Source organism: Clarias gariepinus, chromosome 11, assembly GCF_024256425.1.
Source record: "Clarias gariepinus isolate MV-2021 ecotype Netherlands chromosome 11, CGAR_prim_01v2, whole genome shotgun sequence".
NCBI lineage: Eukaryota > Metazoa > Chordata > Actinopteri > Siluriformes > Clariidae > Clarias > Clarias gariepinus.
The window spans coordinates 4,486,332-4,551,123 of NC_071110.1; the positions used below are offsets into that span (position 1 = coordinate 4,486,332).

Below are 64,792 nucleotides of genomic sequence, written 5' to 3' on the forward strand. Positions count from 1 at the left end.
GAGCAGCAAACTGAACATCTTCATAAAGTAATAGCAAAACTCACCCAACCCAACCTCTCTTTGAATATAAAGAGGTGCCACTTCTTCAAAAGACAGCTCAGGTTTCTGGGTCACTTCATCTCTGAGGAAGGGGTGCAGCTGGACCCGGCAAAGACGAAGGCAGTGGCAGAATATTCCCCACCACAAGACATCAAAGCACTACAGCGTTTCCTGGGTCTCGCGGGCTGGTACCACAAATTTATATATAACTGCTCCACTAAATAACTTAAAGAGAAAAGGGGTGAAAAGGGAATGGACAGAAAAATGTCAGAACAGCATGGATGCCATAAATCGCGCCCTTTAGAACCCACCGGTATTAGTCCAACCTGATTTAAACCAGCCATTCCAACTGCACACGGACACCAGCGAAGTGGGCCTAGGACCCATCCTCTCCCAAAACTCAGCCGAAGGAGAACGAGCAGTAGCCCACGTATTCCGAACATTAAGAGGAGCGAAGCTAAATTACTCCACTTACCCAGCGATCTCTGTGAGATTACCTAAGCCCAACAGAAAGACCCTACCATCATCACGCTGCTCTCTAAGGACCAACCAAGAAGTGCACAAGATCAAAGGATCTCCTTCGAACACCATCAAGGGGCGTTATATCGCCGGGTAGCAGTAAGACAAGGAGAAAAATTTCAGCTGGTAGTGCCCGTCAATATTACAAAGCTTTCACCATTACGTCCACTACAATTCCTTAGGTGGACACCTGGTGCAACTGAAAACCTTACTGAGGTTGCTAGATGTGGCGTGGTAGCCGACTGTGCGGAAGGACCTGTAGATCAGTCTGGTAGTACGTAAAGACCTGTAGCATTTGTTAAAGGTACAAGGCCGAAAACCTAGCAGGCTGTTGCAGAGTACCGAGGTCCCAGAGCCTGGACATACAGAGGGGACTGGACGTCATGGGTCCTTTTCCTCAGAGTAAAAGGCAAAATGCTTACCTACTGGTGGTGGTGGATTATTTTATAAAATGGGTGAGGATGTTTCCCCTAAGGGACATAAAGACACAGAAACTGGGTAAAATTCATGAGGATCAGCTGTTGGCTCAACTCTGCCAAACCTGGGGGAGCGTTCAGAAGCTGACCACAAGCTATCACTCACAAACTAACCTGACCGAACGCGTAAATAGGACCCAAAAAATGGTGATCTTATCCAATATTTGGAATCATCACCAGAACTGGGAATAGTGGCTACTAGAGCTCTGTTTCACCATCAACACAGCCCAACAGGAGACAACTGGAAATACACCAGCAGAGCTCACGCTGGGCAGGCAACTGAAAGGACCTCTAGAAAGCCTCATTAACAAACCACCTACACCTGACCACACAGCTTACTTACTACTGGAAAGACAAAGGACTATAGCGGAGGAGGTAAAACATCGAGTGATGAAACAAAAAGCCAAACAAGCCAGATGCTACAATACCCGGAGGAAAGATGCGCACTTTCAGCCGGGCGAACTGGTTTGTTATACTATAACTTGTTTATTTGTCACTTAATACACTGGAGATTTGTCTTGAAGTGTTGTTGTGCATCATTTCTTGTTCCACCAAGCCTATGCTACACCGGAGAGTAGCTTTTAGATCCCGTATTATTGTAACTAAGTTTTATAAAAAGCTGAAAGATCAAATAATGTTTATAATGAATGTGATGATGATAGCTTGCTTGTTGAAATCGCCCTAGAGATGCCTTAGGTGTGTTTAGGAAGATGACTTGAAGTTACAGGTATGTAATAAGCCAGCCATTTACCAGAGGAGGAATTTAGATAGGTTTAGGTTCGAATCTGTTTGATTTGATTTCATTTAATTTAACCTTATTGCTATTGTCCAAAATACATGGACAAAGCCAATTAAATGCAGTTAGCTTGTGGACACTGTATGTGGCCTATTTACACTGTAACGCTTGGATTTAATTAAACCACTAGTTACTGTGCTATGGGGTCGAGAATCAAAATACGTGTTTTTAAACAACACTTCCGGTATTGCGCAATCGAGGCAGGACAAGTAAAGTCACGACACAATAACTAGATTTAAACCAAACCAAAGTGTATTAAACAAAACAAACCAACAAACAAACAAACAAGGTGCACCAAACCCAATATATACAAAATGAAAAACGGAACTAGAGGTAAATTGTTAGTGTCCACGAGGAATATTCCGACCAGGGAAAAGTACTCCTTTTGAACCATCCAACAAACTCTCTCTCAAAAAAGCAGCGCACTTCCGGGTTCCCTCGCGTTGCAATCGCGCATGCTCGCGAGAGCTTACCCTGTGACCAACACTGGGGACCAGTAAAACCAGATAGAGCATATTTCCGTGCACAGGTAAGCAGCATTAGCTCCTTAATCATTTCCCTGTTATTTAAAATGCACTTTTATGTGGCCACGCTAAATAGACCACCCCCCCCCCCCCCCCCCCCCAAGCCTCCGGCATCTGAGGAGAATGTCCGTAAAAGCACTTCAGATTAACCACGTTCACTGTATCAGTCTTTTGTGGATTGCCCCAAGACACTGTGTAGTTAATTGGTCCTTTTTTGTTTTTTATTTCTGCTGGTCCCTCCCACTTGGACGCCAGCTTGGCTGAAAATCTTTTCGCTACAGAGGAGAGTGGGTGAGTTTTTATTCAAACTATATCTCCCGGTTGAAATTGCGCATCTTTTCTCCGGGCATTGTAGTATCTAGCTTGTTTGGATTGTTGTTGTTTTACTCTGCGTTTCACTTTCTCCGTGATACATTGTTGTCTTTCCAGTAGTGAATAGGCTGTGTGGTTGGGTGTTGGAGGATGATTAATGAGCCTTTCGAGTGGCCCTTTTAGTTGCCGACCCAGCGTGAGCTCTGCAGGCGTCTTTCCAGTAGTTTCCTGTTGGGCTGTATTGATAGCGATTCTTAGTTCTGGTAACCATTGGTCCCAGTTTTGGTGATGGTCCCTGACGTACGAAGCTATCATCATTTTTAAAGTTCTGTTCCTTCTTTCCGGCAGGTTTGTTTGTGGGTGGTAGCTCGTAGTTAGCTTTTGGACGCTCCCCCAGATTTGGCAGAGGTGTGCCAGCAGTTGAGACGTAAACTGGGGTCCTCGATCAGATACTAGATATTTGGGGACACCCCATCTAGTAAAGATTTCCTCTCTTAGCACTTTCACCAGTCTTGGCGTCTTTACATCCCTGAGGGGAAACATCTCCACCCATTTGGTGAAATAATCTACCACCACCAGAAGATATTCATTTTGCCTTTTACTTTGGAGAAAAGGACCCATGATGTCCAATCCCACGGTGTGTCCTGGCTCTGAAACCTCCGTGCTCTGTAGTAGCCCACTGGGTCTAGTGTTTTCCGTCACATAGTGCCAGACGTCTTTCCGCATCGTCGGCCACCATGCCACCTCTAGTAACCTCAGCAGAGTTTTTAGTTGCCCCAGGTGTCCTCCCAAGGGATTGTCATGATAGTAGTGTAGAAAGTTTTTTATTAATGACTGGGGGACAACTAGCTGAAATTTCTCTCTGTGTCTTACTGGTACCCGGCGATATAACGCCCCCTTGGTGATGTTCAAAAGAGACCCTCTGATCTCGTGTGCTTCGTGGCTGGTCTTTAGAGAGCAGCTTTGTGATGGTAGGGTCCTTATGTTGGGCTTGAGTTATCTCACACAGGTCGTTTGGTAAGTCAGGTGAACATTTAGTGGTTGTGATGGCAAGACATGGAGCGGTGCCCACTTTTAACGGCGGGGGCGCCCGGGATAGCGCATCCGGTCCCAGATTTAAACAGCCTTTTCTATGATGTACTGTAAAAACGAACTGCTGTAGACGTAACGTCCATCGGGTGAGACGAGAGCTGGTTTTCGGGTAGTTGAAGGCCCATGACAGGATGGCATGGTCGGTAAAGACCTCGAAAGCGCGACCTTCTAGATAGTACCTCCATTTTTCTACAGCCCAGACCACGGCCAAACACTCCTTTTCTGATGTGGAGTAATTTTGCTCGGCTCCTCTCAACATTCGTGAGGCGTAAGCTACTGCTCGTTCTCCTTCTGCTAAAGTTTGGGTGAGGATGGCTCCCAGGCCCACTTCGCTGGCGTCCGTGTGTAATTGGAATGGCAGATTTAGGTTCGTTGTACTAGTACTGGTGGGTTTTGAAGTGCGTGTTTGATGACATCCATGCTGTTCTGGCATTCTTCAGTCCACTCCCATTTTACTCCCTTCCTTTTTAAATTATTTAATGGAGCTGTTATGTCTGCAAAGTGGGGAATGAACTTGTGATACCAGCCAGTGACGCCCAGAAAATGTTGAAGAGATTGTAAGTTGAGGAGAAGGATATTCTTCCACCGCCTTTGTTTTCTCTGGGTCTAACTGCACACCTTCTTCAAAGATGACATGACCAAGGAACTTCAGCCGCTTTTTGAAGAAATTACACTTCTTTATGTTGAGGGAGATATTGGCTTGGGTGAGTCTGGAAAATACTGCGTTGAGATGCATTATATTTTGTTTCAGTAATTGTGAATAAATAATGATGTCATCTATGTAGACAAAGCAATATTTTCCCTTTAGATCCGCCAAGACTTTCTCCAACAGTCGTTGGAACGTTGCAGCTGCATTTATGAGTCCGTAGAGCATGGACCGGAATTGAAACAGACCTTTGGTAGTAATGAAGGCCGTCTTCTCACAACTATTTCTCTCCATCTCCACCTGCCAGTAACCCGATTGCAAATCCAATGTTGAGAACCTGGAGGCGCCATCCAGTGATCAATGATGTTGTGTATTAATGGCATCGGATATGCATCAGGTTTGGTCTTGCTGTTTAACTTTCTGAAATCTACACAGAAAAAGTAAGTCCCATCGGGTTTAGGTATTAAAACAACAGGTAATGACCATGACGAACATGAAGGTTCAATGATGATGTCCTTCAGCATCTGGTCGACTTGATCTTCTATTATTTTCTTCTTTAAGGGTGATACTCTGTATGCTCTGGATCTAAATGGGGTGTCATCAGATAAAGTAATTTTGTGTTTCTCTAATGCTGTTTTGCCTAAGATGTTGAAGGTGGTGCGGGGTCAAGCGGCCATTAGTTTCAGCACCTCCTCTTCATTGTCGGTGTCCCAGGATGTCAAGCTTTCTGTGTTTTCCTCCGCGCATAGTAGATTATCAGGAGTCACAGGTAAGGCGAGATACAGATTGGCTGTCGCCGGGAGATAAGTGTGTCTCCTTTGCGCTGATGTAGATTGCACAGAGTGGGGTTGGGACATTACGAAGGGATGATAAGAGACTCCCTCCTCTGTTTTCAGCCCGTACTCCCTGCGTGCGATGTCTAATGTGGCTCCCGTGGCTTTTAAGAAGTCCAGCCCCACGATCAGAAGGAAGGCCAGGTGAGAGTTGCTCATGATGTAAGTGTCCAGCCCACATTCGATAGTGTGCCAGATGTAATGAAGCCTTCTCTGGGTTTGCACCTGGTGTGTTTTTCAATCAGCCATAACAAGCTTCTGAGAAGAAGAAACATCACACTTGACCTCCTGTTCGCAGAGCTGCCTCCATAGATGTTCCCTCATCAGCATGTAGGAGCTTCCTGTATAAACCACAGCATTCACCTTCCTTCCTTGCACTGGTACTGGAACCAGGAGAAGAAAAGGAGTTGCCAGAGGTTGAGCAATGGAGAGTCCCGCTGCGTGCTTTGAAGGAACTCACTCACCTGCCTTCTTATGACTCTTTTCCTTGTTGTGCTGAGAGTCCACCTTCTTCCATTAGTCTTTGGAGCACTTGCAGTCTTTTTCCGCCCTAGAACCTATCTTCACAAGCTGTTCCACGGTGTTCACTGTTCCTCTTAGACATCCTGCCACTTTTGGGTTGATGTTATTCAGGATTCGCCCCACCAGTTCTTTCTCGGAGATATCAGGCTTCCACTTCATACAGAGGGCGCGGTAGTCATAGGCGAAGTCTCTAAGGCGTTGACTAGGCTGCTGTACCAGAGACCTTAAGTTTTCTTCAACTTCCGTGAGGTAGTCATCAGGTAAGAAAGCCACCATAAATGCCTGTTTAAAAGACTTCCAGTCCTTCACCTTGCCTTTCTTTGCCTTCCACCAGCTCAGAGCACGTCCTTGTAGAACCATGCTGAGGGTTCCTAGCAGTTCTGGGCTGGGCTGTGGTCTGATCTCCAGATAGTTTTCACACTGTTCGATGAAGTTAAGCACATCCGCCGTCTCTGAAGTGTCACCAAAGGCTGGAAACTCCAGGCAGATGGGTGGTCGACCATAAAAGGAAGAAGAAGAGGGTGAAACTGAGGAGGTAAACTGAGCAGAAGAGTGTGGTTGAACACAAGGAGAAATGTTGTATGTTCCATGACTGCTTATGTGCTTTACCTTTGCCGTAGATGCTGTGATCGCAGTGCTGGGAGAATGTAGAGCAGGAGATTGGGGAGATGCAGGGGTGTAGGCTTGTAACCTTTGGATGGTGGGCGTACTCGTGAGCCACAGTTTTTTCATCTAGTTTTCCTAGATTACGTCACGTCCCAGAAAACAGTCAGTGACAGCTCTTTCCAGTTTCTCTAGGGCCTCTTGGCAGGAGCGCTCCAGCCCTTCTAAGCTAGCGTCCACTGCGTCCATAAACTGGTTTCTCTGTTCAGACTGTTGTTTATGGATTGTCTAAAATCCTGCTCCAACGTGTTCACTTTGTCTGTAAGCGCCACCATATCCTCCTTGCCTTGATTCAGTTCAGTTTGCACTGTATGCACAACATTAATATCAGACACATCATCATCATCATCATCATCATGTCTGTCAGATATATATAGTGAACTAATCAATGATGTTATTTCAGCTGTAGGGTTACGGTGTGTAACAAATGCATCATCTTCATCCTTCAGCACATTATTAGCTACAGCAAGGTCGGCCTGCATGGCACCACTAGCATTAGCGTAAGCATTAGCGATGTTAGCGTCCATTTTGGTCTGCCACGACACACAAAACTGGAAAATACCAGAAAATACCGATTCCCCGTTCGTACGGGCCACCACTATGTAACGCTTGGATTTAATTAAACCACTAGTTACTTTGCTTCGGGGTCGAGAATCAAAATCGTATATCCAGCGGTGGAATTCCAGCACAGCCTGCGTGTTTAAAAAACCACAGGATCTGTGTTTTCAGCAGGTCGTAATCCTCTGTGTCCTCTGCCTGGAGGGCGAAGTATGCTCTCTGTGCTTCACCGGATAGGAGGGGGACAAGAATGGAGGTCCATTGCTGCTTCAGCCAGCCCTCCAGCTCTGTCGTCTGTTCAAAGATTTGGAGGTATGAGGTATATCGTCGTGTGGGGTTAATTTTGGAAACAGATGTTGGGCATCTTTTCTAGGGTCCGGGAGGGGTACATCTCGTCCTCCCCGACGTTGTATTCATGTAAGCTCTTGTGTGGGGGTTTAAAGCTCCTGCGCGAGCTGCTGTAATATAGTCTGCTGTTGTAGGGTGGTCTCTAGCAGGTGTCCCAGTATTGTTCCGTGGAGTTATTAAATTAGTGATGTCTTTGGTTTCAGCTGTGATGACTCTGATCATCTAGTCATCTCCGCACCAGTGGACGTGCCTATAATTTACTTTTTATACGAATTACATAATCTAAAATTAGTTTTTTAGTAGTTAATATAAAAGCAGACATTTCATGTTCTATAAGTATATATTTTTCACGTCTGTGAGGCAAGTATACACAGAGTTTCAGCTCATTTTCAGACGCGCTCAAGTTCACCAAAAACAATACAGAATAGAGTACCCTATTTACTTTCTTCATTTAACAAAATCATCTCATGAAAACACTATTGGGAACGCTTTTTTTTTTCGACCGGTTGTTACAGCATGTGTGTCAAACACGCAAAAGTTTGGCTTGTATAACCTTGTCAGGTGACGTCATTTGATTATGTGCACCCGGAGGTTATAAATAGGCATGAACCGGAAACATCTTCAGGTCTTTTTGTCTTCAAGGACCGCATTGTATGTGTGTGTGTGCAAAATCTGTGTGTGAATACTGCGCGGCAGTTAAAAAAAGAAAAGAAGCAGAAAGCAAAAGAAAAATGAAATATTACTTTCAGTGGCGTTAAAATGGAGTTAAAAAGAAGATGTCTCATAAAAGTGTCAGCTGTGCCCTTATAAAAGTGTCCTTTCAGGTTTTGATTTTACTTCGGACAATTAATGGTAGTCCCGAAAGGTACTCTCGTGAGAATTCGTAGACAGGTAGCGAAAGGTCAGTGGTAACGCAGGAGGTCACCTGGTCCGCCTTTAAAGCGATGCCGCGAAGAAGCTAGGAGGTGGAGAGATACACAGCGCTGTTATTAAGAGAGAGAGAGAGAGATTATTTGTCGCATCCAGTGGATTATTATACCCCTTATGGATTTATCCTTTCTGGAACCCATCAATACACATCTCATTCCATATTTGTGCTCCTGTACTGAACTTCATATACCAGTGAGACCGAACCATCTCCCTCAGCCCCATACAGTGGCGGACTGGGACAATAATTCAGGCCGGGAATTTGACTCCACTCCCAGGCCACCTCTGCTGCTGCAGTCACCACCACCCTATTCATGTAATCTACTGGACTGATAAACTTGTAGGCTAACCCTATTATTGTAACAGGTAGACTACCAGATGCAATATAAATGAATAAAAAATAGCCCTTAACAACTCGGAATACACCATTTATACTACCAAACCAATGACAAATAGAAAATTGGCTTTTTAAAAGAGATAATAAGAGACACATTCACATGTTGAAATATTTACATTTTATGTATTTTCAGTGCTCAACTCTAGTATATCAAATGCATCAGAAACACAAACACAAATAAACTTAACAAAACCTATGACAGCGTAAGTAACAGATAACAATGTTTACTCAATTATGGCATTATGTGGAACAGACCAGTAAGAGTAAACAGTAAGTAATTAGCACTACTAGTACACCAGTAGGCGTTTGAATTGGGTGATACTGTACTTAAAAAAAAAAATCTAAATCCTTAGACTGTGGACAGGCTAAATAATCAAAAGAGATATAAAGGCTTTCACTGTCTCCTTAATCTTTCCCTGAATCCTTCTCTCTCTCACTCTGCACATCTAGTTGCTCTGCAATATGAAATAAGCGTGTTCAATAATCTGTACTTATAATTGTGCAGCCATCAGTTGTATGTCCCCAAAATCACAGTCCTACTACTGATCTTATAAATCATAAAAAAGCACATGTTGTTTAAAAAGTATAGCCTGCTGCCTGCATGTTTAGTTTTGCTTATCTTTAACTTTACCTGAAGGTCCCTGCTCTGACTCAAACGCTGAACTGTCCACCACCTCTAGCTCAACAGCAGGAGCATTTACAGCACTAGTGCTACTGCTGCTTCCTTCGTCACCTTTTCAGACGAAACAAGACTTGACACAGCACAGCAGCACTTACATATCGTTGCTCGTTTGTTGGTTTAGTTTTATCGATTGTGATGATCTACGTAAGTGATTTGGATGAAAGTGTTTGTCTGCCAAATTATTATAAATATAATGTAGATGTAATCTTGACCGACCTGTTCCCTTACTGGCGAACATGGCTGGGATTGCTGCGTCTGTGGCCAGGGCTTTTTTCCTTTTTTTTTATACGCTGACTCTCTGCTCCTCCTTTGCATTTACGCTCCATTTTTTGAACGATATAGCCAGATATTAGGCAGTGCGTCGCTGACGTTGGGTCATGTGATGTGGGAGTGTAATATTCCCTCCTGATCTTCTAATCTTCCCCTCCCTTTCCATTGCCTGATTCGTAGATTGAGAGATCCGTCAATTAATTCGTAGTTATACACCAGCCTATCACATGCCAGGCTGATCGTCTGCACAGCGGCAGCCGGCAGGCCAGAACGACCGTCAGGCCACCGGGAAATGTCCCGGTGCTCCCGATGGCCAGTCCGCCCCTGGCCCCATACATACACTAACAATAACAACCTGGACTTGGACATTGCATTTCATACATACACACACATACATATTTTGTAAAATATGAATTTTTATAAAATGACAAAACATTAGTTTAATGGTGATTATTTAATATTATTCAGTGGTTTGAAGAACATGAAGATTTCTAAATTGCTGTTAGAAAAAGTATAACGTATAAAAGGTTTCCCTTATTATAAACTTTTCATTGCTATGTTCTATATAGAAAATAGACTGATTTTTATGCCAAACTTTGCGATATAAAAAAAACACGTCAACTCCGAAACATACACAAAAGGCAAAGCCTTACAATAGTTTCACACAAAACAAACTGCCATTTATGGTAAAAAAAAATGACTCTTCAAAAAAAGCTGAAGCCACCATGGCATTAGTTATCGCTGAACACTGTTCTATGCTGGCATGTGATCACATTGGAGAAGCATGTAAAGCTGCTTTTTCACACTGTGCAGCGTGCATTATGCAATATTACGTGATGACATCATCTAGCAACTTCTACGACAGCCAATAGCTACTTTCCTTACTGACGAGTTGGCAACACTGAGAGGAGGATCATGATGCCAGTTTAACATCCTGGAGCCCAAAACCCATTTTAATATATATATATATATATATATATATATATATATATATATATATATATATATATATTAAATTAACAAATGTTGTAAGTAAACAATAGCCCAAGTTTGGAAAAACATTCACATTTGGACTAAATATTATACTATAATTTGCAAGTGTTGCCACTCTTCGTAATCTGAGTGTGTGTGATTGAGGTGGGGCTGCTCACGTTGGCGCAATGTGTGTAGTTTTTTTTAGTGTGGTTAAGAATTGCATGTCAATGAATGTTTTAGAAACCATGCTTTGTTTGTTTCTCTACATCCACAGGAAACCTGCAGAAACCTGGTGTCACCTAAGCCAGGTGTCAATTTAATAAAATGTTGTGGATTATTCAGTAAAACAGAGGGTCTGCTGAAAAAAGTTAGACATATCAGTCACTTTACCCCAAATAAATGTTTTTTTTTCTGAATTTTATAATTTAGTTGTTTAGATTTGGGCACACACCCAAGACTTTCATGGTATATGGTATGGTATATTTCACTTTGGTAAAGATTTGCAATATACACAAATTTAAGAAGAATCTTGAAGCACTGCAGATCTTCAGAAAGGCCTCAGACCCCAGAAGGTTAATAGTATTTTTTGTCCCAGGAGCTAAGTTGTCTTGGGGAAGGGTGCATTATTTGCATTTGAATGTTGTCCGACATTGTAAAGCACACACACTAACACTAAAACAACTACAACCGAAAATGAAATTAAGCAGCTGATGATGTTGTTGTTGTTGTTATTGGTCTTTCGGGCTTTTCGGGGTCGCCACAGCGCAATTACCAGTCCGCACTACAGCTTGGCACAGGTTTTACGCCGGATGCCCTTCCTGACGCAACCCTTCCATTTTATCCGGGCTTGGGACCGGCAGTGCATCCAGTGGCTGGGGTAAGAGGCCCTGATAATACTGCATAAATATCATTAAGTACGATAAATACCTGAAAAAAAAAATCCTATGAAACATTTTCACAAATAGAAGACAATTTAATTTTGGATTTATTCTCTTTTTCTATTCTGAAAGTCTATGTAACATTTTTTTATAATAATAACAATAAACAGTTACAAACAGAGATAGGCCATATAACAGTTAATTCTTTGTACAAATAAAACTGTCAGATAATGAATTTGATCATCTGTCTAAACATCACTTTAACCAAGTTTTTTTTTTTTTATGTTTGTTGTACAAAGTACTTGATCTTTAAGAAGGAGCCTCTCTGACTAGCTTTTGCTTTATGTGCACACACATACACACACACACACACACGATCACAATGTCATAATAAACATTACACGCATGTATGGATGTTGACTCTACGAGTGGCACACCCGCACTGAAACTCAGCATGAAAGACGATTACCTATAATCCCGAAATGCGCACGAGAAAAAAAAAACAATGGCTCAGTTGTGATCATGTGATGCTTGGCAGACAAAACGTATATGTCCTACTCATATATCAATCCCTTGCTTATTTATTATTTTAAATTTTATTTTAAAATTTTGCTTGTTGTGCAAAACAGTTGCACACCAAATTACTCACAATCCAAGGTTCCACTGTAAAAAAAAAAAAAACGCGTTCAACATTTTCTAAAAGCTTGACGATTGACTTACCTATTATTGTTCAAATTGACACCACCATCCACTGTTGTCTCTATATTTATTTTTGGCATCATTACATATCATGTAATCTTGTTTGGTCAGTCCATACTAAGTACTTTCTATTGCTGCAAAAAGGAATCTGCATAAACCCATAAACATGTCAATAAATGCCCTTTCAGGAATGCCTTTTTTCAGCAGGAAATGTTTTTACCCTCAACTAGTTTGCAGTATACTTTTTGAAAGTAGAGGGATATCCTATTCTACCTGTGCAATACTATGCGTCCTAGTTCAATTCTATGGCGGTGGATCTGTCTTGTCGCACGGTGGTGTAGTGGTTTCCTCCGGGTACTCTAGTTTCCTCCCACAGTCCAAAGACCTGCAGGTTACGCTAATTGCCTGTAGTGTGCGAATGAGTGTGTGTATGTGTGTGCCCTGCAATGGATTTGCACCCTGTCCAGGGTGTACCCCGCCTCATGCCCTAAGCCTCCTGGGATAGTGTGAAAGATTTTTTCTGTTCCACTTGTTAATGTTACCTAAATAGAAAAAACATTAAACAAAGGCTTTATCTCTAGTCAAAAGAACCAAAGAATGACACAGGACTCTGTACAGATCTGGATGAAGTAAGCAGGATTTATTGCAGCAATAAAACCTAAGTAGGCCGAACTTGTAATGCTTAGGTCGTAAAACCAAGCATTATTAAGAGCAGACTGTCTAACAGTTACATGCAGGCTCATTATATACAGTTTTCAATGGGAGGAATGCACAGCTTATCTCCTCCCCTAGTTCTTTTTCCCCTCCTTACCAAATTATTATCCCATTATAGGCAAACTTTTACCAAGAAATTCTCCAATTATGTTTACGTTTTTCTATCATATTATGTTACGTCATATACCTCGTCATCTGACTCCCTATGTCATCTGTAGCAAGTGATTATATTTTTTCCAATTATAATTCATTTTTCTTGCAAATTATTTTCCATTATCTTTACACTTCTTTTGCTTAGTTTATTTTAAAAAAATAACAGGGTGGTGCATATTGTTACTATACATTCCTGGTTTTTCCTCATTTATTCTACAGTTCTCAAGAGACTGTCCATGGATAAGCATCTGTTTGTTTGGTATTATGTAGATGCACATACTAGTTTATTTTTGTGTCTACTCTTGTTAAACTCAGTATTCGTAAAACTGATCATGTGTCTTCTGGTTATTTGTTTATATTCTTACTTAGACATGTGTGCACAACTGCAAGTGCAAGTGTAGCACGTGTATCCAACACTATTCTTCATTAAGTGTGCTCGTGTATTTGCCAAGTCCGGCACCTGGTGCCTTATCTTATGCTCGTGTCTCTGTCGGGTCTGGCACCTGGCGGCATCTTGTCTATTTATCATACACATGACAGCTAATTATAAAATAAGTACAGTTCATGTCTGGGTCACTCTAGAGTTTTCCCATGTACTTTGGGTACACACTGTACACTGAGTATCACTACCCATACCCTTAATGTTTGTTTTATGCCCTGTCATGCTTTTCTTATCTCACCTCTAAGTAAACATATTATGCTTTATGACCCGTCATACTCTGTCCCCTTTTCTCACCTCTAAGTGAACCCAGTATATGTTATATTAAACTTCTAATTATCTGTCTCTATAAAAACAGACAGTATATAAGTAAGGGAACGCAAACTTGTGGGATGCATTTAGGTATTTCTGAGGAATTTTTGAGGTTAGGGCACCCTAACTACTGATTTCTTACAGGTTACAGTATTACCACCCTTAAGAAAGGCTGCAGCAGGATTGCACTACTGCTTCTTGGTGTCATTTTTATCTCTGAACTACACAGAGTAGAGCATCTTAAATTGGTAAATACTTAAAGTACTATATGAATCAAAGTTAAGGGATTGAAGAAAATATGCTTATTTTTACCAAACAATACGCATATACAGTAACATTTGCTCTGTCCATGCTTCCTAATGCACCTTCAAACACAGACTTGCATGTCTATTATTATTATTATTAGTAGTAGTAGTAGTAGTAGTAGATAATTTATTAGAAGGCCTATTAATAATAATAATAATAATATTAACAATTTATGTATTAATTTACTTTTTTATTTGACCACAAGCACTGCTGGCCACAAATCTTCAAAGATCTACAAACCCACAATTCCATGTACACTAGTGTCAACAATTGGGATTTAAAAAAATTTTGACCCGTGGGATAAAAACAACAAGATGACATCCAGATAGTGCAGATGCCCGAGTGGTATAAATGAGTACCTTCTACTATGTACAGACCAACTCTCTTCAGTTTGTGAGAATTGTGAGGCTTTGTGTTTTTTTTAAATAAATTATTTCTTAACATACTTCTTTTTATCTAATCTTGTTACTTGATACTTTTTTTTTCAGGTTTTGAAGGGAGACATGTCTATAAATGATTCAGCACGTTCTATGGTTATTTTAACCTTAGAATCATTGGACATACCACCAGCTGGTGACATTGTTGCAATATTTTTTGGCATAATTGCATACTGTTTAATCTTGTTCTTTCAGTCCATGCTACTTATAACAATTGTTGTAAAAAGGAATCTGCATAAGCCTATGTACATACTGCTCTTTAATTTGTTCATATGTGACCTAATAGGAGCTACAGCTTTTTACCCTCAACTCATTTGTAGTATATTGTTTCAGAGTAGAGAAATCTCTTATCCTGTCTGTGCATTACAAGGATTTCTCATTCACATGTATGGGGTTGGATCTGCTTTATTTCTCACAGTTATGGCCTTTGACAGGTACATTGCCATTTGCAAACCTTTAAGATACCACACGCTGATGACAGGGGACACCTTGATAAAACTTATTTTAATGGTGTGGGTCATAGATTTAGCTATGCACATGTCTTTATTCATGCTCACAATGAGCAAAGAAATCTGCAGGACAAACATAGTGGACACATTCTGTAATCATCCCTCTTTAATGAAGTTAAGCTGTGAAGATATGAGACCATCTAACTATTACGGCATGTTTACTATAGCTCTTGTACAAGGCTCTGCTATATTGATAGTATCATTATCATATATCAAAATCCTAATTACCTGTTTTTCTACCAAACAGGAAAAATCTATAAGTAAGGCAATTCACACTTGTGGCACACATTTAGTTGTTTATCTAAGTTTTGAGGTTAATGTATTATTTACACTGATTTCCCACAGGTTAGAATCAGCGTCTCCATACTTAAGAAGGATCTTTGGTGTTTCAATTGTTATATTTCCTCCAATTATCAATCCTCTAATTTATGGGTTGAAAACAAGGGAAATTAGACAAACAATTTTAATGTTTACACAAAGAAAGGTTTTCTGAAGGAAACTAAAAACTAAAGTATAAGTATATGTCTATCCTTCTTTTAATATATATTTAATTAAAATTGAACAACTAGTACCTTCTTTTTAAATCATAATATATGTAATAAGTGAAATACAGTTGCAGTCATGTAGTCATCATAAAAATTTATGGCAATGGCAACATTTGGGGTGGAAGCAATGTACCACGTACACATTTAATAAAATAAGTGATGTTAATCATGATCACTAATATGAAATCGGTGTGCTTTGGGATTTACAAATTAAAAGATATTTAAAAACCTTTATCACCACCAAATCTGAGAGGCTTGTAGGTATATTTTTGACCCTGAATGCATAATTCTGGCCGTGTTCATATCGGAAAACCCAAGATAAATAAAAGTAAAGAAGTATGCTATCCAGCCATTCTGTACAAGAGACCAGTTCAAAAAGAAACATTACCATGATATTCATGTTAATGATGATGATGGATTAAATGACCGTGTTTTAAATTTGACAAATTTTATGACTGTTCCGGGCATAAAAATCATAGGTAAAAAACAATTTAAACCACAATCCAATGCATTTTCTGTATTTTTGCATGATAATATACTGTTAAATCTTGTTTAAATCCATGCTGCATGTAACTGTTGTTGTTAAATGGTTCCTTATATAGAAGTGTTATATAGGGTTAAAAGCTACATAGGGTTCTTTACTGTATATTACTGAAATGCAATTAGAATAGCTTATGGGTATTGTGTGTTCATAAACAGTGGTAGGCTGTAATTGTCTAGATTTAAGTCTGAAACCAAGGAATAAAAAAAACATTTAAGGAAAATCTATCAATTTACTACATTTTCTGTAATATTATGAAAGTACAGTACAGTTATTTATTAGCAACAGAAATAAAGTTTTTAACGTAAAATTGCTCAATTGAATTCATTACTGTCAAACACTTTCCGCCTTGCTTTCTTTTTTTCCATTTATAAATATATGTCATGATTGGTGGTGTTGGGCTGCTGTTGTTGCCGTGGGCTAAAAAGGGAAGACATAGGTGCAAAGGGCTTTTAAATATAAAGAGTCTTTTTAATAAGAAGATATAACAAAACAGGACTGAGAATAATAAAGAACATAAAAACATGAACTTAAAACAAACTAAGAAACTTAAACAAAAAAATTTTATGATCATAATTTTGAGGAAGCCTATGTATGCAATAGACATTAGCTTTTTGAGATGTGGTGGCGATGACAGCGAGGATAGCTCTATCTTATCTCAGTACAGCACAAATAGATGTCGAAGGACGAATATTAAACCTCATCACACCTCACTGTTAAGCAATATATAGCATCCTAGATAGCACACTATTAAAGGGCCAAGAGCACATGTTGAACCAATGTTGACATCGGTGGTTGGCCCAATGTCATTTTGTCCAGTGACACAACGTTGACCCATTGGTCCTTCGACCAATGAAGTGTGCTGTGTGGCCAGCTAGGAGAAAAACGGGAATTAAAAATTTTTTTTTTTCTTTGTGAAGCTGCTTTGAGACAATGATCATTAAAAGCGCTATATAAATAAAATTGAATTGAATTGAATTAAATTGAATATTTCAGTTTCCTCATTCATAAAGTCTTCAAAAGACACCTTCCATCTTCGCATCACCCTAATGGGAATTTCCATCCCCATCTTTAATAATTCTAACCTGCTGCACATCCTTCCCATCTTTATATCTCTGCCTTACCAACCTGTACAGATCCACCTCTCCCTCCTTACTTTACCAATCTAGGATACAAGTCGTCAAATGCTCTTTGTTTGGCCATTGCCCCTCTACGTTCACCTTATACGGCATATCCCTGTACTCCTGATTACTCTCTTCAGTCTTCTCAGTGTCCAACTTCTTCTTAGCTAACCTCTTTCTCTGTATACAATGCTGGACTTCCTCTTCTCCTTGCCCACTTTGGCCTTACCTGATGATACACCAAGTACCCTCCTACATGTCTTCCTGATCACATTGGCTGTAGTTGTCCAGTCAACTGAAAGCACCTCCTGACCACCCATAACCTGTCTCAACTCCACCCTGAAGACTACACAACATTCTTCCTTTCTCAGCTTCCACCACTTTGTCCTCTGCTGTGCCTTTGTCCTCTTCACCTTCCTCACCACCAGGGTTATTTTACACATCACTATTCTGTGTTGTCTGGCTACACCCTTCCCTACCAACACTTTGCAGTCACTAATCTCTTTCAGATTACAACGTCGACACAAGAAGAGTTAAGAGTGAAAAGTGGAAAGGCTATTGGTCCTGATGACATACCTGTGGAGGTATGGAAGTGCTTAGGAGAGGTGGCACTAAAGTTTCTAACTATTTTTTTAACAAGATCTTGGAGAGTGAGAGGATTCCAGAAGAATTGAGGAGAAGTGTATTGGTGCTGATTTTTAAGAACAATGGAGATTTGCAGAGCTGTGGCAATTACAGAGGCATAAAGCTAATGAGCCATACAATGAAGCTGTGGGAAAGAGAAGTGTAAGCTAGGTTAAGGGCAGAGGTGAGCATTTGTGAGCAGCAATATGGTTTCATGCCTAGAAAGAGTATATCAGGTGCAGTATTTGCTTTTAGGATGCTGGCGGAGAAGTACAGAGAAGGTAATAAAGAGTTGCATTGTGTCTTTGCAGATTTAGAGAAGGCGTATGACAGGTGCCGAGAGAGGAGCTGTGGTGTTGTATGAGGAAGTCTGGAGTGGGAGAGAAGTATGTTAGAGTGGTGGAGGATATGTATGAGAGCTGTAAGACAGTGGTGAGCGACAGAGGCTGTAGGTGTGACAGAAGAGTTCAAGGTGGAGGTGGGTCTGCATCAAGGATCTGCTCTAAGCCCCTTTTTGTTTGCTCTGGTGATGGACAGGATGACAGATGAGGTTAGACAGGAGTCTCCATAGACTATGATTTTTGCAGATGACATTGTGCTTTGTAGCGAGAGCAGGGAACAGGTGGAAGAAAATTTGGAGAGGTGGAGGTATGCTCTGGAAAGCAGGGGAATGAAGGTTAGCCACAGTAAGACAGAATACATGTGTGTAAATGAGAGGAACCCAAGAGGAACAGTGAGGATACAGGGAGCAGAGGTAAAGAAGGTGCAGGACTTTAAGTACTTAGGGTCAACAGTCCAGAGCAATGGAGAGTGTGGAAAGGAGGTGAAGAGGCGGGTACAGGCAGGTTGGAATGGGTGGAGAAAAGTTTCAGGTGTGTTGTGCGATAAAAGAGTATCAGCAAGAATGAAAGGAAAGATGTACAGGACAGTGGTGAGACCAGTGATGCTCTATGGCTTAGAGACAGTGGCAGTCAAGAAAAGACAGGAGGCAGAGTTGGAGGTAGCAGAGGTAAAGATGTTGAGTTTCTCTTTGGGAGTGACAATGATGGATAGGATTAAGAATAGGTTCATTAGAGGGACAACCCATGTTAGATGTTTTGGAGATAAAGTCAGAGAGGCCAGATTGAGGTGGTTTGGACATGTTGAGAGGAGAGATGGTGAATATATCAGTAGAAGGATGGTGAGGTTTGAACTGCCAGGCAGGAGGTCTGGAGGAAGACCAAAGAGGAGATTTATGGATGCAGTGAGAGAGGACATGAAGTTAGTTGGTGTGAGAGAAGAGGATGCAGAGGATAGGGTTAGATGGAGGCAGATGATTTGCTGTGGCGACCCCTGAAAGGGAACAGCCGAAAGACAAAGAAGAAGAAGAACTATTCTAAAATTATAATTCATGTAATCAACCAAACACAGTTGGGGTCATGCAGTTAACATGAACATAAAAGTCTTGGCAATATTTGGGTATTACTGGTGAAAATTTCTCTTATTAAAATAAGTGATGTAGTTAATCATGATCACCAACCTGTATAGATCAACCTCTCCCTCCTTACTGTACCAATCTAGCATAAAAGTCATCAAATGCACTTTGTTTGGATGAAGTCAAGGGGCCTTGAGATTTTGAAAAAACTCTACAGAATTATTATTATTAATCTAAGAGGATTGTAGGTGATATTATGAAGGTCGAGTACATCACTCTGGAGACCAGGGATGTTGAGGCCAATAGACTTTATTCTTTCCAGAATACAGCCGAGCAGTTTCTAAGCAGAGGAAAAGCTCTTTTCTCTTCCACAATGCATGCTTATATACATTCACATGACACTTGTTCAACATCCTGTTCCCACCAACACAATACACCCGTACATGTGTTTTGTTTCTAACAAGATACAATGCTTCAACACATAGGTTTACTAATTTCCACAAGACATAATGCTCTCATACATGTTCATCTTATGGCTAAAGGAAACATCACTCACTTAATTGGACAGCTTGTCCTTGTGCTCCCATCCTACAGCGAGATGCCTCTGCTTTGAGTCATACTGAGGCCTTTTATGTCATCAGTCTCTTTACTGGGTACAATGATACATTTTGCACTATATTGTTCCCTACATATATAATATAGTAGATTTAATATTATGTGTTTAGGTACACAATTCATGATTAATATTTAGTGGTTAAATCATTACACTAACAATGTCTTTATCTTTACAAACATCACTTCTTTTTACCATATCATTCATGTATTTTTCTATGCAAAATTGGGGTACGTTCTACTCGTGATATAATAAAAAATAACATACAGGAAAGAAGTGCCATCCGGGGCTAACCAAAGCACCTGTTGCATGAGATTGGCCGTGAAATCGGTGAAACTTACAGCTAGCGGTGAGAGGTGATAGCTGTGAAGTGTAAAGGCCTTTTGTATGTTAATGACTAGCAGAAAGAGGTGCTGTCCTTATCATAGCCGGGTGAGGGACTTAGCCATGGTGTGCTTTTGTCTCTTCAGCTTGAGGGTTTGAACGAGAAGCAAGCTGCACACACTGCTCTTCTCAAAGAGGTTATTCAGCATCTTGATGCTTTTGAGTGCAAGTTTGATGAGAGAAGACCGCAGGAAGATCATGACTAGCAGAAAGAGGTGCTGTCCTTCTTATCATAGCTGGGTGGGGGGATTAGTCATGGTGTGCTTTTGTCTCTTCAGCTTGAAGGTTTGAAGGAGAAGCAAGCTGCACACACTGCTCTTCTCAAAGAGGTTATCCATTGCATTTAAGAGCAAGTTTGATGAGAGAAGACCGCAGGAAGAGTCAAGCCATGTGCATAAAAGAGCTAAGAGTACGCATAACATGGGCATTGCGATAAGTTGACCTGTATTGTACCCTCTTAATACAATAGTAAATTATACCTTGCCAAGTTAGCGTAAGCATTTGGCAACCCATCTACTTTTTGTTACTTGCATTGTTGTAGGTGTCCAGCATATTTAAAAGTTTGTCACGTCCGAATTATACAAGGTTTACAAATGTATGTATTAAAGCGGTTTTAATTCAACATTACAGGAAGCTATAAGGAGCCATCATAATTCAGAAAACAACCCACATAAATACGATCCACAAGCTGGGTAAGAATGTTGTTTCTTTACATGCTATGTATGGGGTTTTACATAATTATTTTAAATGTAATTAATGATACTACTCTCTTTCCACACAGAATAAGTTTACTTCATGATCAGGCATTGATGACAAATCTGCTGGATGAATTAAAGGTGACTTTTGCAGATGCAGACCCTGAGAGTATAAAGGGTAATCAGAAATTGTTATTGTAATTATTTTCATGTCTCTTTATTTTTGTCTATTTTGTCTCTAATAATTTGCATTGTTTCTGTCACTTATCTGAATTTTTCTTTTACCAACATGTTAAAATTGCAGAGGAAATACTTTTTGTCTCGGCCAGGAAAGTCTCAGCTAAGAGACTGCATTAAGACAGCGGCTAAAAACAGACAAAGATGAGTAAGTGTACAAATTCATCTATGTATTAAGTTCGGTACATCTCTGAGTGTTTTTAGGGGTTAACGTTTGGTGTGTTTTGCAGTTGCTGGAGTCCAGGTGTAGAGTCGTTCAAACAGGTGCAGAGAGAGAACTGTGGCAGACTGCAATACTGGAACTGAATTGCGTGCCATGCCATCAGCGTATAATATCTAATGGGACAGAGCTAGAAAGACATTTATTTTGGACATCTAACAAGCACTGGTGCATGTTTTTTTTTTCCTTATTTTTACTTTGCTTTGTATATTTATTAGTGTTTGGTTTGATTTTAATAAAAAATTTCTGAATCAATTCTATTGTCATTTTTTTAAAGGATGTGGGGGATATATAGTATTGTGGGGGGGTGGATAGGGCCTATCTACATACCTGCCCAATAACCAATCGTCACTAAGTTATGAGGGCTTGGGTTGGGCTAAATAAAAAGTATTGACTGGGTAATGTCCCAATAGATGTCAGGGTTTTGGGTGTTTTTTTGTTTTTTGTTTTTTTTAAACAACCAATCACTGTTGAGATAAGAAACCAATAGGGAAGGGCAGAGTTGGGCAAAGGTGTAAAATGCAAATGGGGCTTGAGGTGTGAATGTCTCTTGACAAAATCCTTGAGTGGATTATTTGCCATGGCAACAAATGGCCGTACCATGGAAGAATTCCTCAGCACTTGTAGATACTTCCGAAAATCAGTGGTGTATACAGGAGTTTCCTAGTACAGATACACCTCTTTTCATGCAGTGATAAGTTGTTTATAATGTTACATTTAGTTGATAGATGTTTGCTGAAGTTTGGTGCAAGTGACACAAAGACTGTTCTAGAAATTTGTATTACATGTAATAATGCTTAGTGCAATATGTAATATGTAAAACATTACATGGATTTCTCACTTTTTCAGACTGTTTAAGAAAGACTAAAAAATAATAATGTACTATACTATTCTGTAGGTCACAGACTGTAGGATGGAGTGGAATGCCCTACGGACATAAGAAATGTGCCTTTTGTGAAATACATTTCTTCTAGGTGGTGGAAAGAATGTTCTCTAGATCCTCTTGCAGAGAACAGAAATTAATCTAGCTGCATGTCTTTTTAACCCAGTGTAAGTATGTATCCAGTGATGTAAACTTTAAAGCACTTTTTGTAAATTGCTCTGGATAAGAGCGTCTGCCAAATGCCTAAATGTAAATGTAAATGTCTTCCTTGTTTCGTGAGAGTTTCGGCCAGTCAAGCAGTGCTGGAGGATCAGAAAGAACATGGTGTAGGTTGTGTTGAAAACTTTGAGGTAAGTGGGTAATGGACCATTTTTTATCATTGTAGACAATCATCAGTGTTTTGAATTTGAAGCAGAGAAGTGGTGTCAGTGGTGTACTTTGGATCAACAGCAGAGAAAAATTGGTGGACAGAGGCAGACCTGTCCAGAGTGGGTTGCTGTAGTTTAGTCTTCAAAGAATAAGGGACTGAACAAGCACCTTAGTTGCCTGTGTGGCGTGAAATAGACATTTTTTTCTGATGTTATAAAGAAGAAATTGATAAGACTAAGTAAGGGAGGGGAAATGGACAGTTGATTGTCCAGAGTTACCCCAAGGCTGCGGGCAGTGACTGAGTGAGTAATTTAAATGTTGTCCATTGAGACAAACCACCTGGGATGAATAGCAGTTTGGTTTTGCTGAAATTAAGTGATTAAGCTGCCACCCAAGATGAAATGTCTATCAGAAATGCTAAGATTTGAGTGGAAACATGAGTGTTTGAGGAAATGAAAAATTAGTTGAATGTCATCTGCATAACAATGAGATGAAAAGCTGTGTGAGGATATGACCTTACCAAAAGATAAAAATCTTAAAAAGAGGATAGACAGGAGCAGACCAGGCTTTTAGGACACCAGTGTGTAACGCTTGGATTTAATTAAACCACTAGTTACTTTGCTACGGGGTCGAGAATCAAAATACTGGTTTTTAAACAACACTTCCGGTATTGCGCAATAAAGACAGGACAAGTAAAGACGCGACACAATAACTATGTATAAACCAAACCAAAGTGTATTAAACCAAACAAACCAACAAACAAACAAACATGGTGCACCAAAACCAATATATACAAAATATATACAAATATAAACAATGTGTAAGATGTATGCGGGTGTGTGAGTGCGTGTATGATTGGCCAGAGTCAATGTTATTGCAGTGTGTGAAATGATGCACGGGAGAGATTGGCTCGGCCTCACCGGTATAGATGACAAATCCGGGAGCTCGAGCAACGGAACGAGAGGTGAATGGTTAGTTTCCACGAGGAATAATCCGACCGGGGAAAAGTACTCCTTCCGACTCATCTAACAAACTCTCTCTCTGAAAAAGCAGCGCGCTGTGAAAAATCTCTCCGTGTCGGGCCGCTTGCCGGTTCCGGCTTTATACCGGCACACGTGACCCGACGCCGCTTCCGGGTCCTCTCGCGCTGCCATCGCGCATGCTCGCGAGAGCTTACCCTGTGACCAACACTGTCTATGGGGATAATTAAAACCAGATCGGGCATATTTCCGTGCACAGGTGAGCAGCATTAGCTCCTTAATCCATTTCCTGTTTGTTAAAATGCCCCTTTATGTGGCTGCGCTACAAGTGGAGAGTCTGCATGGAGTAGATGTCACTTCACATGACCAGTCGTCTAGGTAGAAAGCAAACCGTTGCCATATCATGTCTCAAGTTTTAAGGTTTTTAAGGATAGCCAAGAGAATCTTGTGGTTTACCATTTCAGATGCTGCTGAGAGTTTCAGGATGATGAGGACAGCTTACAGGGTAGTCAATCTAGCAGCATGGACCTACTCTATTTTGGCATCATAAAAGAAGGCAAAGTCATCAGCAGTCAGAGAGGACAGAGCGGATGAAGCCTGTGGGTAATGAAAAAATGTGGAACTTGCAAGGTTCATGTGCAGAAGCTCTCAACTTTTCAGGCCAAGAAATCTTCCTTAGTTTAGAAGACAGAGGGCATACAGTAGTAGGAGGTCCATAGTTAAGAAAAGAGAAGAGATAAAATAAGAGAAGAAATGAAGTCTGAGTCTGGGTGGGTACAGGATGACAGAGGAAGGGGAAATAGAATGGAGGTTTCTGCAGGTAGTAAAGAAATTGTGATGGTTTAGGCAGGATAGAAGGGGTAAAGGTAAAGGATACCATGTAATGATCAGATGTATTGACTGGGATAGCAGTAATATCTGTATCTGGAGAGGTGAATAGGTTGTTCTCTAATGCTAGAAACACTAACCAGTTAAGATGCCTTTCTTTCTCATGCTGCAGTAACTAGCCAAGCATTTATCTAGCATATAACCCTACTCCCACCTAAACATCTTCAGAGAACTAGAACTAGAATCTAGAATTCAGCCTGTTATCTGTGAACACCGCCAGGTTCCCCTTAAGTTTTCCACATTCACTAAGGGTTCCTTGCACTTCTCAACCTTACCACCACCTGCTGTCTGTGCATGCTGCCAGATTCCCCTTCATCTTCTCGCTTTCACCAAGGGATGCCTGCACTCTCCCGCTCCTTATCACAGCCAGGCCTTACCTGTCACAGTCAGAGTACCCCTGGACTTTCCAACTTGATATCAGCCTCTCTTTATTGTTTAATGAAATATTACAGAGTGAACATTGCTAGCTGTGTTATGTGTGCCTTTGACCTGTCTATGCCCTCAAGAGCCATCGAAGGGCATCGAAAATCGAAATCAACTCATATACTTTGATTTGTATTGCACCTGTCTTATCAGTTTACTGGTAAAAGTTTAAAACACTTTATATCTTGATCTTGTCAATATTTATGATGTATTTGCAGAAGAAACAACACATTTTATTTTATTCAATTATCAATCTTGATCATGTATTGTTTTTGTTCATGCAGTACAAGAGAGAAGAATGTGGTGAAATATTGTAGGCACCAGCATTGAGTGACATCTGTTTTAGTAATAAAGTGTTATAGCAAGGTTATTGAAGTCAAAACAAGCTATTAAATATGCCAAACCTACATTATATCAACATTGACTGTTTTTTCTTGTAGTTTAAGGACATCTGGAGAATGTGAAACTGCATTCATTATGAAGCTGCAGATACTGACAAAATTTGCCATGACAGTCTGAAACCATTTGTGATACTATATCTACAGGCCAGTATAGTGAGACTTTCTCTACAGGTGTCACTGTTAGGTGTACAGCTCCAAGGATACCACACAAACCCATAATTTAGTGTAACCTGATGTCAACAACTGGGATTTGAAAAATAGTTCACATCTAGTCAACATAAATAGGTTCAAATATTTTAGGTCTTGAATGATAAAATAAACTCCACCTCAGTTCTCTTCACTTTGAGAGCATGATGACCCTGTGCCTGTTTTACTGAATTTATCACCAACATGAGACAGGTTTGTCATTTTCACAAAATGATACTTGCTGTAAAACATAATAATACTTTGCCCATGTTTAATGTCTTAACTCATAATCTTTTCTATTTTATTTCCAGGTTTTGTAGTTAAAATGGAGAGAGACATGTCATTTAATAGTTCGGATGTGTCACGGTTTATAACCACGCTGACCATGGAATCATTGAACATACCACCATTTAGTGCTATTTCTATATTTATTTTTGGCATCATCACATACTGTTTAATCTTGTTCTTTCAATCCATAATACTTGTAACTTTTATTGTAAAAAGGGATCTGCACAAACCTATGTATGTACTGCTGTTTAATTTGATTGTCTGTGACTTGATGGGAACTACGGGTTTTTACCCTCAGTTGGTTTGTACCATATTGTCTCACAGTAGAGAAATATCCTACCTTGCCTGTGCAATACAGGGCATGCTAATTCATCTCTACTTATGTGGGTCACTTTTATTTCTCAATGCCATGGCTTATGATAGATATATTGCCATTTGTAAACCTTTGAGATACCACAATCTAATGACACAGGGTACCTTGGTGAAACTTATTTTCATAGCCTGGTTCATAAATTTTTCTATTATCGGGTCTGTATTTGCACTCACTTTAAGCAAAACAATTTGCAGGACAAACATAGTGGACATGTACTGCAATAATCCCTCTTTAATGAAGTTAAGTTGTGAGGATACTAGTGTAAATAACTATTATGGGTTGTTTACTATAGCTCTTATACAAGGCTCTTCCATACTAATAGTATCATTGACATATATAAAAATTCTAATAACGTGTCTTTCTACCAAACAGAAAAAATCTATAAGTAAGGCAATGCAAACTTGTGGGACACATTTAGTTGTTTTTTTGTGTTTTGAGGTTAACACATTCTTACTACTGGTTTCTCACAGGTTAGAATCAGTATCTCCACACTTAAGAAGGGCTTTTGGTGTTTCAGTTGTTATCTTTCCACCAATTTTTAACCCTTTAATTTATGGGCTGAAAACTAAAGAAATTCGGCAAACAATATTATCATTTACAGGAAGACTTTTTCTATTTAACAGAAAACTAAACTAAAAGAATATGCATATCCTTTTAATGAAAGTATTATTGCAATTGAGTAAAACATGCAAAGTCTGAAACTATTTTAAATTATGAACTAATAACAGTAGAATATCTTCTTCTATCCAATCAATTTATTGTATAACATTTATAAAAGATGTATAGTTTTATTTTATAGAAATCAAACAAGGCACAAAACAAAAATAAACAATGTTATTTGTCTATTAAATGTCTTAATCTAAATGCTCTGAATTAAAGTCCCACTGGGGGAGGAACTTTATGACACTTATGATCCCATACTCTAATCCACAGCTTTTCCTATATTCTTTATTATTTCTTTTTGTTGTTGTTTTTTTATAATCACATACTGTCATTATTTATTTCTAGCTCCATGCTGCTTGTAATTATATATATAAAAAAAAAAAAAAAAAAAAAAAAATATATATATATATATATATATATATATATATATATATATAAAAATAAATAATGCTTTTCCACAAATACAGGTACAAGTAGTTCTTTATATAACTGAAACAAATTTGTATGCAAAGTTGCAGCTTTACGTGTGTGTGTGTAAGAGAGATCATTGCTTAGTAGATGTCTTAAAACATCTACTAAGCAATGATGTTCCACAGTACTTCATCCTATCCTTTTTAGGGTCATTAAATGGTCACAGGAAAGACTTTTACAGTTATCTCAGTGCCAGCACAAAGCACAAGCAGATTCAAATCCTCAATCATGCAGGTGTGAGGTGACACTGCTAACCACAAGGCCAGTGTCATAAAACTATTTAATTCAATTTTATTTGTATAGCGCTTTTAACAATTTACATTGTCGTAAAGCAGCTTTACACAATCAAAAGAATTAAATTTGAATGAAATGTGAATGGGTATAAATCAAAATGATATGATTGTCCCTGATGAGCAAGCCGAGGACGACAGCGGCAAGGAAAAACTCCCTTAGATGGTAATAGAAAGAAACCTTAAGAGGAACCAGACTCAACAGGGAACCCATCCTCATTCGGATGAAAACGGATAGCAGGGATTGATCTGCATAATACTATGTGAGACTGGAAGTTCAGTAAAAGAGGAGATGTGTAAAATTAAAGTCCAGTTTGTTCCTGGAGGCTCAGGTAGACTGTAAGAAATTCCAGTCCTGAACTATTGAACAACTGAAGTCACAGGTCCTCAGAAAACAGCTGTCTGCATCAGTCGAGGACAAGGCCGTCTTCATGGAAAAGTAGAACCATCCCCAGTCACCTCACGCATCCCAGGCAGACCACACGGGGCATCTGTGTGATGAGATCTCCAACCAGAAGCAGGACTCCAAGACGAGTTAGACTGGTCCAGAGGGAAGAGGAGGTCTGGTTCACTGGCAGCTCAGGAGCGACATGTATAGCTCGACAGAGAGGTTGGTAGAGAAAAATGGAGAGAGTGTCATGCACACTCGGAACGCGACCGGCACTACCCGGGACCCGGAATTTAAGCGTTCGCGAACCAGGAAGTATAAAAGAGGTAAACAAACCATAGCACCTCGCTCAGTCATTGAGTTTCGCCGATGCTACGTCGGAATCATTCACCGAACTGTGAGTACTCACCTTCTTGGTTTAATTTCCTGATCGAGTGTGTATTTATAGGACGCGGGTTGGATTGTGTCTTTCCCTTACTCCCCACTTGTGAGAGTCCTTAGACTAAAAAGCGTGATTATCCTGCCTACTCGTGTTCTTCCGCGTTTGGGTTTACCATTCACGCTACAAAGGGCTAACCGCTAAAGCTACGTCTTCTGGTCATCCCAGGTTAGTTCTTGACAGAATGACTGAGCCATCCGTGGTGAACCCAGCAGATTACGCTCACCTCTGCGATGTGGTAGATCAGCACGCCAAGCTCATCAACACGCTAACCGGGCGGCTGTGGATGGCGTGGCTAGCCGGTCTCCCGTCGCAGCACCATTAACCACATTGACCAGGCCCTCATCTCACCCATTTCAGCTCAACCCAGCTGCCATCTCAGCCTTCAAGGAACTCTGCCATCGCTTCACCATCGGCCCGATTCTTCTTCATCCCGATGCCAGCAAACCCTTCGTTGTCGAGGTGGACGCGTCGGATCTGGGCGCCGGCGCAGTTCTCTCCCAGCGAGGGCCAGACCAGAAACTGCACCCTTGCAGTTTCTTCTCCAAAACTTTTACCCCACTCAGCAGCGATATGGGGTAGGGGACCGCGAGCTGTTGGGCATAAAGTGGGCTTTGGAGGAATGGCATTACTGGCTCCAGGGCGCCAGTGAGTCATTCATCGTCTGGACCGATCATCAGAACCTGATCACCATCAAGAACCTCAAACAGCTCAATCCACGACAGGCACGGTGGGCATTATTTTTTTAACAATATAATTTCCATCTTTCTTACCGCCCGGGGTCGAAGAACACCAAAGCCGACGCCCTATAATGCCAATATGAGAACGACCTCCCCCAGGCGGAACCCGTGCCTGTCATCCCTCCATCTCGAATCATCGCACCCCTCCACTGGGATTTGGAGACCAGGGTCCGCCAGGCACAGGCGGCGGAGACTGAACCGGCAGGTGTGCCGCCTGGACGACTCCACGTACCCCAACATCTGCGAGCTGAGGTTCTCCAATGGGGGCATTCGTCCATCATTGCCGGACATTCTGGAGCTCGACGGACCCTATCATTCATCCGACGGGCGTTCTGGTGGCCCTCCTTGAGGAGAGACGTTCTCGAGTTCGTTCAGGCGTGCCCGGTGTGCGCCAGGGCAAAGGACACAAACCAACCAACTCCAGGAGAACTCCAACCACTCCCAGTTCCTCGACGGCCCTGGACGCACATCGCCCTGGATTTCATCACGGGCCTGCCGGTTTCAGAGGGTAAGAACACCATATTAACCATTGTTGATCGGTTCTCCAAGGCCGTGCACCTGGTGGCCCTAGCCGGACTCCCATCAGCAAAGGACACCGCTGAATTGATTTTGGAACATGTAGTCCAACTGCATGGGTTCCCAAAGGACATCGTCTCGGACAGGGGGCCTCAGTTCACAGCCCGGTTCTGGAAGGCCTTCTGCCGTCTGATCAATTCCACCTGTAGCCTGTCTTCCGGTAACCACCCCCAGACTAATCGTCAGACGGAACGGACCAACCAACAACTGGAGCGCTACCTGAGATGTTTTGTTTCCGATCGCCAGCGCTCCTGGGCCCGCTACCTCAAATGGGCCGAACTGTCCCACAACCTCCACGTCTCCTCAGCCACCAACCTAAGCCCATTTGAGGTGTGCCATGGTTTTCATCCTCCAATGTTCAACCATCAAGAACTGGAGGTTGACGTACCATCGGCCCAACAGTTGGTCCATAGGTGTCAGCAGGTGTGGAACCAAGCGAATCTCACCATCCAACAAGCCAACACCAGCTACGTCACCCAGCATCGCCGCCGACACCCGCCGGGACGTTTGTACCACGTAGGTGACAAGGTATGGTTATCAACTAAAAACCTCCATCTGCACACCGAATTAAGAAAACTATCACCAAGGTTCATCGGACCATACCACATCACTTTACGGATTAACCCGGTCACCTACCGGCTCCAGCTGCCTGTGGCGCTCCGGATCTACCCAGTCTTCCATACATCACAGCTAAAACCCTTCATCACTTCACCTCTGGTGCGACCCACCCCCCCTGCTCCTCCTCCTCGAATCATTGATGGCGGTCCCGCCTACACCGTGCGACGGATCCTGGATTCACGCCCTCGGGGGCAGAGGCACCCAGTACCTGGTCGAGCTGATCACGGTCAGCTGTGCCACAGGCGAAGTGACTACGGGTGATGCTCTAGGTGACGCAGTAACTCGGCTGCACGCCGGCTCGGACCGCTGGTCACCGCCGGAGAGTCCGGAGATCATTGCACTGGGAAAATGTTCGGAGTTGAGGGTTCTACGTTGCAACCGCACTCTTCAACTCACTCGCAGTACCGACCACGCGCTTTGCTGCCCGGCCGTCGGCATAAAGCACCGGCGTTAGCGTGTAGATTTTCCCGCTCTGTCTGCTACCGAAAGTTTACCTGGCGCGACTACCAAAAGTTCCGCCCCCGGGTGTGTGCTACTAACAGGTGTGGCTGTGGTTTGAGTGTTGGCAACCTAGCTAACCCGAAGTTACCACGCAGAGTTCTGTCATTTAAATTTAGCACCGCACCCCATCTCTCTAAAATGTCCAGCCCCAAAATGCAATCCTCCTCAATGTCTCTCACAAAGAATTCATGAGAGTGCATCCGCTCACCTATTTTGACTCAGACTGTGCAGTTGTCTCAGTAATCCAGAGCGCAACAGCAAAACAGTGGAACCAGTGTCCATGAGCACCCGTTGTAAGACGTCGTCCAGAACGCAGTCCACATAGACCCGAGCGCAATTTCCTACATGTCCCGGCCAGAAGTTGAATCCACCAGTTGGGGGAACAAAGACGGCTGTGGGAGGCGGCTTCCCCTTAGTTAGTTTAACGGCTGCTGGGGTACGCAGCCCCTTAGGCCTGGGTAAGCAACGGTAGTCCCGAGGTCCCATGCCTCGACATTGTCGCGAAACCTCGGAGACTTGCTCGTTGCCTAGCCGCGATGGGTAGCCCTGTCCCCGGCTAGGTTCACCTATCGAGCGCCCCCGAGCTGCGGGTGATGTTCCGCCACTACGGGTTCTGCGCACTCCGCCTCGCGTGGCGCTTTAGAAAGGGAAGCTGATGCTGCTAACCTGATGTGCGGAGCCTCAGCGGTCGGAGTCCTCGGAGAAATGCACGCTGCTATACGTTTTGCTGAAACGTATACTTGTGTGTCATCAGCATAACAATGATAACTAATACCATGTTTACGAATTATGTTGCCCAGAGGAAGCATGTAAAGGGAAAAAAGCAGTGGGCCTAAAACAGAACCCTGTGAAACACCAAACTCAACTTGAGAACATGAAAAATGGTCACCATATAAATCTACAAACTGATTTGTATGATCAGTCAAATAGTATCTGAGCCATAAGAGGGACTTTCCCTTAATTACTACTACATTTTCTAATCTGTGAAGGAGAATACTATGATCAATTGTGTCAAAAGCTGCACTGAGGTCGAGTAACACAAGTATAGTGACCCAACAATTAGAGGCCACTAGGAGGTCATTTACTACTTTAACGAGTGCTGTCTCTGTGCTGTGATGAGACCCAAATCCTGACTGATACAGTTCGTTTATGTTATTTCTATGTAGATATAAACATAGCTGCTGTGATACTACCTTTTCCAGAATTTTTGAGATAAGGGGGAGGTTTGATATCAGCCTGTAATTGGAAAGCTGACAGGGGTCAAGATCAGGTTTCTTGATTAGTGGTTTAATAACTGCAAATTTAAAGGATTTAGGAACATACCCACTGCTGAGTGAACAGTTAATTACCTTCAACAGGGGTTCTGTTATTGCTGGAACTATTTGCTTGAGAAAATGTGTCAGTATGGGATCTGATATACAGGCTGACGATTTTGAAGAGGAGATGAGTGAAATTATAATTTTAGTTTAGGATGCTATTTGGAATACTAACAATTTAGTTTGATGCCATTTGCATTCTAATTTCCGAGCAGTTTGTTTTAGAGTGCATGTGTGGTCGTTATACCAGGGAGCGAGTTTCTTTTCTTCATTTTCCTTTTAACTAGAGCTACATTATTTAAGGTTTAACGGAACGTTGCCTGATCGAGTTCTGTGGGGTCAGACGGTGATCTAATCAAAGTTGATAACTCTGGGAGATTACTGATAAAGCTCTGTGTGGTATTTGATGTGAACGTACATTTAAGGCGCTAGCGCGGTGCTGTGCGTACATTATTACTATGACACACTTTAATCGAGACAAGACAGTGATCTGAGATAACTTCAGACTATGGAATTGTAATTATGTTTCTTATACTTAATCCGAAGGATAATAAGTCCAAAGTGTGATCTGCTTTATAAGTGGGTCCTACTACACACTAATTTACTCCTACTGTGTCCAGTATGGACATAAATGCTGTTCTCAGAAGGTCTTCTGCATTCTCAAAATGAATATTAAAATCTCCAGCAATTAACGCTTTGTCTACATATGTCACGAGCCAGCTTCCTCCTGCAAGCACCTCGCAATCCTAACTCCACCACGGGGTTTTCAGCACGCCAAGTGTTCATCACGGCACACCTGGATCTGATTACGGATCACCCCTAGACTTTAAAAGCAAGCTGAGCGCACCTGTTTGTGCCGCAGTGTCTCGCTCGTGTGCCTTACGTCTTTGTGTATTATTGATTCCCTGGATTTTGACTCGTTGCCGACCCAGCTCCCCTTCGGATTCCTCTTTTGTCTCGTCCCTTCTGTTTACCTTGCCTGATTCTCGGACTAATTCTCGTGTATGACCCTGCCTGTATTAGTATCCTGACTTCGGACTCGCCCTTTTTCCATTTGTTTGTTCACGCGGCTGGATCTTCTGGTTATCGACCCATACCTTGTTAAAGACGCCGATTGAGCTCTTCGGTCCAGGGCCAGTGACGCACCCTCCGCAGCACAAGAAGACTTCCGCTTCTTCGGAGGACCTCCCACAACGCGCACCCTGCTCGTACTTCTCACGGATGTGAGTCGGAGATCCCTGCCCCTCTATCCTCAATTGCAAAGCGAACCCACGTCAGGAATCCGCACAGCGCTTGGCTGCGCTCCGCGCTACATCTGAGTATATTCATGCGCTCCCACTTCCGGGTTCACGGAGGATCCTCTGACGTCCTTGCCCGGACTCCCAGTTACAACACCAGGTATTCCCCCAAGCACCCTGTGCACGCCTTGACTGACTCTCTCACACACACACACACATATATACACGCGCCGCCCCCCTGCTGCGCGCTGACTCTCACACACACACACACACACATATATACACGCGCCGCCCCCCTGCTGCGCGCTGACTCTCTCACACACACACACACATACCCGCGCCGCCCCCCTGCTGCGCGCTCACTCTCACACACACACACACACACACACACACACACACACACACGCGCGGCCACCCTGCTACGCGCTGACTCTCTCTCTCTCTCTCATAATACGCGATACTGATAAGCAGCCTGCATCCTTTGATGAAAGAGGCGTGGTGGATCGTAAGACACTATCAGCTCACTCAGATACTGTGGCGCGAGACCATTTAATGCTTTATATTTCAAAAGTACTATTTTAAAATCAATGCGAAATTTCACAGGGAGCCAATGAAGTGAAGATAAGTTAGGCGTGATGTGCTCGTATCTTCTAGTTCTAGTGAGGACTCTTGCTGCTGCATTCTAGACTAGCTAAAGCTTGTTTATGCACCTAGTTGAACAACCAGACAATAGGGCATTACAATAGTCCAACCTAGAGGTGATAAAAGCATTAACTAGATTTTCTGCATTGTTTAGCAACAATATATTTCTTATCTTGGCAATATTTCTGAGGTGAAAGAATGCTATCCTGATAATATTATCTACATGAGCTTCAAATGAAAGACTGGAATCTATAATCACACCGAGGTCTTTTACTGTTGCACTTGATGGAACAGAAAGGCCATCTAAAGTTACAGAGTGATCTAGAATCTTACTTCTAGCTGTATGCCGTCCTATGACTATAACTTCTGTCTCATCTGTTTTGTGTTAAAAAACCTGATTCCAAGATGGCGGAGCCAGCGGATGGCTTGGCAGGAGCCGCAGGTGTGCTCACCAAACATTTATGTCTGTTTTCATCCACACCGTCTTAAGCGCTGAAAATTGCAATGATCGTATCCATACTACAAAAAACAAGTACCGGTATGCACTGAGGACTGAGGAATTAATACAGCGATTGGCCTTTCTGGTCTATATTCTACTGTTGCTGATCCTTTATGTCCACGTCTGTGGGACCCATAAGCTGATCTCAGGAGACACTGCACTACTGCCAACACAACCTGTTATACCAAATGAATGGAGCCGATTTACCCTCTACACTGCAATACTACTGGATGGAAGAGCAACACTACAAGTGATAGACCCAAAGCTTCACGCTTTTACAGAAAGCTGCTTATGTACCTGTTCGCTTCACTTCTTCTTGCTGGCAATGTGCAACTGAACCCAGGACCCATCTCGGTGGAAGATTTATCCCCGGCGAGGACGCTCGTAACTCCAGGTAATGCCGATCAACAGAGACACTTACATGAAAACCCGGCAGTTACAAAACACTTCAACATCGGCCTTTTCCAAACTGTTCAGCATTCCAAAATCATTTGGGACTCACGCGCAAAGCCGAGGGGCCTCCTCGGAGGTCACCTTAACATTCGTAGCGTAAGAGCAAAATCGGAACAACTCGAAAAAACTTTTTACTGACTCAAACTTGGATTTCCTCTGTCTGTCTGAAACATGGCTATCTAAATCGTCACCTGTAGCCTCGTTCATAATGCCTGGCTACAAGGCTACTTATGTATGTGAGAGATAACATTAGATGCGAACAAATTGATCTAACATGTGTAAATGAACTTGAATGTGTTGGCATTACTATTACCCTCTCTCAGCAGATGTCATTTAATGTAATTGGCGTGTATAGACCACCATCATATGATGTCACGTGTTATGAACATTTTAAGAACCTGCTTAAATTATTGGACACAAAAAAAGAATGTATAGTTCTGGGTGATTTTAATTTAAATTGGGCTGAAAAAGCAACTAGAAAAAAGCTAAAAACACTTACAGACAAGTTTGAACTGACTCAATTAATAGATGGACTCACACGAATAACAAACGTCTCAAAAACACAAATTGATCTCATTTTCAGTAAGAAGCCTGAGAGAATTATAAAATCTTTTAATCTTCTCACTGGTTTGTCAGATCATAATATGATTCTTATTGCAAGGAAATTAACAAAAAAAAAAACGGATTATTAATCAACAAAAGACAATTAAAAAATTCCTATGGAATAAGGAAATATGACATGAATGCATTTAAGGAAGAATTAAGTCAAACTGATTGGAGAGATGTTCTACTCACATATGATATAGATGCCTCCTGTGAGTCCTTCAATGGCACAATAAACAGAACCCGGGACACTTCGGGGTAAATAAAACTCTGCGGCGGTTGCACGCTCATTTCTACTAGCCGGGCTGTCATACCGACAGTTAACTCTTGGTTGACCGATGCGACCTCTTCATGGCAAAGAAGGGCCTCACCCAACACTCGCGAGCACCGCTGCAGGACTTTCGGGTGGGGGCACCTATGGAGCATATGTGCGTTGACACGCCGCAAAACGTCGAACTCTGCGGAGGCCTGACCGCCTCATGATGGTGGTGTACTTGTTAGCCCCCTCGTCTTGCACCGCAAGGGTCCAGGTTCGATTCCTGTTCCTGTATGCATGTTCTTCCCGTGCTTGGTGTGTTTCTTCTGGGTACTCCAGTTTCCTTCCACAGTCCAAAAGATATGCAAGTTAAAAAAAAACAAATGCTTAGACCAAAGGCTTAATGCTTAAACTTCTTGTAGCACGGCGTTAAACCCAGTGTAACTATAGCTTAAATACATTTTTAAGTTTGCACGTTGTTTAAAAATTTGTAAGAAACTTATTGCAAAACACTACACACGTTTTTTGACATTAGACACTTTGTCCAATACCAAAATCACCTGTTATCATTGGGAAAACACTGCTGCACACAAAGCAATGGTCACCTGGCAATTGTGGTCACTCACCTACGGCTTTAGAACTGCGCTGCCGTGTATACATCTGGCGAATCTCCGCTCTCTACCCAACAAACTGAACGAACTTTTCCTGCTCTCCAGGAAAAATAAGGACTTTTTAAACTCTGCTGCGCTGTGTTTCACGGAAACCTGACTAAATGAAGCCATCCCGGACAACGCACTACACCTGCCGGGCTTCCAGCTGTTTAGAGCGGATCGCGACAAAGAATTAACAGGGAAATCGCGAGGCGGCAGAACATGTTTTACATCAATGAACAATGGTGTACAAATGTGACACCATTGAAAAAGATGTGCTGTCCTGATCTAGAGGCATATTTTAACAACTGCAAGCCTTTCAATTCGCCACGGGAGTTTACCTCGTTCACATTCTTGTGAGTGTGTACATCCCTCCACAAGTGTGTGTGAACGCAGCATTGCAACAGCTGGCTGCACAGATCACAGACACAAAACAACAACACCCGGACTCTCTTATAATTATACTTGGGGATTTTAACGAAGCAAACCTCAAACGTGAACTGCCTAAATATAAACAGCACATTACATGCCCACCAGAGACAAAAATACTTTGGATCACTGCTACACCACAATAAAGGATGCATATCGCTCCATCCCCAGAGCAGCTTTAAGACTTTCTGACCACTGCCTGGTTCATCTTCTCCCGACCTATAGGCAAAAACTTAAATCTGCTAAGCCTGTAGTAAGGACAGTAAAGAGATGGAATAGTGAAGCAGAACAGGAATTACAGGCCTGTTTTGACTGCACTGATTAGAGTGTTTTTAAAGCTGCTGCCACCAATCTGGATAAGCTCACAGATTCTGTAACATCCTCCATCAGTTTCTGTGAGAACATGTGCATCCCTACCAGGGCATTTGTAACATATAACAATGACAAACCATGGTTTACAGCAAAACTCAGACAGCTTTGTCAGGCCAAAGAGGATGCCTACAGGATCTTGTACAACCAGGCCAGGGACACACTAACAAGGGCGATCAGAGCGGCTAAGAGAAGCTACTCTGAAAAACTGGTGTAAATAACCCCCCCCTTAAGTGCCTTTATTCATCCTACACCTTATTTTGACAGTTATCGCTGTTTTTATTACCAACCTCAGGTTTGAGCATAGCTTTTATTTTGACGGGGCGATTTGCGGATATACCGTTGTTGGCGCAGTTTTGTGGCAGTCGCAAAAGTTTTTGAAGTGTGATGGTTTAACGGAGTTCATGGAGATTTATTTTGTCATTAGCAGCCCCCTTGATAGAGGCACAAGGTATGTTCATGATGTAAATAAGGATATGTTTAAATGTTTTGCGTGACAAAGCGATTACGTTTGTTAATTTTATGTTGAAGCATACTTTACGTCACAAGGTTTATGAGTGTAAGACTGTGAATTTCGCTTATACGTTGCTTCTGTATTTATTCTCAGCTCTTACGGTGAGATTGATGGTTTACTGCCATTAAACCTTCAAAACGTCATCAGTAAAGTGTCATCCTTCATTCGGGGGGGTTCGCTACAGTAAGAGCTTACCTCTGGGAAAAGCAAGAGAGTGAGAGAGCTTCCCGCGATCGGAACGGTGACGGAACGGCAAGGAGCACGGAGCAGCAAGCTACAGCAACGGTACAGCTACAGTAACAAGCAATTGCTCTCAAAATGGAAAATATAGAAGATAAGGAACAACGAAAGGAATTGACATGCAAAGGCGATGAGACCGCTTATGAAACGTTCCCAAGGCGATCAGATCGACCCAGTGTACCCACAGAGAAAATGCTCTTATATCAAAGGGATGAACAAAATAAAAGAGAGAAGAAACTGATAACCATTTATGAACATTGGAAAGGCCAGGTCAGAATATACAGAAAAGACTTGAAAAGTGATTTATCAGATGCACAGTTAGCAGAAATGGCTGACGATATTGAAAAGACAGTAAATGACATGATGAAAGTATACAGTGAATATAGAGAGCGTAATGAACCATCCCATGTTATAAGGCGTAAAATGGATTCTTGTGAAGCAGTAACAAAGGACATTATGAAAATCATATCTGAGCGTTTGGCAGCTATAGATGAGTACGATGCAGATAGAGAAAGACAGCGCCTCCATCAGCTCTTAGCTTATGAACATGCCAAGTCCATATTTGGTACTGCATCAGAGTCAAGTTACCAATCTGAAGCAAGCATTGCAGCCAAAAGAATCGATGCAGTTGCAGAATTAGCCGCAAAAGAAGCTCAGTATAAAATCACGCAAGAGGAAATAAAACAAAACCAAAAAATAAGAGAAATGGAAGAGAAACACAGGAGGGAATTGGAGGCTCAAATGTTTGAACTAGAGCGTTTAAAGGCGGAAAAGGAAAGGCAAGCAGCACGTGCAAAATTAGAAGTTTATGACACGGAATTGAAAGTTAATGTGGACAGTCATTTAATGGTACAGAGCAATCGGATCTCTGTTGTCAACGAAAGCTTTGCACAACCCGCCTCAGAGCTCTCTTCAGGTTCATATCATCCAAATGTGGAACAATATGCATCCATCCCTGTCAATAATCTTCCACAACAACTGCACTCTCAAATTGTCACTCCATCGCCTCCCACTGATGTATTTCAGCTGGCTAAAGCTATTCAAGACAGCATAGCAGTTAGCAGAATCCCAGTGCCAGTGCCCATCGTGTTCAGCGGCGATCCCATCACCTACATCGAATGGAAGGCTTCCTTCATCTCACTGGTGGGCCACGAAGGTGTATCTCCTGCTGAAAAATTACATTTGTTAAAAAGGTATATCACTGGTTCTGCTCTTAAGTGTCTTGAGGGCACGTTTTACCGCAGTGATGAAGCGGCTTACCAAGAGGCATGGAAAAGACTTGATCAACGTTACGGTCAGGCATTTGTTGTTCAAAAGGCATTCAGAGACAAACTGTCAAAGTGGCCTAAAATTCACTCAAAAGACGCAGAGGGTCTACGGTCCTTTTCTGATTTTCTCACAACCTGTCTCCAAGCAACACCACATGTAAAGGGCTTAGAGATACTAAGTGACTGTGAGGAAAACCAAAAATTATTGCAAAAGGTTCCAGAATGGCTTGCATCACGTTGGAATCGTCACGTCACAACTGCTCTCATTAAAGGCAAAGATTTTCCCTCCTTCAAGGATTTTGCAGAGTTTGTAGCACTTGAGGCAGAAATTGCATGTAACCCTGTGACTTCTTCATATGCACTCCATTCATGCAACTTACCCTCGGAAAAAAGATACACAAGGGAGACCAGACCAAACAGATCTGTGACTCAAGTCTTTACTACACAATCCACAGTACAAGGAGGAAAAACTAAGTCCAGTGACATGACGTTAAAGGTATACTGCATGTTCTGCAAAGATGAAAGTCATCAGTTGTCAAAGTGCCCAAGCTTCTCAAAAAGGTCACTAGACCAAAAACGGACATTTGTGAAAGACAATAAACTGTGCTACGGGTGCTTAAAGGTGGGTCACAATGCCAGAGACTGTCGTCATCGCCACAAATGTGACACTTGCAGAGGACGACACCCCACCTGTTTGCACAATGAGAACCACATGGCAAGTGAAAAGCCTCAGAGCTCTACAAATGTCACTCCAGCCATAGAAAAAGACACCATGGCAGCCACGGCTCTGAACGTTACCAAGGTGGGTCAGTCAGGTAATACCTCCATGATTGTTCCTGTGTGGGTCTCCACTAGCCAGAGTCCATCTAAAGAGTATCTGGCGTATGCTTTATTAGACACACAAAGTGACAACACATTTGTCAATGAAGAGGTAATTAACCAGTTACAAGCAGTATCCTATCCAGTTAAGTTAAAACTAACTACGATGATGGGAGCTCATATGACAGTCAAAAGTCAAAGAGTAGCAGGGTTACGGGTGAGAGGTTATAATTCAGATGTTCACATTGACCTTCCACTCTCCTACACAAAAGACTACATCCCATTTAATTATGACAACATACCCACAAACGAAACAGCAAAGCAATGGCCCCACCTGTCAGAGATCGTCGACCAGATACCTCCTCTCCTGAGTTGTGATGTTGGACTACTCATTGGATTTAACTGCCCCAGAACTCTAGCTCCAAGACAGGTTCTACTTGGAAAGGACAATGAGCCATTTGCAATACTGACAGATCTAGGATGGAGCATCGTTGGTGGCTCTACATCAGAGCCGAATGAAATTGAAACAAGTCTATGCCATAGAGTCATGGTAAAGGAAATGCCTGCTGCAACACCTATGGACGTGATCAATGTCCTTGAGTCAGATTTCAAGGACGCAAAGGCCTGTGATAAAACAGTCTCACAAGAGGATCTCGTTTTCTTGGAAAAACTTAAGGAAGGGATAAAGAAAAATGAACAAGGACACTGCGAGATGCCTCTTCCATTCAAGCAAAGGCCACACTTACCGGACAACAAAAGGCTTGCAGAGATCAGACTGGAACACTTAAGGAGAAAGTTGAACAAAGATGAGAACTATAAAATGGATTACGTTGCATACATGAATGACATAATTGAAAGAGGAGATGTGGAAGAAGTTCACAACGAAGGAACACAAGGTGAGCAATGGTACATTCCCCATCATGGGATTTACCATCCCAAAAAGCCCTCAAAGCTGCGTGTCGTATTTGACTGTTCAGCCAAACACAATGGAACAAGTCTCAACGATCATCTCCTCCAAGGGCCAGACTTAATAAATAATCTGACTGGCATTCTCTTAAGATTCCGGCAACTTCCAATTGCCTTAATGTGTGATATAGAAAAGATGTTCCACCAGTTTCATGTCAGTGAGAGGGACCGGGACTATCTACGTTTCCTCTGGTGGAAAAACGGTGATCTAAGCACACAACCTTAAACATACAGAATGAAGGTACACCTTTTTGGTGCGGCATCATCTCCGGGCTGTGCAAACTATGGACTGAAGTACTTAGCCAAAGAGCACTGCCTCTCACACCCAGCAGGTTCACAGTTCATTGAGAAAGACTTTTATGTCGATGATGGAGTTACGAGCTCAAGCACAGTGGAAGAAGCAATACAGGTGGCACATGAGGCCAGGGAAATCTGCAGCAAAGGTAACCTGCGTCTCCACAAGTTTGTTTCTAACAATCACGCTGTTCTGCAAAGTATCCCTCTATCAGAGTGCGCTGTAAACATTAATCTAAGAGACTTGACATTTAAAGACATTCCCCAAGAAAGAGCATTAGGCATCCAGTGGAACATTGAAAGGGACTGTTTAAAATTTGACAACTCACTGAAAGACCAGCCAGCCACACGCAGAGGCATCCTATCCACCGTTGCGTCGATCTACGACCCACTTGGATTTTTAGCACCATATGTGCTGAATGGAAAGAGAATCTTGCAAGAAATGTGTCAGCATGGTGTCGGGTGGGACGACCCCCTACCTAATGCACTCAAGCCAAGGTGGGTGAGTTGGCAAAGTGACTTTGTAAACCTAGACAAGCTCAACATACCTCGATGCTATCTGCCTCCTAACTTTGGTGAAACTAAAGAAATAGAGTTGCACAATTTTTCAGATGCGAGCTCAAGCGGTTATGGACAATGTAGCTATCTAAGGGCAAAAAACGCTAAAGGTGAAATCCACTGCTCTCTGGTAATGGCAAAAGCTCGAGTTTCTCCAACTAAACTGACCACAATCCCCAGGCTTGAACTAACAGCAGCTGTAGTTTCAGTCTCAGTCAGCAACACGTTACGGGAAGAGCTGTGTTTTGATGCGAAAGAGTATTTCTGGACTGATTCAAAGGTGGTCCTGGGGTACATAAACAATGATGCACGTCGTTTCCACACCTTTGTAGCTAACAGGGTCCAGAGGATCAGGGAAAGTACGAGCCCTCAGCAATGGTTTTACGTGCCGTCAGAACTGAATCCAGCTGACAGTGCTTCAAGAGGCGTAACTGTCAATGAGTTAAATAAGTCTATTTGGTTCACAGGCCCCGCCTTTTTGTGGAAAAATGAGCTTCCCACAGCACAATCTGTTGAGATGGATCTAATTATAGGAGATCCGGAAGTCAGAAAAGTACAGACAATGTTGACTAAAGTCACAGACACAATGAGTCTTGCTGAACGTCTAAGTAAGTTCTCATCCTGGTCCAATGCAATCAAAGCTGTAGCACGTCTCATAAGAAGGGCTCAACATATCAAGTCAAATGCATCAGCTACAGTGAGCGAGCAGAAAAATGCTGAACTTGTGATCATTCGACATGTACAAAGTCAAACGTATGAACAGGAAATAAAACTGCTGAAGAAAGGAGAACAGCTCCCCCATTCTAACAAACTGTTTAAACTGGACATTTTCATGGATACAGAGGGTCTCCTCAAGGTGGGAGGGAGACTTCAGCATGCAACGAGTGACACCTTCAAACACCCCATCATGATCCCAAAGGAACATTATGCAGCCAAACTCATAATATCTCACTGTCACAGCAAAGTAAAACATCAAGGAAAAGGATTCACTATAAATGAAATCAGATCCAATGGCTATTGGATTCCTGGAATGAGTAAAACAGTTGCTTCATTCATCCAACAATGTGTGATTTGCCGCAGACTTCGCAAAGCTCCAGAGGGTCAGAGGATGAGTGACCTACCTCCACAACGCCTAGAGCCCTCTCCTCCCTTCACACACTGCGGCATGGACTGTTTTGGTCCATTTGTGACAACGGAGGGAAGAAAACAACACAAACGGTATGGACTCTTGTTTACTTGTTTTTGTTCTCGCGCCATTCACATCGAGTTCTTAGAGGACTTGTCTACAGATGCATTTATTAATGCATTAAGATGTTTCATTTCAATCAGAGGTGCAGTTCGACACATCCAATGTGACCACGGAACGAACTTCGTTGGTGCTCAAAATGAGTTTAAGGCAGCATTAAATGAGCTAGACACTCAGAGACTAAATACATACTTGTCGGAAAAACAATGTGACTTTGTGATGAACGCACCCCATGCCAGTCATGCAGGAGGAGTATGGGAGCGTCAGATAAGGACTGTCAGAAGTGTGCTGAATACCACTCTGGCGCTGGCTCATGACAGACTCAATGATGCTTCATTACGGACCTTATTCTACGAAGTCATGGCTATAGTCAATAGCAGACCCCTGACTACAGATAACTTGAACAGCCCGGAAAGCCTAGAACCGCTTACGCCCAATCATCTGCTGCACATGAAATCCAACGCACCGTTGCCCCCACCTGGTGCCTTTTCAGAGGTGGACCTGTACAGCAGGAAGAGGTGGCGCCGCGTGCAGTTTCTCGCAGAGCAGTTCTGGAGCCGCTGGAGACGGGAATATATTCACAGCATCATTTCAAGGCAAAAGTGGCACTCACCAAAGAGGAACCTAAAAGTAGGTGATGTTGTGTTAGAAATGGACCAACTGGAGCCCAGAGGGAAATGGAGACTTGCAAGAGTTGTAGAGACTGTCAGTGGAAGGGATGGACTTGTGCGAAGGGTAAAGATCTCACTTGGAGAAAAGAGACTCAATAACAAAGGTCAACGCTCTAGTAAACTATCAGTTGTGGAGCGTCCAGTACAAAAACTTGTATTGTTGTTAGAAAGTTCTTAAAGTAACTTTACATAGGTTATTTTTGTTTTGGGAGAATTATTCATTGTGGTTCCTATGTAAACCAATTATTCATAATTCTGGTGGGAGTGTAAATAACCCCCCCCTTAAGTGCCTTTATTCATCCTACACCTTATTTTGACAGTTATCGCTGTTTTTATTACCAACCTCAGGTTTGAGCATAGCTTTTATTTTGACGGGGCGATTTGCGGATATACCGTTGTTGGCGCAGTTTTGTGGCAGTCGCAAAAGTTTTTGAAGTGTGATGGTTTAACGGAGTTCATGGAGATTTATTTTGTCATTAGCAGCCCCCTTGATAGAGGCACAAGGTATGTTCATGATGTAAATAAGGATATGTTTAAATGTTTTGCGTGACAAAGCGATTACGTTTGTTAATTTTATGTTGAAGCATACTTTACGTCACAAGGTTTATGAGTGTAAGACTGTGAATTTCGCTTATACGTTGCTTCTGTATTTATTCTCAGCTCTTACGGTGAGATTGATGGTTTACTGCCATTAAACCTTCAAAACGTCATCAGTAAAGTGTCATCCTTCATTCGGGGGGGTTTGCTACAACTGGAAAATCAGTTTTCTGCAAACAACCCTGCTTCAGTGTGGAAAGGCCTAAAAACCATCACTAACTCCAACTCTGTAGGGAAGCTCCAGGCCTAGACGGCGTGACACCAGCCTGTCTGAAATCCTGTGCTGACCAGCTGGCGCCCATCTTCACACAGATCTTCAACAGATCACTGGAACAAGGTGAAGTGCCTTTGTGCTTTAAACGTTCCACAATCATCCCCATTCCAAAAAAAACCTAAAATCACAGGACTTAATGACTACAGACCAGTCGCTTTAACATCTGTGGTCATGAAGTCATTTGAAAGACTGGTGTTGGCCTATCTGAGGGACATCACAGGACCCTTACTGGACCTCCTGCAGTTTGCTTATACAGCAAACAGGTCTGTTGATGATGCAGTCAACATGGGACTGCACATCATCCTTCAACATCTGGACAAACCAGGGGCTTATGCAAGGGTCTTGTTTATAGACTTTATCAGCTTTTAATACAATCATCCCACCACTGCTTCAGACCAAACTAAACCAGCTCTCTGTTCCTAACTCTATCGGTCACTGGATCACCAGATTTCTGACAGACAGACAGCAGCTAATGAGACTGGGACAATTCATGTCCAACAGCCACACCACCAATACTGGAGCCCCTCAGGGATGCGTTCTCTCCCCACTGCTCTTCTCCCTCTACACCAACGACCGCACCTCCACAGACCCCACTGTCAAGCTTTTGAAATTTGCAGATGACACTACAATCAATCATCGGCCTCATCTTTTAAATAAGTTACAGTTTTTGCAGGACGGTGACGAGTCTGCATACAGAAGTGAGGTCGAGCAGCTGGCTATCTGGTGCAGTCACAACAACCTGGAGATGCTCAAAATAGTGGAGATGATTGTGGACTTCAGGAGAAACCCACCTGCACTTTGCCCACTCACCATCATGAACAGCACTGTGACAGCAGTGGAGTGATTCCGGTTCCTGGGCACGACCATCTCTCAGGACCTAAAGTGGGACATTCACATTGACTCCATTGTTAAAAAGGCCCACCAGAGGTGCTATTTCCTTTGCCAGCTGAAGAAATTCAACCTGCCACAGAAGCTGCTGACACAGTTCTACTCAGCTGTCATTGAATCCGCCCTGTGCACTTCAATAACTGTCTGGTTTGGCTCAGCTACGAGAACGGACATCAGAAGACTACAAAGGACGATTCGGACTGCTGAAAAAATTATTGTCACTTCCTTGCCCACGCTGCAAGAACTATATATATCCAGAGTGAAGAAACGGGCACGGAATATCACTTTGGACCCCTCACATCCAAGCCACCTTCTATTTAAACTTTTGCCGTCGGGTCTACGCTACAGAACACCGAACAACAGGACAGTCAGGCACATGAACAGTTTTTTTTTTCCCCAGGCAATCTACCTCATGAACAGTTAAACATCATTTTAACTGTCAATAAATATATGTGCAATATTGTGTACAATACCACTGTGCAATATACTGTATAACACCACAGATTTCAGATATTTATGTAACTTATTTAAAAGTATCTTACAGCCTATTCTATTTGGTGTCAACCTTTTTTTGTGTGTGTGTGTCGTGCTGTTTTGTCTTGTCATTTGGATTTTTTTGTTCTGGAAGCTCTGTCACTAAAACAAATTCCTTGTACGTGCAAGGTCTTGATCTTTCAATCCATGATGCTTGTGGTTATTATTGTAAAACGGGATCTGCATAAACCTATGTACATACTGCTGTTTAATTGAATCTTATGTGACTTGATGGCAGCTATGGGTTTTTACCCTCAAATGCTTTGTACCATAATGTCTCAAAATAGAGAAATATCCTACCCTGCCTGTGTAGCCCAAAGAATGCTTATTCACTTTTACTTATGTGGATCACTTTTATTTCTCAGCGTTATGGCTTATATTAGATACATTGCCATTTGCAAACCTTTGAGATACCACAATCTGATGACATGGGATACCTTGGTAAAACTTATTGTCATGGTCTGGTTCATAGATTTTTGTATGATGGGGTCTTTATTTGCACTCACATTAAGCAAGACCATTTGCAGGGCAAAAATAGTGGATGTGTACTGTAATAATCCATCTTTAATGAAGTTAAGCTGTGAGGATATGACATTTGTTAACTATTATGGCTTGTTTATCATAGCTGTTGGACAAGGCTTTTCCATACTTGTAGTATCATTAACATATATCAAAATTCTAATGACATGTCTTTTTACTAAACAGAAAAAATCTATAAGTAAGGCAATGCAAACTTGTGGGACACATTTAGTCGTTTTTCTGAGTTTTAAGATTAATACATTCTCACTACTCATTTTTCACAGATTAGAATCAGTATCTCCACACTTAAGGGCTTTTGGTGTTTTAGTTGTTTTTCACTTAATCTCAACCCTTTAATTTATGGGCTGAAAAAGGAAATTCGGCAAACATTTATAGAAAGATTGCTTCTATTTAACAGAAAACTGAACTAAAAAAATATGTATATCCTTTTTTTGATGAACTTATTAATGCAATTAAGTAAAACAAGCAAAGTCTAAAATTATTTGAAATTATGAACTAATAACAGTAGACCTGAGGGAGAACAAAGGACGCAACGCCGAAGCGGCTGCCTCGAGGAAAACGAGCCGGCGTCAGGAACAGGCTGAGAGCTCGTGCACACTGCACACCTTTGCCTAGCATCCTGGTGGCCAACGTCCAGTCACTGGAGAACAAGCTCGATGACCTCATGGCCAGGATAGTTCCAGAGAGACATTCAGGACTGCAACCTCCTCTGCTTTACCGAGACATGGCTGAACCCAGCGGTGCCGGACCACGCCATCCAGCCGGCCGAGTTCTTCTCGTTTCACCGCATGGACAGGACACGGGACTCTGGGAAGTCAAGGGGAGGCGGCGTGTGTTTAATGGTGAACAGCAGCTGGTGCAACAGCGCTAGCGTTGTTCCTCTCACACGCTCCTGCACACCAAACCTGGAACTATTGTCCATCATGTGTTGTCCTTTTTATCTACCTAGGGAGTTTATATCGGTCATAATAAGCGCCGTTTATATTCCACCAAAAGCGGACACGGACACTGCCTTATGCGAGCTGCATGAGGCACTCACACAGCACCAGACACAACACCGGGATGCTGCGCTTATTGTGGCGGGGGACTTTAATAGTTCCAACCTCAAACGCGCAGCGCCGAACTTTCATCAGCACATCACCTGCCCCACCAGGGGCGAAAAGACACTGGACCACTGCTATACAACGGTCAAGGACGGCTACAAGGCACAATCTTGCCCCTCCGTTTGGTAAATCCGACCACACCCCCATCTTCCTCATACCAAAATACAAACAAAGGCTGAAACAGGAAGTTCCGGTTCAGAGGGAGGTCGCGCGCTGGACGGACCAATCGGTGGCCGCGTTACAGGACGCACTCGATGATGCAGACTGGGCCATGTTCAGGAACAGCTCCGATGACGTCAGCGTGTTTACGGTTGTGGGATTCATGGGGAAACTAGCGGATGATACCGTGGAGAAAAAGACTATTAGAACGTTTCCCAAGAAGCTGTAGGTGGATAAAACCATCCGCGATGCTCTGAGATCTCGCACCGCTGCCTACAACACGGGACTCGCGACGGGGGACATAGACCCGTACAAGGCTGCATCATATAACGTCCGGAAGGCTGTAAAAGAGGCGAAGCAGCGCTACAGGAGGAAACTAGAGTCACAACTCCAACAGAGTGACTCTAGGAGTCTGTGGCAGGGACTAAGGACAATTACGGACTATAAAACACCAACAACTGGTATGACGAACGCGGACGTGACTCTGGCAGACGAGCTGAACACCTCCTATGCTTGCTTCGTGGCTGCAGCTAAAGACGCTAGTGATGCTAATGCTAGCAGAGTTAACAGGTGCAGACAGGAAGACACTGCCAGCACCGGAAACGCGCTCATCATCACTGAGCATCATGTGAGGAGAGCCTTTAAGAGAGTGAACACCAGGACCAGACGGCATCTCAGTCCGTATCCTCAGAGCCTGCGCAGACCAGCTAGCACCTGTGTTTACTGAGATATTCAACATCTCTTTATCTCAGTCGGTGATCCCCACATGCTACAAAGAGTCCATCATTGTTCGTGTCCCGAAGAAACCTCATCCTGCTTCTCTCAATGACTATCGCCCTGTAGCCCTCACCTCAGTAGTGATGAAGTGCTTTGAACGCCTGGTCAGAGACTTCATCATTTCTTCACCACCCGACACATTGGACCCTCTACAGTTCGCTTACCGTCCAAATCGTTCCACAGACCATGACATCTTTCATCTCCTCCACACATCACTTACTCACTTGGACACTAGAAGCGGGAATTATGTTAAAATGCTCTTCAACGACTACAGCTCTGCATTTAATACCATAATTCCCTCCACAATCACCACCAAGCTGAAGCACCTGGGACTCAGCTCATCACTGTGTCAGTGGATCTCCAACTTCCTAACTGGCAGATCACAGGCAGTAAGGATGGGCGGACATGTCTCAGCCTCCATCACTCTCAGCACTGGAGCCCCCCAGGGTTGTGTTCTGAGCCCCCTGCTGTACTCTTTGTACACATATGACTGTGTGGCCACTACCAGCTCCACCACCATCATTAAGTTTGCTGACGCCGTCGTGGTGGACCTGAGCTCTGATAACAACGAGATGGCCTACCTGAAGGAGATTAGGAATCTGGAGAACTGGTGCCAGAGGAACAACCTCCTTCTAAACATCAGTAAGACAAAGGAGTTGATGACTTCAGCACCAAGCACGAGAGGAACTACCAGACCCCCATTATCAACGAGAGCCCAGTGAAGAGAGTGGACAGCTTCAAATACCTCGGTGTTCAACATCACGCAGGACCTGTCATGGTCCTGTCACATCAACACTGTGGTGAAAAAGGCCCGACAGCATCTCTACTACCTCAGACGCTTGAGAGACTTCCGACTGCCCTCCAATGTACTCAGGAACTTTTACTCCTGCACCATAGAGAGCATCCTGACGGGAAACATCTCAACCGGGTTCGGGAACAGCACCATGCAGAACAGACGAGCTCTACAGAGGGTTGTGCGATCAGCTGAGCGCACCATTCGCACAGAGCTCCCTGACCTGCACTCAATCTACAGCAGGCGGTGCTGGACCAAGGCCAGGAAAATCATAAAGGACCTCAGCCAACAATGGACTGTTCTCTCTGTTGAGGTCAGGAAAGCGATTCCGCTCCCTAAAGGCCAACACAGAGAGACTGAGGAGGAGCTTCTTCCCGCAGGCAATATGGTCTCTCAATCACAATACCACACAGTACTGACCCACACATATGGTTTTTACACACACACTGGACATTCTGGACATTCGTTTACACTAGTGGCCACTGCACAACTACACTTCGTGGTCATCAAATCACTCCATCACAAGTCACTTTAAATAAATCACTTTAAGCATATTTGCACAGCATAAGTCACTTTAAATATGTGGATTGCACAACCATGGACATTACCATTCTTTTATTACCATTTATTCCGCTGCTCTTATTGTTCTACATTTCTTCATATATTCTTCATATATTTTCTATATTGTGTATTTTTGTTGTACAGTAATTTTATTTTTAACTTTTATTTGTATATTTTATTTTATTCTTTCCTAGTTAAATTTACCCTTTATTTTAATTTTCATATTTATTTCCTATTTCTATTCTTTTATTTTTAGGTCACAAGCAGTTGTCTAAGCATTTCACTGCATATCGTCCTGTGTATGACTGAGTATGTGACAAATAAAATTTGAATTTGGAAGTCTTTTAATAAACAAACCAAACAAAGGGAGTTGGCTTGAACTTGGGAGCATAATATAACCAAAACCAATAAACTACTAATACACAGACAAGGGATCACACAACCTAATATACAGTACAGACATGGGATACAAACCGGACAAGACAAGACACACTAAACAGCCTAGTGGACTAAACACAAAGGATAATACATGCAAGGGGCTAAACACACACACACTAATTCTTCTAGAGGCTAATCCTGCTAGGAGACACAGAGACAAACTAAATAATGACAAATATAAACTTAACTTAAAGCTCCATAAACCAAACGCCAACTAAACAAACAAAAACATAACAAGAGAAAACAAAACCCACTTAACAGAACAGAAATTAACATTAATGCTCGACCCAGTGTTCCAGAACTACCAGCTATTTATAACGAGAGTAATGAGCTACCTCGTTCAGGTAAGCACCTGCATCACCTGACCGAGGTGCCTTCTGGGAAACTGAGTCTACCAACAAAAACTACAAACTAAACAGTGCCCTCTAGTGGGCAACCCTTACAAATGTCTTAACCTAAATGCTCTGAATTGAAGTTCAATTGGGAGAGGAACTTTATGACACTTAATACCCCAAAATCACACCATACTCCTATCCAGTGCTTTTCCTATATTCTTTATTTTTGTTGTTGTTTTTTTAGTATCACATACAGTTTTTTTTTCTAGTTTCATGCTGCTTGTAATTATATATAAATATTGCTTTTCTACAAATGCACTTACAAGTAGTTCTTTATATAACTGAAACTAAATATGTACAGTATGTAGAGTTGCAGCTTGTAATTGTTATACGTGATTTTACAAGACCTATATCTAAACCAGAACTTTAAGCATAAAAAAATGTGATATTATAAGGTCAGTATTAATACACTACCTAACAATGATTGAAATTAAATAGTTCGAAGAACACTTGTTCATTATTTTGTAAGTTACATCTAAGTTAAATGACCCTAAAAAAAAGAAAAGGATGAAGTACTGTAGACAATCAGTCACCCAGTTAGACCCTACCACCATAATCTAGATAGGGCACTGGGGTCCGGTCTTCGTACGTCGCTTGACACATCCGAGATGAGTTGACACATCTAAGATAGGATTATCATGCCAAGTACAATCTGGCTAAGTTGGTTCTTTGAGCACATCTGTTGTTGATGATTATTATAGCTGGATTGAGTTATCTAGGATTATTGCGCGTTCATGCGTTGGTTTAAAAGGCGATATGCATCGACAGTATCACACTGATCACAAGCCCTCCGATTGGTTGTCGAAATGACAAAAGAGTACCTATATTTTTTTTGTAACACGTGTTATGCGCTGAAATGCCCCCTCTGCCATGGATTGCCCCCCCCTACATAATCGCTATCAAATATTATCTTAGAACATAAGTTTATAGGTTTTACAAATTACAAATTACATAAGACAATAAAATAAGCAATATGAAAATAAATATGTTGTATATGAGAAAAATATATAATTTTTTTAAACACAACATATATACTTTTATTTTGTTTATTTTATAATAATAACAGTTTCGTCCAATTTTCTATTATATATAAATATTTATTTGCATATTCATGACAAACCCCTGAAAAATAAATGTATTACAAACTAAAAATTATACAAGAATTTGTATTAATGGTCTTAACGGCTGTCTCGTGGCTAGCCTTCATTATAATAGTAATATCATAGTTGATAATAATAAACCTGTGAATTTATGTTTTAATATAATATTTGATAGCGATTATGGGGGGGGGGGCAATTCATCGCATATATATATATATATATATATATATATATATATATATATATATATGCACCCATGCCATGGATTGCCCCCCCCCCACATAATCGCTATCAAATATTAAATTAGAACATAAATTCTCATATATATATCCAAGATATTTTTCTTTTCCCATGTGAGTCAGTCCGCGTCAGTCGTGCTCTTTAACCAATCAGATGTGACCTTGCCATTTCAACCAATCATAACCCGCCAGGAGCGCAGCCTTAATCCTGTTTACATGAAATAAACCTGCTATCGAGCAGGTTTAAGCTTACAGACATGTTGCTATGACAGCAAATGCGAAATGTGCATCGAAGAACGAAACAATCCAAGATCAGGACAAATGCACAACAATCAAATCCAGCTAACTGAGTTAGTGACGTACGGAGAACTGACCTCTGGAATAAGATCATGGTTATCAGACTTATACCTAATCCTTCTATGCCCTTGACTGTAGGGAGAGACTGGCTGAAAAAAATGCAACCACTCCCACTGGCTTGGCCTGGACATTGAGGTGAAATCATTGTGCCAGTGATGTCTACTGTGCCAAAATCCACCCAAAAAAGACAGTGCCTGCCCCCAATCATTCCCCTACCAAACATCTGGGTACATTCGAAAGAACTGGCATAGATCCACTTAGCCCACTGCTGAAGTCATGACCATACAGTGGTGTGAAAAACTATTTGCCCCCTTCCTGATTTCTTATTCTTTTGCATGTTTGTCACACTTAAATGTTTCTGCTCATCAAAAACCGTTAACTATTAGTCAACACCAAGATAACATAATTGAACACAAAATGCAGTTTTTAAATGAAGGTTTACGTTATTAAGGGAGAAAAAAAAACTCCAAATCTACATGGCCCTGTGTTAAAAAGTGATTGCCCCCCTTGTTAAAAAATAATTTAATTGTGGTTTATTACACCTGAGTTCAATTTCTGTAGTCACCCCCAGGCCTGATTACTGCCACACCTTAGTGTTCAATCAAGAAATCACTTAAATAGGAGCTACCTGACACAGAGAAGTAGACCAAAAGCACCTCAAAAGCTAGACATCATGCCAAGATCCAAAGAAATTCAGCAACAAATGAGAACAAAAGTAATTGCGATCTATCAGTCTGGTAAAGGTTATAAAGCCATTTCTAAAGCTTTGGGACTCCAGCGAACCACAGTGAGAGCCATTATCCACAAATGGCAAAAACATGGAACAGTGGTGAACCTTCCCAGGAGTGGCCAGCCGACCAAAATTACCCCAAGAGCGCAGAGACAACTCATCCGAGAGGCCACAAAAGACCCCAGGACAACATCTAAAGAACTGCAAGCCTCACTTGCCTCAATTAAGGTCAATGTTCACGACTCCACCATAAGAAAGAGAAAAATTTTGGAGCCGAAAATGTGTTATCTCTCTTAGACGCCCATTGACAGCAAGCGACAGACCTCAAACGTGTCGAGCTCAAACTGTAAATACTGATGTATTTATTCTTCATTTTCTTCTCTCCGTCAATGATGATACTTTTTTAACTGCGCTTTCTCCATTCAGTATTATTATTATTAGTAGTAGTAGTAGTAGTGCTCCGAATTTATTATTATTGTTATTATTTTTATTAATATTGTAACACACCAAGAACACAAAAATGTATGATATGTTTTATTGTGTATATGCGCTTTAAATACACACTAAACAATAAACACTGCTTTTTGCAAAGTGAAAGTGAGTTGCGCATGCGGCTTTTTAATCAAAAGGCTTATAAACCCGAGCGCAGATATGAGCGGATTTATCGATAAAACTACGAATATGAAATGCAACAAACACAAAAATATGTGTTACTCGCTGAATACAACGTGACAGCATGCAGAATCCCTGGGCTTTGACTGCGCTTTGTCCATTCATTAGTAGTAGTACACTAAAAAATGCATGGTTTCTGTAAACACATTGTTGGGTTGTTTATGCTGGGTCAGAATTCTGTGTTATTTCGGGTACTTTATTCACACTGTTGGGTTGCTTTTGCTATGAATACTAAAAGTGCTGCATGATTAAACTTAATGCAAAAAACGTAAAAAATTTCGTTTCCTCCCCAGACCTTTTGTTCCATTGTTTATGCAGTAAACCGATGGTTGAACACGATGATTTAAGAATTTAATTAAACACGAATATATATAGAAGTGGCATTTTAATTTAAAGGGGTCATACGGGCCTACATGCACTTTTTTAAGCTGTTTGGACTGAACTTTGTGTTAGGATAGTGTGTACACAACCACTCTACGATGATAAAGAGCTGCCCAGTGATTTTCTTTTCATTTATTAAAATAACATGCCCCTTCTGAAATCAGGCCATTCTCAAATGCCTTGCAGTGTGACGCCACACCAAAAGAGACCGCTCTTACACTAGTTGATTGACACTGGTGTTTTAGCTAATGATATACGCCTTTGTCAGTCAAAGGTTAGTAAGAATAACTTTATAGAGGTGTTTAAATTAGCGAAGGCGATGTCCGATGGAGTAATATGCTCTGGTCCCATCCCAATGAGACGTGGTGACATAACTTACAGCAGGTTATGGTCGCTAAACCGCTGGATGGCCAGGTGGTGCTCTGAAAACAACGTAGGCTTCATTGATAATTGGAAGACCTTTGAGGGCAAAGCTGGCCTGTTAGGGCGGGACAGTGTCCATCCCACTCGGGAAGGTGCTGCTCTCATTTCCTGTAGTATAGCTCATAGTCTCAGAAGAGGCCTAGTTAATCGGTGACAATCCAGAGCCCAGGCCAGGGAGCAGACAGACAGGCTAAACCAACCGTCTGCTAGCTGCATAGAGTCGTCACGCAGGGTTCATCATATTGAGACTGTGTCTGTTCCCCGAGCTAAGCAAAAATGTAAAAAGATTCAGAATGTCTGTTTTAATAATTAAATTAACATAAAGACCACAAACTCGGATCATACTGAATGCGCAGCCGGCACCTCTGATCTGATGGATACAGCTACGTACACCAGCCTCGGTTAACTGGTAGAGGAGGAGGCGTCGCAGTTATTTACAACGATAATCTGGCTATCGTACAAAAACCCAGATTTAAATTTAATGGATTTGAAATTCTCTATAGTAACATAAAGTCAGCTCAGACGATTCCGCTAATCATCATTTACAGACCTCCAGGGCCGTACTCTGAATTTCTCTGTGAATTTGCAGATTTCCTTTCAAACCTTGTCGTTTCCGTAGACAAAGCGTTAATTGCTGGAGATTTTAATATTCATTTTGAGAATCCAGAAGACCCTCTGAGAACAGCATTTATGTCCATACTGGACTCAGTAGGAGTAAATCAGTGTGTAGTAGGACCCACTCATAAAGCAGGTCACACTTTGGACTTAATATTATCCTTCGGATTAAGTATAAGAAACATAATTACAATTCCACAGTCTGAAGTTATATCAGATCACTGTCTTGTCTCAATTAAAGTGTCTCATAGTAATAATGTACGCACAGCACCGCGCTACCGCCTTAAAAGTACATTCACATCAAATACCACACAGAGCTTTATCGATAATCTTCCAGAGTTATCAACTTTGATTGGATCGCCATTTGATTCCACAGAACTCGATCAAGCGACTGAATATCTAGAGTCAACACTTCGTCATAGCTTAGATAATGTAGCTCCAGTTAAAAGAAAAATGATTAGAGATAAGAAACTCGCTCCTTGGTATAACGAACACACACGCACTCTAAAACAAACCGCTCGGAAATTAGAACGCAAATGGCGTCAAACTAAATTGTTAGTTTTCCAAATAGCATGGAAGGAGAGCATCCTGAACTATAGAAGAGCTCTCAGTGCTGCTAGGTCAATGTATCTCTCCACTCTTATAGAAAATAACAAAAATAATCCTAGATTTTTATTTAATACCATAGCTAAATTAACTAAAAACAAGACCACTGCAGAAATCTCCACAACAACAACATACAGTAGTGAGGATTTCATGAACTTTTTCAATAACAAAATCATAAATATTAGGCAAAAAATTCAGGCTTCAAAACCAGACAATTTAAGTGATACAGATGATAAATTAATCACATCACATCAGAACCTAGAATACTTTACTCCCCTTGAAGCGAGTGAACTAATTTCACTCATCTCCTCTTCAAAATCGTCAACCTGTGAATTAGATCCTATACCGACACATTTTCTCAAGCAGATAGTTCCAGCAATAACAGAACCCCTGTTAAAAGTAATTAACTGTTCACTCAGCAGTGGGTATGTTCCTAAATCCCTTAAATTAGCAGTTATTAAACCACTAATCAAAAAACCTGACCTTGACCCCTGTCAGCTTTCCAATTACAGGCCGATATCAAACCTCCCGTTTATCTCTAAAATTCTGGAAAAGGTAGTATCACAACAGCTATGTTCATATCTACATAGGAATAGCATACATGAACTGTATCAGTCAGGATTTAGGCCTCATCACAGCACAGAGACAGCACTCGTTAAAGTAGTAAATTCCCTAGTGGCCTCTGATCAGGGTTGTGTCACTATACTAGACTAGACCTCAGTGCAGCTTTTGACACTATTGATCATGGTATTCTCCTTCACAGATTAGAAAATGTAGTAGGAATTAAGGGAACGGCCCTCTTATGGCTCAGATCCTATTTGACTGATCGTTATCAGTTTGTAGATTTAGATGGTGACCATTCCTCATGTTCTCAAATTGAGTTTGGTGTTCCACAGGGTTCTGTTTTAGGCCCACTGCTTTTTTCCCTTTACATGCTTCCTCTAGGCAACATAATTCGTAAACATGGTATTAGTTTTCATTGTTATGCTGATGACACACAAGTATACGTTTCAGCAAAACCAGATGAGAAAAACCAGCTTACTAAAGTTGAGCAATGTGTGCAGGACATAAGAGATTGGATGTTAATTAATTTCCTTCTGCTTAATCCTGATAAGACAGAAGTTCTAGTCATAGGACCACAAGCAGCTAGAAGTAAGCTTTCTGATCACACTGTGATTTTAAATGGCCTTTCTGTTCCATCAAGTGCAACAGTAAAAGACCTCGGTGTGATTATAGATTCAAGCCTTTCATTTGAAGCACATGTAGATAATATTACCAGGATAGCATTCTTTCACCTTAGAAATATTGCCAAGATAAGAAATATATTGTCACTAAACGATGCAGAAAAACTAGTCCATGCTTTTATCACGTCTAGGTTGAATTATTGTAACGCCTTACTGTCTGGTTGTTCAACTAGGTGCTTAAACAAGCTTCAATTAGTCCAGAATGCAGCAGCGAGAGTCCTCACTCGAACCAGAAGATATGAGCACATCACCCCTATCTTATCCACATTGCATTGGCTTCCTATGAAATTTCGCATCGATTTTAAAATACTACTCTTGACGTATAAAGCATTAAATGGTCTCGTGCCGCAGTATCTGAGTGAACTGCTAGTGTCTTACAATCTGCCACGCCTACTTCGATCAAAGGATGCAGGCTGCTTGTCAGTACCGCATATTATTAAAACTACAGCAGGGGGCAGAGCTTTTTCTTACAAAGCCCCAAAGTTATGGAATAGTCTTCCAAATAGTGTTCGGGACTCAGACACAGTCTCAGTGTTTAAGTCCAGGCTAAAAACCTATTTATTTAGCCAAGCATTTTTATAAACAGATTAGCCTTAGGTAAAGGAGCAGATCTGGGGGACTCATGGACGTAGAGTATTAGGTGAACTGGTATGTTTGGATGCTGTCTTCCCCACTCTCATTGATCACTCAGGTTTGTTGACGGTGAGGTGATTGGTTGCCTTACATCTCTGGAAGCCCTCATGTTTGTGTTTCCTTCTGGCTCTCCCTTTTTAGTTATGCTGTCATAGTTAGTTCTGCCGGAGTCTCTGCTTGCACTCTGCACTAAATATACATTCACTTTTTACATTGTTCGACTGTGACCATACCTAACTGTTATTTCTCCATCTCTTTGCTCTCTCCTTTTCTGCTCTCTCCTCTCTCTCTCTCTCTCCCTCTCTCCTTTTTCCTCTACCCATCTCTCTGTCGAGCTATACATGTCGCTCCTGAGCTGCCAGTGATCCAGACCCCCTCTGCCCGCTGGACCTCTCTAACTCATCCTGGAGTCCTGCTTCTGGTTGGAGATCTCATCACATGGATGCCCCCGTGTGGTCTGCCTGGAATGCGTGTGGTGACTGGGGTTGGTTCCACTTTTCCATGAAGGTGGTCCTGTCCTCGACTGATGCAGACAGCTGTTCTCTGAGGACCTGTGACTTCAGTCGCTCAATAGTTCAGGACTGGAATTTTTCACAGTCTACCTGAGCCTCCAGGAACAAACTGGACTTTAATCTTACACATCTCCTCTTATACTGAACTTCCAGTCTCGCATATTATTATGCACATCAATCCCTGCTATCTGTTTTCACCCAGATGAGGATGGGTTCCCTGTTGAGTCTGGTTCCTCTCAAGGTTTCTTCCTATTACCATCTCAGGGAGTTTTTCCTTGCCACTGTCGCCGTCGTCCTAGGCTTGCTCATCAGGGACAATCATATAATTTTGATTCATACACATTCACATTTCATACAAACTTAATTCTTTTGATTGTGTAAAGCTGCTTTGTGATAATGTAAATTGTTAAAAGCGCTATACAAATAAAATTGAATTGAATTGAAATTGAATAGCAAAGACCCCCCCGAGTGAGAAGAAGCTGTCGGCCATTGTTTTTCGCCGCTGGAGCAAAATGCCGCCTAAGCAAGTGTGGTGTACAGTTGTTGGGTGTTATAGCGAACACAGCAGTCGTCATTCACTACGACATCTGAGCCGCTAAGGTCACAGTGGCTGAATTTAGTTTTTAAAGCTAACGTCCCCGCCGATCTACCTAAATGCGTTCATGTTTGCACTAATCATTTTTCACCAGACTGCTGGTTTTGCTAGGAAGCAGCTCCTAAAAAATGGATCTGTACTAACGCTTCGTGTTCCTGCTTCATCTTCACCAGGCTCAGTGAGTAATTTCTTTTTCTATGAATCTTTGCAGATCGCCTTTTCTAATAATTACGATGAATGCGGAGTGTAAGTTAACCTGTCTTTACTCTCTCAGTAAGTTTCTCCGCTTTTGTTGTTGTTGCTTGCGGCAGCGTAACAGCCCATTAATTCATGCCCATGCAGTGATGAGAAAGACAAATCGAGTCGATGCATGTCCATTCTTTTAATTTCTGCGTTGTCAGGCGATATTACAAACTTCCGCGTGGGTTCCGTACTTAAATAAAACCAAAAACTACTTAAGAAAACAGGCTCAGGCTCTATATTTCAGCGTTTTTCAGTTTGGACTGCATTACCCACAAAGCATTGCCCGCACTGCGTTGTGGGCAATGCTTTGTGGTTAATGCAGTCCAAAGCATTGCCCGCACTGGACTACACTCTCGTGGCTATACCCCACGTGTGTTGTGAAGACACGCCTGACAGAACTGGGGGGCGGGCTCAGCAGAGATCATAAGCATTTAAAGAAACATGTACTAAAACAGGTTGCTGAGAACAGAGCTAGTTTTTACCAGTTAAAAGTAGTGTTTTTTTACACAACCATTGAGAATTTTTAATTAAATATATTACAAACTTTTTATTAGGACCCTAAAGATCATATTAACATTTAATGAAAAATGTTTCTGGATGACCCCTTTAAATCCAACATTTTAATGGTTAGTGATTGGTGCATGGGCGTCAACTCGCACGTTCTGAATATTCCATTATCATTCATACTGGCGTTGTTTTAGAGCCCTTTACTAAAGAATTTACTAGTTACTAAGTAAGTAAGCCAGCAAATAAAAGATAAATGAATAAATAGTTTTAAATGGTACTTTAGCGTACACTTAATATATGAAGTTAACAACCATCTTCTTTGTCTTGTCAACATTCAGAGACAGGTTGTTGTTGTTACACCAGTCTGTTAGCCTCTGCACTTCCTTTCTGTACGCTGACTCATCATTCTTGCTAATGAGACCCACCATGGTCGTGTCATCAGCGAACTTAATGATGTAATTTGAACTGTGTGTTGCTACACAGTCGTGAGGCAGCAGTGTGAACAGCAGGGGACTGAGCACACAAGAGAACAGTCTTGTGGGGCCCCAGTGCTTAGTGTGGTGGTGCTGGAGGTGCAGTTCTCGATCCGTACTGACTGAGGCCTTTCGGTCAGAAAGTCTAGGATCCAGTTGCAGAGGGAGGTGTTCAGGCCCAACAGGCTCAACTTCCCGATCAGTTGTTGGGGGATGATAGTGTTGAATGCTGAGCTGAAATTTATGTACAGCATTCGAACGTATGTGTCCTTCTTGTCCAAGTGTGTGAGGGCAAGATGGAGTGTAGTGGAGATGGCGTCGTCCGTTGAGCGGTTAGGATGGTACGCAAATTGCAGTGGGTCCAGTGAGGGGGGCGGCAGGGTCTTGATGTGTCTCATGACGAGCCGCTCGAAGCACTTCATGATGGTGGGTGTAAGTGCAACGGGACGGTAGTCATTGAGACAGGACACAGTAGACTTCTTGGGCATGGGGACGATGGTGGTGGCTTTGAAGCATGTGGGAACGATGGCGCTGCTCAGAGAGATGTTGAAGATGTCAGTGAGAATATCTGCCAGCTGTTCAGCACATTCTCTGGTCCAGCAGCTTTACGTGGGTTGACTCTGCGTAGAGTTTTCCTCATCTCAGCTGTAGTGAGACACAGCACCTGGTCGTTAAGAGAATGGGTGGTTTTCCTCACCTCCACGTCGTTCTGCCTGTCGAACCGAGCATAAAAGTTGTTCAGGGAGGGAGCTGTCACCGTCACAGGCAGGTGATGTCGTCCTGTAGTGAGTGATGGCTTGTAAGCCCTGCCACATGCGCTGTGTGTCGCCGCTGTCTATGAAGTGGTTGTGGATTCTCTGGGCGTGTGCGCGCTTCGCCTCTCTGATGGCCCGAGAAAGTTTGGCCCTTGCTCTTCTAAGGGCCACCTTGTCTCCCGCTCTGAAGGCAGAGTCTCGGGCCCTCAGAACTGCACGCACCTCTGCAGTAATCCACGGTTTCTGATTGGAACGTGAGATGATGTTCTTGGAGACAGTGACGTCATCGGTGCACTTTTTGATGTAGCTGGTCACTGATGACATGTACTCCTCCAAGTCAGTGAAGTCGCCGTAAGTTGCAGCCTCCCTAAACATGTTCCAGGCAGGAGGAACACGGGCTTCTCTGGCGAGACACAGGCAGGAGGAACACGGGCTTCTCTGGCGAGACACAGGCAGGAGGAACACGGGCTTCTCTGGCGAGACACAGGCAGGAGGAACACGGGCTTCTCTGGCGAGACACAGGCAGGAGGAACACGGGCTTCTCTGGCGAGACACAGGCAGGAGGAACACGGGCTTCTCTGGCGAGACACAGGCAGGAGGAACACGGGCTTCTCTGGCGAGACACAGGCAGGAGGAACACGGGCTTCTTTGGCGAGATAACGCCTGACGAGAGAACGCCTGACGATTGGCCTGAGAGAACGCCTGACGATTGGCCTGTATGCTGGAATTAGCATAACAGAGATGTGCTCTGAGTAGCCGAGGTGGGGGCGGGGCTCTGCCCGATATGCTGTTAAGCGTGTTTTCCCCTCTCGTTGCAAAGTCCACATACTGATGAAATCTAGGAAGCACTGACTTGAGATTTGCATGGTTGAAATCTCCAGCAACAATGAACAGTCCATCTGGGTGTGTATTCTGCAGTTCACTGATCTTTGTAAACAGTTCCCATAGCGCTTCCTTAGCATTAGCGCTAGGTGAAATGTACACTCCGATAATGAAAACAGTGGTGAATTCCCGTGGTAAATAAAAAGGTCTGCATCTAACAGTCACAAACTCCACCAGCGATGAGCAATAACTAGAAACTAGCACAGAGTTCTTGCACCATTTCGTGTTGATGTAAACACACAAGCCGCCACCGCGACTTCTGTATATTGTATTTGTCATCAGTATACTATAGACTGTTAAATTAGTTACTGATGTTTCATATTTTAAAAGGGCCAGTAGTTTAAAGTTAAATTGGTGCCAATTTATCTTGTAGAATTTTGGAACACCAATGGTTCTTAGTATAAGGGGCACACAGCATGTCTTTTTATAAAAAAGATAAAGATTTTCAGCTTATGACAGCTTTATGTAAGGGTCCACCACCAGAGGTCGCTGTTTTTTATTTGTAGTTTTTGTTGGCTGACTCAGTTTCCCAGCAGGCACCTCGGTCAGGTGATGCGAGTGCACACCTGAGCCGAGGTAGCCATTAATCCATCTATAAATAGCTGTTTAGTCTGGGAAACTAGGTCGAGCATTTTTGGTTTTACCACTGTTATTTGTGCGGGCATTTTGTTCTGTTTTGGTTTGTTCTTTGTTAAGTTTATATTTTGATTTAAGTTGTGTTGACTTGGGCTCTCATATTGGCAATGTTTGTGTATGTTCTGTGTGTCTGTGTTAGTGGAGCTGATTCAGTCCTGTTTTAGATGTATGGGAGTACTGTGTTTTTTGTCCTCCTGTGTTCTTGTGTGTTTAGCTAGAGTCAGGTAAGTAGTTAGGTGTGTGTTTGGCTAGGAGCGTTTTTAGCTCAAATCTATGTTGAGCTAACTAGCATGCTTCTAGTCATAGCCCCTTTGTGTCTCTAGCTGTTCAGTGTTTCCTACCTCCTTAGTGTCCCAGTGCGCCTAGCTTTAGAGTGCCGCCTTTCCTAGCTTAGGAGTGCCGCCTAGTTTTTTTAGTGCTGCCTCGCCTAGCCACTGGGTATCCTCCGTCTGTGTTTCTGTGTCCTAATTCCCTAGTGTGTGTTGAGCTATTAGGTAAGTGTAGCTTAGTGCATGTTGGGGCTGAAGACATGTTTAGCTAGGTGAATGTGTAGCTGACTGCCATGGTTAAGAGCAATCTTAACAATGTTTAGCTAAAAGCCATGCCTAGCTGACTGCCATGTCTTTAGCCCTAGTCCCGTCTCTCTCTAGTGTCTCCCTCTAGTGTCCAGTTTCAGCTCCACGCATAGTTTGTGTGTCCCGTTACGTGTTTGTCCTCCTCCTGCCTGTGTCTGGCCACAGAAGCCCCTGTTCCTCCTGCCTGTGTCTGGCCACAGAAGCCCCTGTTCCTCCTGCCTGTGTCTGGCCACAGAAGCCCCTGTTCCTCCTGCCTGTGTCTGGCCACAGAAGCCCCTGTTCCTCCTGCCTGTGTCTGGCCACAGAAGCCCCTGTTCCTCCTGCCTGTGTCTGGCCACAGAAGCCCCTGTTCCTCCTGCCTGTGTCTGGCCACAGAAGCCCCTGTTCCTCCTGCCTGTGTCTGGCCACAGAAGCCCCTGTTCCTCCTGCCTGTGTCTGGCCACAGAAGCCCCTGTTCCTCCTGCCTGTGTCTGGCCACAGAAGCCCCTGTTCCTCCTGCCTGTGTCTGGCCACAGAAGCCCCTGTTCCTCCTGCCTGTGTCTGGCCACAGAAGCCCCTGTTCCTCCTGCCTGTGTCTGGCCACAGAAGCCCCTGTTCCTCCTGCCTGTGTCTGGCCACAGAAGCCCCTGTTCCTCCTGCCTGTGTCTGGCCACAGAAGCCCCTGTTCCTCCTGCCTGTGTCTGGCCACAGAAGCCCCTGTTCCTCCTGCCTGTGTCTGGCCACAGAAGCCCCTGTTCCTCCTGCCTGTGTCTGGCCACAGAAGCCCCTGTTCCTCCTGCCTGTGTCTGGCCACAGAAGCCCCTGTTCCTCCTGCCTGTGTCTGGCCACAGAAGCCCCTGTTCCTCCTGCCTGTGTCTGGCCACAGAAGCCCCTGTTCCTCCTGCCTGTGTCTGGCCACAGAAGCCCCTGTTCCTCCTGCCTGTGTCTGGCCACAGAAGCCCCTGTTCCTCCTGCCTGTGTCTGGCCACAGAAGCCCCTGTTCCTCCTGCCTGTGTCTGGCCACAGAAGCCCCTGTTCCTCCTGCCTGTGTCTGGCCACAGAAGCCCCTGTTCCTCCTGCCTGTGTCTGGCCACAGAAGCCCCTGTTCCTCCTGCCTGTGTCTGGCCACAGAAGCCCCTGTTCCTCCTGCCTGTGTCTGGCCACAGAAGCCCCTGTTCCTCCTGCCTGTGTCTGGCCACAGAAGCCCCTGTTCCTCCTGCCTGTGTCTGGCCACAGAAGCCCCTGTTCCTCCTGCCTGTGTCTGGCCACAGAAGCCCCTGTTCCTCCTGCCTGTGTCTGGCCACAGAAGCCCCTGTTCCTCCTGCCTGTGTCTGGCCACAGAAGCCCCTGTTCCTCCTGCCTGTGTCTGGCCACAGAAGCCCCTGTTCCTCCTGCCTGTGTCTGGCCACAGAAGCCCCTGTTCCTCCTGCCTGTGTCTGGCCACAGAAGCCCCTGTTCCTCCTGCCTGTGTCTGGCCACAGAAGCCCCTGTTCCTCCTGCCTGTGTCTGGCCACAGAAGCCCCTGTTCCTCCTGCCTGTGTCTGGCCACAGAAGCCCCTGTTCCTCCTGCCTGTGTCTGGCCACAGAAGCCCCTGTTCCTCCTGCCTGTGTCTGGCCACAGAAGCCCCTGTTCCTCCTGCCTGTGTCT

The 64,792-nt window shown here is 42.7% G+C and overlaps 2 protein-coding genes and 1 pseudogene across 2 annotated transcripts; all 3 read left to right on the forward strand.

Annotated features, from left to right (window-relative positions):
- The first annotated feature begins 14,574 nt into the window (after positions 1 to 14,574).
- LOC128533607 (olfactory receptor 52B2-like) lies at positions 14,575 to 15,519 on the forward strand. Its single transcript, XM_053507892.1, has one exon. The coding sequence runs from the start codon at positions 14,584 to 14,586 to the stop codon at positions 15,517 to 15,519; it is 936 nt and encodes a 311-aa protein (XP_053363867.1). The 5' UTR covers positions 14,575 to 14,583.
- A 10,356-nt stretch (positions 15,520 to 25,875) lies between these two features.
- LOC128533249 (olfactory receptor 52B2-like) lies at positions 25,876 to 26,847 on the forward strand. Its single transcript, XM_053507504.1, has one exon. It carries the CDS (start codon positions 25,876 to 25,878, stop codon positions 26,845 to 26,847), a length of 972 nt encoding a protein of 323 aa, XP_053363479.1.
- Positions 26,848 to 34,498: 7,651 nt separating this feature from the next.
- Positions 34,499 to 47,171, forward strand: LOC128533251 (olfactory receptor 52B2-like; annotated as a pseudogene).
- The last annotated feature ends 17,621 nt before the right edge of the window (positions 47,172 to 64,792 follow it).

Excerpts from the sequence above, each read along its gene's own strand:
- LOC128533249 (XM_053507504.1), top strand. The coding sequence starts at position 25,876 with ATGGAGAGAGACATGTCATTTAATAGTTCGGATGTGTCACGGTTTATA.
- LOC128533607 (XM_053507892.1), top strand. The coding sequence starts at position 14,584 with ATGTCTATAAATGATTCAGCACGTTCTATGGTTATTTTAACCTTAGAA.